Source organism: Pelophylax lessonae (assembly GCF_965119305.1).
Source record: "Pelophylax lessonae genome assembly, chromosome: 11".
Lineage (NCBI taxonomy): Eukaryota > Metazoa > Chordata > Amphibia > Anura > Ranidae > Pelophylax > Pelophylax lessonae.
Window position 1 is genome coordinate 211,218,505 of NC_138778.1, and position 72,089 is coordinate 211,290,593.

Here is a 72,089-nt window from a genome sequence, read left to right on the forward strand (position 1 = left end):
TCAGTGAGAAGAATGTCTCCTTAGATTGGTGGTCAGTGAGAAGAATGTCCCTTACATTGGTGGTCAGTGAGAAGAATGTCTCCTTACATTGGTGGTCGCTGAAAAAAATGTTTCCTTACATAGGTGGTCAGTGAGAAGAATGCCCCCTTACATTGGTGAACTGTAGGAAGAATGGCCCTTACATTGGTGGTCAGTGAAAATTATTATAAAGAAAAAATGTAAAGCACACCCAGGTAGGAAGAGCACATTGTATGTAAACAATAATGGAGCCACATATGTATGGTATCGTCTGGAGCGTCGGAGTGAGAGCAATTCTAGGGACATAATTTTGTAACATGCTGGTCAGAGATTTTTATTTTTTGTATCTTTTTTTATTAAACTGTTCAGCTAGAAAAACATTTGTTGCACCGGTTATATTGTGTTGATTTATGAAAACCTTAAATTTGGAAATGTACCATTGTTGCACTTTATTTAATGTAAGTTTATTTTTCTTTATTTTCTATAATACACATTTATTTTGAACATAGTGTAGAGAAATTCTGTGACGTACACATGTAATGTGGGCAAGGCAAGATGTAGGAGGGACTTTGTGTGGGTGTAGCTTGAGTATAGGCGGGGACACAGGGGGCTCCATGATCTCTCATTGCCCGGGGGCCTCATGAGATGTCAGTCCACCCCTGAGGATGACAGAAGAAGTGGGCAACCAATAACCACTTGCAATGACTGAAGGAAAAGTTCTGAGGCTTTTTTTGATCAGCTTGGATACCATTGCAGGCTAATATCAGGGTTTGTTTCCTGTTTGCTTCATGACTGGAAGATAACAGTGTGAGCATTTACTGTATGTATACCGGTTCTTGTTTCCTGTTCATATTGCAGACCTGTGAAAAATATTGAAGTGCAAAATGTAAAATGCAATCTTAACCACTTTGCCGCTGCTCACTAGAGCTCTACTGCGGCAAAGTGGCTCTTGTAGGTCTGACGACGTAGACCTACGTCGACAGACACTCCCCCTTCTCGGCGGCGCGCGCGCCGCTGGAGGCTCGCTCCCGCTTTATTCAGTAATAGCGGGAGTCGGGCCAGGGGAGGAGCAGCAGCGATCGCCGCTGCTCTTCCCCGATCATCGGGGAATCGAGTCTGGAGATCCTCCCGCTTGTGTAAACAAAGCGGGCGGATCTCCTAAATGACAGGCAGGGTCAGATTGCAGGGTTCAGCATAGCTGAACCTGCGATCTGTCCCTGTGTCACATAGTCACCTCCCCCCACACACGTCAGTAAGCACCAGGCATACATTAACCACTCCCTCTCCAATAAAATTAACCCCCTTCCCTGCCAGTGTAATTTTTACAGTAACAGTGCATATTTATAGCACTGATTACTGTAGTAATGTCACTGGTAACTTCAAAAGTGTCAAAAATGTCAGTCAAGGGTCCGATCTGTCCGCCGCAATGTTGCAGTCCCGCCAAAAAAATCGCAGATCGCCGCCATTACTCGTTAAAAAAAACCCACCAAAAACGACAGAAATATTTCCCTTAGTTAGTAAACGCAATAACTTTTGCGCAAACCAATCAAAATACGCTTATTGCGATTTTTTTTACCAAAAATATGTAGCAGAAAACAAATTGGCCTAAAATGATAAAAAATTTTGATTTTTACATTTTTTTTTGGGTGGCGAATTAAAAATTTGAAAAATATTGTTATTTTTTCAAAATTGTCGCTCTTTTTTTGTTTATAGCGCAAAAAGTAAAAATCACACAGGTGATCAAATACCACCAAAAGAAAGCTCTGTTTGTGGGAAAAAAAGGACGTACATTTAGTTTGGGTACAGCGTTGCATGACCGTGCAATTGTCAGTTAAAGTCGCACAGTGCCGAATCGCAAAAAGTGGCCCAGACGTAAGACAGCAAAATCCTCCGGTGGTAAAGTGGTTATAGGTAAAAAACAAAAGTTTCTTCCCTCTGAGTACAAGGTAAAATGAAGAGTGAAGAGTATTGTGAATGCTACAGCATGCAAAAAAATATTTTCAACAATTGTGCGCTTCCAACCTTGTGACAACAGTTTGAGGAAGGCCCTTTCCTGTTTTCAGCATGACTGTGTCCCTTTGTTCAAAGCCAGCTCCACAAAGACATGGTTCAACCATTTTAGTGTGAAGGAACTCAAGTGGCCTTCACAGAGCTTGGAAGCAACCATATTTAGTACCATTTGGATGAACTGGTATGCTGATTTCAAGGCAGGTCTTCTCATCCTACAGGAGTACCTAACCTCACAAGTGCTCTTTTAGCTGAATGGGTACACATTCCCACAGATACACTCTAAAGCCTCGTACACACACGCAACAAATTTCCGCCGACCGCTCGTCCGTCTTTTGTCCAGAGTTGTGTCTGTTGGTTGGAATGTGCTCTAGATTGCACACAAATTTTCCCGCACGACAGAATTCTACTTCAGAAGTGATGTCATGTGTTGGATTGCTTTGTATGTGTTCTTTCATCTCTGAGCATGCCTAGTCTTGCTCATAAGATTTTTCCCCATCGAAATCTGTACTGACTGCACGGAAATCGGACGTGTTGTGACGGATGACAAAAATTTTATAGCCTGCACACCTGGATTTTTTCGGGCCGAAAAGTCGGAGTCGGTTGTCGAGAGCACCATACTAACAAGCCGAAAATCGGCAGATCGGTCGTCGGACGAAAATTCCCGGCCGAATTTCCACTCGTGTGTATGGGCCTTAAGACCTTGTAAAAGGCCTTTCCAGAAGAATGGGGGTTGCTGTACTGCAAAGAGGAATGGAAGGGAACCTCCATATTAATTTCCATGGTTTAGGAATGGGATGTCCAAAAAGTTTAAGGAGGTGTGATGGTCAGGTGGTCACACAGCTTTGACCCTATAGTGTACGTGTTTTACAATTTTTGTTGTCAACATTGTATTTTAAGCTCCCTCTAAGACCACTGCTGCTCCTTCAAAGGTTACTGTTGTCTCATCCATGAACAAACTGGAACATAGGAAAAAAAGACGCACAGCACATAATCATGTGACAAGAGGCTGTAAACCCAACAAAACTTTAAAAATTACCCTGTGGCTGCATTGCATTTTATACAAAATCAGATAAAGTAATTGGACTTTCTGATCTGAGCACAGTCAGCACTTCTTAGAAAGCAAGAGCAGTCCCTGACTTGTCGCCAGGAGTAGTATTTTATAAGCCTTGGTCCCTTAATCAAAGGATGCTTATAATACATTTATATATAAATGCCAATTAAAAAAGCCTAAATTAAAACCCATACAGTGAGGGGAAAAAAGTATTTGATCCCCTGCTGATTTTGTACGTTTGCCCACTGACAAAGAAATGATCAGTCTATAATTTTAATGGTTGGTTTATTTTAACATTAAGAGACAGAATAATAACAAAAAAAAATCCATAAAAACACATTTAAAAAGTTATAAATTGATTTGCATTTTAATGAGCGAAAAAAGTATTTGACCCCTTTGCAAAGTACTTGGTGGCCAGGCCCTTGTTGGCAATCACAGAGGTCAGACGTTTCTTGTAGTTGGCCACCAGGTTTGCATACATTTCAGGAGGGATTTTGTTCCACTCTTCTCTTTGCAGATCCTCTCCAAGTCATTAGAGTTTTGAGGCTGATGTTTGGTAACTCGAACCTTCAGCTTCCTCCACATATTTTCTATAAGATTAAGGTCTGGAGACTGGCTAGGCCGCTCCAGGACCTTAATGTGCTTCTTCTTGAGCCACTCTTTTGTTGCCATGGCCGTGTGTTTTGGGTCATTGTCATGCTGGAATACCCATCTACGACCCATTTTCAATGCCCTGGCTGAGGGAAGGGGGTTCTCACCCAAGATTTGATGGTACATGGCCCTGTCCATCATCCCTTTGATGCGGTGAAGTTGTCCTGTCCCCTTAGCAGAAAAAGACCCCCAAAGCATAATGTTTCCACCTCCATGTTTAACTGCGGGGATGGTGTTCTTGGGGTCATAGGAAGCATTCCTCCTCCTCCAAACATTGTGAGTTGAGTTGATGCCAAAGAGCTTGATTTTGGTTTCATCTGACCACAACACTTTCACCCAATTCTCCTCTAAATCCTTCAGGTGTTCATTAGCAAACTTCAGATGGGCCTGTACATGTGCTTTCCGGAGCAGGGGGACCTTGCGGGCGCTGCATGATCTCAGTCCTTCACGACGTAGTGTGTTACCAGTTATTTTTTTGGTGAATATGGTCCCAGCTGCCTTGAGATCATTGACAAGATTCTCCCGTGTAGTTCAGGGCTGATTCCTCACTGTTCTCATGATACATGGAGACCCAGACCGAGGGAAATTGATGGGTATTTTATGTTTCTTCCATTTGTGAATAATCGCAGCAACTGTTGCCACCCTCTCACCAAACTGCTCGGCGATGGTCTTGTAGCCCATTCCAGCCCTGTATAAGTCTACAACCTTTCCCTGACATCCTTGGGCAGCTCTTAAAGCGGAGTTCTACCTAAAAAAAAAAAAAAAAATACATAAAAATACCCGCGGAACAGTCAGGGCTAGTGCATTCCACAATGGATAGCCTCTGAACTGTCCCAGATTGCACTTACCTTTTAGAAGAAATACTTACCTTGAAAATGTCTTGTCCAGCGCTGCCATCTCAGGTGTGGGCAGCTTGAAGCCAGCGTGATCCTCTTCTGCGTCCTCTTCCATCCTCTTCGGTCCCACGATGCACTGCACCGGCCCCGCCGTCATTTCCGGTGCCGCAGCGTCATCCCTGCACAGCTTCTGGGCATGCCCAGAAGCTGTTTAGCAAGGTATGACGGCGCCTGCACCGGAACTGACGTCGGGGCCGGTGCAGGCGCATTTATTTCTGGGATCGATGACGTTCAGCTCCCAGGAATCATTGCAAGCCAGGAAGTGACGACTCGCCGTGGCCGCCGAGGGGAGGAAGAGGAAGTAAGGTGAGTATACTTTCTTCAAAAACAAGGTAAGTAAAAAAAAAAAAAATTGCGATTATCCATTTGTGTTTCAGGTGTCCAGGAGCAAGAAGATGGACCGAACTTCAATTTTAGGGTGGAACTCCACTTTAAGTCTTGGCCATGGTGGAGATTGGAATCTGACTGATTGCTTCTGTGGACAGTTGTTTTTTTAATAGGTAACATGCTGAGATTAGGAGCACTCCCTTTAAGACAGTGCTCCTAATCTCAGCTCGTTACCTGTATAGAAGACACCTGGGAGCCAGAAATCTTGCTGATTGATAGGGAATCAAATAATTATTTCACTCATTAAAATGTAAATCAATTTATAACTTTTTTGAAATGCGTTCTTCTGGTTTTTTTTTTTTGTTGTTGTTCTGTTTTTCTCGCTGTTAAAATTAACAAACCATTAAATATATAGACTGATCATTTCTTTGTTAGTGGGCAAACGTACAAAATCAGCAGGGGATCAAATACTTTTTTCCCTCACTGTACATAAAAAAATATGCATAAAAGGAAACGTAAAGAATACATCAAGTGTTGCTTATGAGAGACTTCAGACTGAGCTGCCAGATCTGCGCTATCCCTTTTTGTCTAATATAGAGATGGAAAGGCTCTTTCCTTTTGTTACAGAGATACAAGGGTCACTGTTTATTGCCCACCTTGGTGGATGTGGGATATTAAGATGCTCCCTCCCCCCGCCACCATATGGACTTTCCCTGTACGATTCACAGGCTGTTAAAACACACTGGTTGCTTCAAGACAAAGGAATCGTAGTTCATCTACACAATGGGAATCTTCCTGATTTTATTCAGTAGTGCCCCCCCCCTTCCTTCCCCTCACCTCTCCACGTGTTTTTATCTGTGACTGCTGAACTTTAGCAGAAATGCAGAAAACACACAAAAAAAAAAAAAAAAAAGGATGCTGGTAGTACAATAAAAGCATCACTTCACAGGCTATAATCCACTCGCTGAGAGGCTCTTGGCAGCTACCACAACTCTCACCTTCGAAAGCTTGATGGCAATGCATTGTGAGCTGCGCTTATTGGCGGCGGAGATGCCATAACTAAGTTGCGGTGCGCCTGCATGTAGCAGAGAGGAAATATCTGTACCCCCCCCTTTTTTTTTTTTTTTTACCCTGCCATGCTGCTCTCTGCATTACTTGCTTCCCCCTGCATTGTCTAGAAGAAGTAAGTAGGCAGGAGGCTGTCTCTTTTCTCTGTGTCTGCACAGCCGGTTCATTGGTAATGTGATGATTGTCCTGGGGGACATTTGATGGATTAGAGAGCTAAACAGCTCCATTGCAAAGCACCACCTGATCTCAGGCCTGCATCCCATATAAAGACAGCGTGAGTGCTGAGCTCAGCTCTTGCTGCCAGTTCTCCCCCTCCCCTCCTTCCCAGCTCCCTCAGTCTCCCTTTCTCTCACTCTCTCTCTCTCTCTCCCCACACACTGCAGAAAGTGTGAGCTGTCCAGTGCTGAATGTAAGGCACCGTCCCTGGGTCTGCACCGTAACTGCCACCGCACAAAAAAGGGAGAGACCCCCCCTCCCCTTGTACCCCTCAACATGCCCCGCTCCTTCTTGGTCAAGAAGATAAAATTAGATGACTTTTCAACCAGTGGGATTTCGGCCTCCAGTTACCACCACTTTGACGACCCCTGCGTCTTGGGCCAGTCGCTCACCAGCACCGTGGGCAGCTTGGGAGTCCCTGTTGCTGAAAATGGTAAGTGAGCACACATGGGTGCAAAAAAGAGATCTGGTTCCTTTTTTTTTTTTTATATACAAAATGAACAAGTGACCTGTTTAATAATTTAGAGAATGACATTGTAGGACCTTTTTTAGACTGCTCATTCTTTGGAAAGATTGGCGTCCATATTTATTGCACTGTTGACTTTTATGCTTTGCAGTTACTTATCCAATAGAAGAGTTTAGGCATTTCTATGTTCTGCATAGCTGGGACAGGACCGATAGGACAACCTTTGTCTTCCGTTGACTTGTATCAGCCATTGGGTGCTTTGTGGTGGAGCCACATTGAGTCTGTCAACTGTTAAGAATAGACAAGAACTGGCATGTCTTAGGACCTAAGGAGAAAACACAAGCGCCATACTAAGTGCAGCATATATGGGCTTTATTAGAAAACACAAGAAAGTTACTCACAAAGGTTTAAGCATCAAAGATATGTAGTCTGTGTAGTTGGTATTGCAACAAATTATCCCTATCTGTGGAGCGAGCGTTCAGGATGGCCTCTTGCGGCTGCGGTTCGTGGGGACGCTGCCGGTGGATGCTGGCACTTCCTGGGGTCGTGGAACGCACGGGCGACTCCTCCTGACGTCACTTCCCGGATGTAAAGGGATGCCGTGGGCAACGCGTTTGCGGAGCATGCGCTCCTTCTTCAGGCCTATCTACTGCGTCCAACCCTCTGACTGTTATCAGAACCAGTTGGGCCCACCAGTGCCAATATCCTTGTAATTATTGTGATGTCCTAGGACTTGCAGCTCCTTAACAGCTGGTGAGGTGATAATACAAGTTGCTAACGCTGGTCCGAAACCGAAATTTTTCCTGGCTTTTCTTTCCAAATTTTTTAGCTCAGATGTAGAGGAATGAAGGAAAATCTGACCACCACACATAATAACTGCTACACTTTTCTTCACATGCGGATTTAACAACAAAACTAAGTTAAAGTTGAAGATTGAGCGGTCTGCATACAGCCAGCCAGAGGATATTGGTGACTGCAGCATAATAAGACACGCAGACCCTTACACTGAGGCATGTTCGGCCGCTATCACCTGTAGAATAGCACTAGATTCATTAATGGTGTCTTGCTGTTCTATGAGCTAACTCTCTTGTCTTTTCAAAGAATACTGCTTTAATTCCTGTACTATCGGGCCCTTGATGCCTTTTAGAAGAGCGAATGCCAGTAGTTTACATAGGGGAGAACAGAAAGGGTGGGGGAAGGGGAGTGAAGCCTCCTTGGGGACCTCATTGTTCACGCGGCAGGCAAAAGACTCTCTCTAAAGCCCTTTAAGAGGCACCATCCTGAGAGAAGCTCATTTATTTGATATATGAGAGGCTATGGCTAGGTGGCTTTGAACCAAAATGTATTTTTGATGTGTCTTGTTATTTTTTTTTTTTTTCTCTATTAGCGTATAGTCAACTATGATTAGCCAATAAGGCTGACATGTGCCATTGCAGTGGGTTTCTCAGTGACAGTTACAGGGAAAGCTTGTACTTCTGATCCAGAGATGTAACTTGCTGTCCCAAAGCTGTGAATTTGCAAGCTAAGCACATCTTCCTCTAAGACTGGAATCTAAAATACAATTCTATCTGAACTGCTGTCAGAGCGGATGTCTCCTTAGTATATAGCAAGATGCACTGACAAGCAGCCTGCTCAGAGAACGCGTTGCCTGGTTATCTACCAGGTATCTCTCTAACACGAGAGAGGCTCAAATTTTACTTTATATCAAGCATCGGGGGTCATTCATTTTTCTTTTCTGGCAGACTAGTTGCTATTTTCCTATTGTTTCTAGACCCCCAAATCAACAATGGTCCTAATCCCATACAAAACGAGCAATGTTTTCAATTTTTGAAGGGTCCAAGAAGTGATTGAGAGTCTCCATCTAGTTTCATGCCTCTGTACCATATGTGGCTTGAAACTTAAACAGTTCATTCAATAAAGGTTTGCAAACCGAAACAATAATACATAAAAGTGCAGTAATCCCCAGCTGGGTATTATATCTGAATGCAGGAAACAAAAGTAACCGATTTCAATAGGTTACTGCGTTCTCACTTTATAACTGATTTTTGCATAATCTTTCATTGGCTATATAACTCTTGGACTGCAACTGTCAGCATTCCATGGCAGCATGATCCTGTATGATCTACACAAGGGTCTCCAAACTTTCTAAACAAAGGGCCGGTGTACTGTCCTTCAGACTTTAAGGGGGCAGGAGTGGCCCGTGGGAGTAGAAATGACCCCAGCATCAGTTGAAGTAAAAAAAAAAAAATACATAGTGCCTGTAGTCAGTAGAAGGAGGAATAGTGCCCCATCATTGGTATTGGTGGGAGGAACAGTGCCTAATTGTTTATATCAGTGGGAGGAATAAGGCCCCATTGCTGGTGGCAGTGGTAGGAATAGTGCCCCATTGCTGGTGTCAGTGGGAGGAATAGTACCCCATTGCTGGTGTCAGTGGGAGGAATAGTGCTCCATTGTTGGTGTCAGTGGGAGGAATAGTGCTCCATTGTTGGTGTCAGTGGGAGGAATAGTGCTCCATTGCTAGTGTCAGTGGGAGGAATAGTGCTCCATTGCTAGTGTCAGTGGGAGGAATAGTGCTCCATTGCTAGTATCAGTGGGAGGAATAGTACCTCATTGCTGTTGTCAGTGGGAGGAATAGTGCCCCATTGCTGGTGTTAGTGGGAGGAATAGTACATCATTGCTGTTGTTACTGGGAGGAATAGTGCTCCATTGCTGTTGTTAGTGGGAGGAATAGTGCCCCATTGCTGTTGTTAGTGGGAGGAATAGTGCCCCACTGCTGGTGCCAGTGTGAGGAATAGTGCTCCACTGCTTGTATCAGTGGGAGGAATAGTGTTTTATTGCTGGTTTCAGTGTAAGGAATAGTGAGCATTGCTGGTGTCAGTGGGAGAAATAGTGCTCCACTGCTGGGGTCAGTGGGAGGAAAAATGCTCCATTGTTGCTGTCAGTCAGGGGAACAGTTCCCCACTGTTGGTGTCAGTGAAAGAAATGGTGCCTCCTCAGTGGGAGGAATAGTGCCACAAGGGTCAGATAAAGGCAATTAAAGGGCTGCAATCGGCCCATGGGCAGCAATTTGGAGATCACTGATGTACACAATAGTCCTTTACAGAGTTTATTCCAAATTTCCAATTTAGTTTTTCAACCCCCCCCCCCCCCCCCAAACCCATAATGAAAAATGTAGTATACAAATACCCTAACACACAAATACCCTGACACAGAGTATAATAAAAATCGTGACGTATTGCAGATCCACCTGGCTTCTACCTATTAACTGTAGAAAAGTTTGGGCATATCATTCATTAAGAGATGCAAGACTGAGAAAGTGCATGCTAGGTTTGAAAAAAAAAAAAAAAAACAGTTAAATCTGGTGGCCTCTATGTATAAAACATTATAGGGACTTACTTTATTCTTTGTATATCAATCACTTTAATGGCTATACTACACTCTCAATTAAATACTGCATATAGGAAAAACATGGAGTACACATTATATTTGGCAGGAAACCACAAACTACCCTTATTCTGCTCAAGGCTACGAAGCAGGGCCACCTAAATCTTTGTTATACAAAATACGACATAAATGAGTAGTATTCTTATTGTCGAATAGATGTAGTCTTTACAGACAGAATATCGATTAATCAACCAATCTAAAGCTTTGCAGTTCATGATCTGCTATATCTTGCTTCCTATTAATTCAATGTTCCAGTCACCGCCGTTAAGCGCTAAAGGAAACTGGGAGACACAATGTAAGATCAAACAGGTGTCCCTGAGAATGGTGCACTTATATCAGAGCATTTATAGAGAAAATGGAGCTGGAAGACAAGAGGTGATGTCTTTCAAAGTCATGCTCTTGAAAATAACCTTGCTTCGTTCTTTAGAGAGGTGTGAAATATTGCTGAGGAAAGCTCTTTTGTACCTGAGGCACGTGAGCGCACATACTGCAAACAAGGAGGGAAGAGAAATGACTTAACAAGCAGCAGAAACCTCAGAGTGCCAGACGAGGGGGGTAGACCGAGGAGCCTCATTCTGAGTCTATGGCACACATTTGTTGGTGAATCTGCCAGGCAATTTTGAAACATTGAGTCTCGAGAAGGTGTAGCGTGCAAATTGCTAGGAATAAAGATACACTGGGGAATGCGTTTTAATAATATTATAAGGTTATGCAGTGGCATAAGGATATGTGTGGACATTATTTCCAATATTTTGGTCCTTCTAGCGTCTGCCATGGAATATAGCGCCAGACAATTTTGTTTGTTTTATGGGAATATGTGTGCTAGTCCTACAGTCTTCTACAAAGAGCAATGATTATGTTTAACCACTTGAGCCCCAGAAGGTTTTACCCCTTTAATGGCCAGGCCATTTTTTGCAATACGGCACTGCATTATTTTAACTGACAATTGCGCGTTCGTGCAATGCTGTACCCAAATAAAATCACCATTCATCCATCACGTATCGCCATCAGTCTATTTTTGGTGGCCCAGATCAGATCGGATGCCGGGGGGTGACATAAAGAGCAATGGATGGTCCGATTGGGTCCACCTGAAAAACGGACAGATCGGAACAGTTATGTGAAAGGGGTCTAAGGCAAATTCCACATTCTGTACAATTTGACTTCCCCTTTCTAAAGAACTCAAAAGATGTCACGTTAAACTACTGCTATATACACTAAAATGGGCCCTGTTTTACTAAGGTGGTAAATAATATATGAAACAACCAATCAGCAGTGTACTCACATTGTTCTGACTGCTCTAAACTGCTGGAAACAGTCTGGCTTTTATGGAGTACTGCACTTTGCACATCATTGTTGCTCTGTGAACCACCTTAATAAATAAGCCGGAGTGTAAGAATGAGAACAGAGCTTAAGGTGCCTGTTACAACACACGGCCCCTGCCACAGAAAGGGAGAGCAGAGCTACTGCTTCAGTCACGGTCCATAAACCATCTATAGAGCAATTTGTGTAGAAACAATGGGCCCAGCTCCATTAGCAGGACATTCTAAAATTTACTCTCGCATGCTTTAAAAAGGCAGCAGCCTCTAAACCTTCTGGCCTTCATCTGTTTAGAAACCACAAATCCCAGCATGCAGGAACCTCACATTGGAACCAATAGTTCAGCAACAGATTCAGAGCAATCCCACAATGAGCACAGATCAGTACTTCTAGCTGGCTGCTTTTGGAGGTAATACTAATCAACCGCTGTTGTGAAAAATTAAAAAAGTGTTTGTTTTGTGTTCTGATGTTTTTATGGTATTGCCCCATGCTTCAGTATTTTCATTATTTGAGTATGTTGTTGGGTTTTTGCGGTTTTACATTTGGGTTTTTGTGCTGTGTTCCAGTTTTTTATTGTGCCTTGGGAAATATTCAAAGATAAGACAAAAAACGGGAAAGAACCCCAACAAAGAAGTTCTATATGCGGAGCATATAGAACTTCTTTGTTGGGGTTCTTTCCTGTTTTTTGTCTAGCCTTGATTTATGTTCTGGAGTTTGAAGGGGAGGGCACAACCAGTATGGTGTGTCGGTCATCCATGCCTTACTGAAAGCGAATCAGGGGATACTACCCACTTTTCTGATTTGTATAAATATTCAAAGATGCCTGTGTCTAGTTTTTAAACATTTTTGGATTGTTTTCATGATTACACTGGGCAAAGCATATATTGCTAATTAAGTTAGGCTAAGGAAGCCTTTCTCAACATTGTTTCCCCCAGAGTTACCCCCAAAATACTTTTGAGGTCTCGGGGAACCCTTACTAAACCAATTCATTGCGGGTCAATGAGGAAAATGCCCCCTACATTGGTGGACAGCTAGAAGACGGAAACTTTTAGGCCCCTTTCACACGGGCTGGCCGATCATGTTCACCTGTCAGTTTTTTAGGCGGACCAGATTGCACCATCCATTGTCCTCCACAGAGAGGCGGGTGTCCACGGGCATGTGTCCATTGACACCCGCCAAAATCTGATCTGATCCTATCAGGTGGTCCGTTTACATTTGACCACCCATAGAGGACAGCGAGCTGTGTCTGTGTCCACTCTGCCTAATCGTATCAGACACAGACAAGCAGGTATCAGTGAACAGATTCCTCGCAGAGCAGGTGGACTCCTGGCGAAGTCCGCTTCATGTGAAAGGGGCATTCCCAGTGGTGGTCAGAATGCCATCCTTTCAGAAAGCTAAAAGAGATAATTGGTGTCATGTTGCTGGTTTTGCCACCAATTATCATTGGCCCTGGAACTTTGCAGGCACCTTCAAGGTGCCTGAAAAACCCAAGGTTCCCCTGGTAACTTCTGGAGGAACCCTAGGGTTTCACTAAACCTTTGTTGAGAATGGCTGAGCTAAGATTTATAGAGATTTATAAGATTACTACTCACCATTTACATACAGACATTATATTACATTGGCAAACTACATTTTTGAAATGCTAATGACTTGTTTACCCAATCAAACACCCTCTTCCATTGTTCTGATTATTCTAAACTGAGGAAAGGTAAAAAAAAGTAATTGGCTATTCTGAGTTACTGTATCTGTACACTATCAGTGTCCTGTGCCCTTAAGCAAGCAAGTTTCACAATGTACTAATGAAGATGTGGAATCATTTTTACCCAAAGTTTGATCACTGGTCAATAATGATGCCTCAAACCCAGCCAATTAACCACTTGCTGACACTATATATATATATATATATATATATATATATATATTTCTCTATCTATCTATCTATATTTATTGGACAGTGATACTTACCTAGCCAAGCTCTCATCTATCTATATATATATTTATTTATTTATTTATTGGACAGTGATACTTACCTAGCCAAGCTCTCAGAGCAGTCTCCCCTAAACCCAGTATATTGAGTATTGCTAAAATATACGATGAGTGTAAGAATACAAGCAAGGGTGTGGGTCCTTCTTAGAAAAATTTTAAACAAAAATACAAAAAATACATGATATTGTATAGATCAGGATTTCTAAAACCAGGGTTCCATGGAACCCTAGGGTTCCTCCTGAGGTTTGCTGGGGTTCCTTGAGCAATGGGCAATTTCTGCCTCTCAGATAAGTTTCCAATGACACCATTGTTCCTTTTAGCTATCTGTAAGGGGGGTAATTCTTCCCAATGATGACAAGAGTAAGGAGCATTCTTCCCACTGACTGTCACACTAATGTGTCACGAGTTGTAGATTTTTAATTTTTAGCAGGGGTTCCTCGAGACCAGAAATTTATTTCAAGGGTTCCACTGTGTTGAAAAGGTTGGTAAAGATTATATTAAAGCACAAATCCATTGTTTTACATTTTATTTATATTATAAAATGCTCAGCCACTTTAAAAAAGATAAAATGCAGCTCAACTCTAGTGCTGTACCACAGAAACCCTGCTGTGGTCCTCTTCTGGATTGAATGATGGCTGGCATCATTCAACCCACTCCCCGTGATCCCTGGCTGTTATTGACACACTCCCTGGGAGAGCGTCACCTTGTCAGTCTGGGTTCACAGTACGGTACTGCAAACAGCTGCGCTGACATCATAATGTCCGTGGTGCTTTCTGAAAGATCGCACAGCACTACAGCAGGTACAAGAAGAAGAAGACCCCAGGAAGAAATGTAATCAGCCAGAGGATCCCAGGAAAGTTATGTATTTAGGGAGTTTTTAAAAACAGGAGTTCTGCTTTAATTTCATGTTGAGATCAATAACACGGAACTGGAAAAATCTATGGATCAGGTAGCACATGCATCTAAAAGAAAAATGGTGGCCAATTGTGTACGATTGTCACTGATAAAATATATTATTCCTTGGCTCCTAAGTGCTTGCTGGCTTCTAAAACAAGTCATGTGATCAGCCAGATAATTGCAGGAAAAAAAAAAAAGGTATGTATGAAGGGAATTTTAAAAACAGTTCTGCTTTAATTTCCTGTTGAAATCGATAACAAAGAACTGGACAAATCTATGGGTCAGGTGGCACATAAACCTAAAAAAAACGCCAGCCAATTACTGCACGCCTGCCGTCGATGAAAGATATTATTCCTTGGCTCGTAAGTGCTTGCTGGCCTCTAAACCATTAATGTGCGCAGCCTGTTGCATTAGGGTGTGCACCCCAGAGCACAGACACACACGTGTGTGTATATCAGTAGAGCAGTGGACGGTGTCAATAGAGCAGAGATTGGTGTCCGTAGCGCAGTGGACGGTGTCAGTAGTTTTTATTTTTATTATTTTTTTACAATTTTATTTTTTATTATTTCTTACAATATTATTATTATTACTATTATTATTATTTTTTTTTTTTTTTAATTTTTTAGGAGCCCCCATTGGGGGGCTTTGGTGAAATATCAAGGGTCTAAAGGGAAAGGGATTGAGGACAGAGCTTCCCCAGTCCCTTTCTCTGCTGTCTCAGCTGCACTGGACAGTGAACGAATGGGAAGTCCTCTTTGCTGAGGGGCTTCCTGTTCATTCACATAGTTTACTATGCTTCATTTAAGAATGAACACAGGAGAAATCGGTACAGACCACTCACTGTGTCCATTCATTAATTCATCCATCCTGAAACATTCCCCGCAGCAGCCAGTGGGAGAGGAGATGGGGGAAGCTGGCAGGACTGCAGGAAAGAGACAGGGGATGCTGGGGAGCAGGGGGAATCAGCACTGTACACCCAGCCCAGGCACACCCTGTGCGCACGCCTATGCTCTAAATCAAGTCATGTGATCAGCTAGAGGATTGCAGGATAAAAAGGTACATATGAAGGGTACTTTTCAAAAACAAGAATTCTGCGTAAATTTCCTGGTGGGCTCAATAACACAGAACTGGACAAATCTAGGGTCTAAGTAACACATGCACCTAAATAAATAGCAGCCAATCGAGGAAGCCTGTGGTTGATGAATGACAATATCCCTTGGGTCCTAAGTGCTTAATCGCTTCTAAATTTGACTAACTGGATGCAGAATTTTACACTTATTGTGCCACTCCTGCAATAGCACCAAGCTACCAATACTTTTAAGAGCATAATGCAAACGTCAGTGGAGACTGCTTTACCGGAGAGTGGTCTAGTCATCTGCAATCCTGATCTATTATGGCTAGGGCAGCAAATCTGAATACAGTAACATCCTCTCTTATCCTCACCGCTGCAGGACAGGAAGGAAAAGCTTGCCTGTCCACGTGCCGTCTAGTGTCACCTTGACAGCAAGAATTCGGCATCATCTGCTGACTACACAGCCACATGCACTAAAACTGCAGAGGAGGGCTGGGATCGGGGCCAATGACACATATACACACACCGCACGTCACAGAGCATCAACATGTGGTGTTCGGAGTGGTACAGGCTGATGTGTGCATGCTGAAAGAGAAGTGCTGAGTCCGTTCATCAGGGGCAAAGGGTTTAATTCATTTTCAAATGAAGAGATGAAGTTCACCTATGATTTTTGTACGCTCAAGCGTGAAGCACAGGAACATGCCGTGTGTGTGTCTACATAACAGAGACTGCAGCCTGAGAAGCAAAACTGAGTGGACAGCACATTTAAATTGCCTGACCCCAGCTAATGCTTGCATTAAATGGAGTATTGATTACACGCTAATGGTTTAAGAGATGCAAGAAGCTATGGGGTCACATTGGCCTTTGCTGAAATGATCCACTGCAAAGGGGAGTGAACTGCATTGCTCCGTGAACAGGAAGCAGGCAGAAACAGAGGTTTTTGGGTCTAGAAGGGCATTAGGCAACCAAAGTGGAATTATGTTTTTCCAATATGTCTTGACATTCTAGCCCTATGACCAAAGCCTCCTTTAACCTCTTGCCGACCACCCTATAGCACATTTACTGTTACAGGGCAGCCGCAATGCACAGGATCACATATATATGCCAAAATTTGTTTCCCCTGAATGTTTGGGACTTTTTTGGCACTTTATATTTAATTATGCAAGTCGAGAAATATTTGTAAAAAACAATATATTTTATTTGTACATATTAAAAAATGTAAATTGTTACATATACATAGCTTACAAGATACATAGCAATGTTCACATGACACAATGTTTACATGAAGGCAGGGCCTGGAGCAAGGAATGAAATGGATAAGCACAGGGCATACATGACAGGGTGGAAGGGGAACCTTACAGCGTGGGGTTTATTGTGTATTGTGGCAAAGTTATAGGGCTTACTGGATTGGCTGAAGAGACGGGGTGAAGGGGAGGAGTGCAGGAGCACAGTTTGCAGGCAGGTGTGTGACAGAATCAGTTGGAGAATTGAAGCCATCAGATGAACCCTCCCTCCCCTTTTTTGTTTGGTTACTTTGGGTTGGTAGTAGTTTGTAGCGGAGGTATGGCGGTTTGGGGTCCTTGAAAGAGTGGAATATCTGGTGTCTTGGGAAAAAGGTGGGGAACCATCATTGGTATGTTGCCCTCTAGTTGGTGGTCCAATAAGAGTGACCAGGTCATGGTAGACCTGTAATGTGTAGGGTGGAATATCTGGTGTTTTGGGAAAAAGGTGGGGAACCATCATTGGTATGGTGCCCTCTAGTTGGTGGTCCAATAAGAGTGACCAGGTCATGGTAGACCTGTAATTTATGGGGTGGAATATCTGGTGTTTTGGGAAAAAGGTGGGGTACCATCATTGGTATGGTGCCCTCTAGTTGGTGGTCCAATAAGAGTGACCAGGTCATGGTAGACCTGTAATGTATGGGGTGGAATATCTGTTGTTTTTGGAAAAAGGTGGGGTACCATCATTGGTATGGTGCCCTCTAGTTGGTGGTCCAATAAAGTGACCAGGTCATGGTAGACCTGTAATGTGTAGGGTGGAATATCTGGTGTTTCGGGAAAAAGGTGGGAACCATCATTGGTATGGTGCCCTCCAGTTGGTGGTCCAATAAGAGTGACCAGGTCATGGTAGACCTGCAACGTGTCTGAGGTCAGCTGGGATTGCCCACTGAGGTGGTGCCTTGTGGCTGGGGGCATATCTTAGCTAGTGCGTGCCACAGACGCAATGTTTCAGTAATATTGTGCCTTCAAGGACTTACAGCCCAGGTTGACCTGTAATATTATGTTTTATTATTTATTCATATGTTGTTTATAATAAAAGGCTTTACAGCCATTTATCCCCACTTTGAGTAAAGTGTTTTATTGGATAGTGGGAGTCAAAGCTTTGGAGTCAGGCCAGGGGTCATTGGTAATTGGTGACCTCTAATCTACCCTAGTCATGCAATGAACTACCAATACACAAACTGTGAAGGATGCAATGATGATGTTGTAACTTCCTCTATCTGACGTGTTTCAGAGAGAAAAAACTCTCCTTAATCAGGGGTATGGGAGGTATCACTTCAAATCATCACATGGCATTGCACGTAGACATTACCTGTATCCTCTTAAAAACAAAATCTTTTAATTCTGCCTGTTCACCCAATCATTGACATGCTATACACAATTCGTTCGTAAGAAAACAAAGGCGAAGAATTGTAGTTTTAGAATTTCTTACATTTTTGTGGTCACAAGCCACAGGTATGGAAAACAGGTGTCACTGAGACCCGATAAAACTCTGTCCCTGAAGATCCAGGACTATAGTAAGTGTGCTCAAATTAAATTCCCTGGAAACCGTTGTTGTCAGGATGATGTGTAGTGCAATGTCATCGATTGGGAGCCCACTTCCTGCACTTCCGGGTATTGGGCGTGAGTGCGAACTGCCGGCGGCTCACTCCCGCTGTGAATCTACACAGAGTCCCACGGACCCGATGTCCGCCAGCACGCGCTGATCGTTCTGTACACAGGCAGAACAGCAGGGAAAAGGCCATAGGTGTGCGCAACCCATTGCATTGGGATGTGCATCCCAAAGCTCAAACACATGCACGTGTGTGTGTCTACGTATATATGACCCCGGGACATTGATCTCACTGCCAGGGCAGTGAAAGAGAAGTGCGTTAGCGTTTCTCTTAAGACAGAGCCGATAAGAGGGAGATCTTTCCCATTGCCCCGCCTGCACACAGAGTGATAATGCTAATGGGCACAAGGTGATTAGGGTGTGCCCAGGCACATCCGGCACACCCTGTACACAAGGCAGATTGCTGTTATGTCAGTACAGAAGACATGAATCCTGTGTTCCTGTAAAGCAGGAACACTGATCCATGCCTTCCACTAGTACAAGCACCTCCCCCAGGACACTGAATCACCAGCTAGGAACACATTTAACCCTTTGATCCCCCCTGAGGTTAACCCTTTTCCAGCCAGTGTCATTAGTACAGTGAAACACATTTTTACCACCTGTCGCTGTATAAGTGTGTCACTGGTCCCCAAAAAATTGTCAATATGAGGTTTATTTACTAAAGCTGGAGAGACCAAAACCAGTCACAATTCTGCATAGAAAACAAACAATCGGCTTCCAGGTTTTATTGCCAAAGCTTAATTGAACAAGCTGAGATTAGAAGCTGATTGGTTTCTCTGCAGAAGTGTGACTGATTTTGCACTCTCTAGCTTTAGTAAATCTCCTCCTTTGTGTCCGACTGTTTGCCGCAATATCGCAGCCCTGCCCACTTTTTATTCGCTGATCGCTGCCATTACTAGTTAAAAATAATAAATAAATAAAAACTCCATAAATATAGCCCATAGTTTGTAGATGGTATAACTTTTGCAAAAGAAGACAAAACACTCATTTGCGCAGTTAGCTGGATGGAAAGAGCATGGGCAATCAGAGTCTCTGAAGTGAAAGTTCATGAACAGGGATGGTCTCTGGGAGTAATGTGCTGACTTTGGATGCTTGCAGGCTCTGGTAAGAGCTAGAAGGGACTCTGTGGAAATGCAGAAAGGAAAAAGAGCTGCGCCATCTAAGTGCAGCAATAGTGGTATATTTTATTCCAAGAATAAATAATGAAACTCAGAAAATAACAAAGATGTCAGCGCATTGTAGTGATATTACTGTTTTCATCCACTCCAAGGGAGGACGGGCTGTGGTGAAGGATGATGTTGTTGCTGTTTCTGGCTGTGCTGGTGGCTCCCATCGCTTCCTGGGACTTGGGTTCACTTAGAGCCGCTGACGTCACATCCGGTATGAGGGTGGAGTGGGCGGTGCCCGCACTGCGTGCTCTTTCATCAAGTATACTTTTTGCGCAAACCAATCAATATACGCTTATTGGGATTTTTTTTACTCAAAAATATGTAGCAGAATACTTCTTGGCCTAAATTGATGAAGAAATTAGATTTTTTACATTTTTTTATTGGATGTTTTACAGTAGAATGTTTTTTTCTTTTTTTCAAAAATTTTCGTTTTTTTTTTTTTTGTTTATAGCGCAAAAAATAAAAACCGCAGAGGTGATTTAAAGAAAACTTTATTTGTGGGGGAAAAAAAAAGGACATGTTATTAGTGTACAGCGTCGTGCGGGTTAAAGTAACACAGTGCCGTATCGTAAAAAATGGCCTGGTCAGGAATGGGGGGGGGGGGTAAATCTTCCGGAGGTCGTACTTAGTTGGGTAGATACGAATGACCAGAGATCTCTCCACAGTAGTTTGTTTTTGCCTCATATCACAAAGCCATCATTGTGGTAGTTATGACTAAGGCCTTATAGGCTGAAACACGTCAACTGATCTTATCAGCAGTTGTGTTCTGTGGTTCCTGAATAAAGATGAAGATTTTTTAAGAGCAACTAACGGTGTGCGGATCATCTTTCTACATCATTATGGTGTTGTTCTTTCCCAGCTGGGCATGAGGATTTCTATTTATTTGTATGCTTTTTTAATCTACACAAAATCATTCCAGGGAGTATGAGACCATCACTTTGATTTGTAGCAATACTTAGTCTTAGATGGTTAGGTGAATCCCTAACAATTGGGAGGAAGATCTCAGAAATGGAATTCCACAGAGATATAAGAAACCAGTACAGGATTCAACGTGTTGCCATCCAGACAGAGCTGAAATATAAGATAAAAAGGGGTTGATTTACTACAGGCAAATAGGCTGTGCACCTTGCAAAGTGCAGTTGCTCCAGAACTTAGTAAATGAGCAGAAGCTCAGCTGACTTCCATCACCCAATCATGTACAAGCAAAAATGCTGTTTCTTTTTATTTTTCTTTGCACGTGATTGGGTAATCTTTGCAAAGTGAAGATTTACCTCATTTGCTAAGCTTTGAAGCAACTGAACTTTGCAAAGTGCACAGTCTATTTGCCTTTAGTAAATCAACCCCATAGTGAGCTTCAAAAAAATAAATACATAGGCCTGCAACTGAACCTGTTCGTGTCACGGATGACCTTTAATTCTAAAAGCTTATTTCTATCAATGATGTTGTCACTGGGTCTCTGTGCTTAACATTGCAATGCAAGAAGATTATGGCTGGTGGGAGGAGCTGGAATGGTGCTGAAACCATTAATGCATCCTGTCTCAGTACTTCTCTCAAGCACCCCCCCCCCCCCCACCCCACAGCCCTGATGCAAGTAGTAGGGTGACACTTGAGAGAAGATATGCAAAATATTAAAACACCTTGGTGGGTGGATGTCAGTCTGAAGAAGTGGGAGGATTCTAGGATTTAGCAAAATACATCACATTTTTTTTTTGTTTATATAAGATTACTAGAAGCTCAGATGTGAAGCAAGATGCTGCTTTAGCCCCTGTGCACATCGGCCTGATTTGACATGCGATTCATTGAATGAGTTTACCAAAAATGTAAATATTGCAGAATATACAGCCTCATGCTACATAACTAAGCTCCATTTCATGCTAAATAAACTAAATTATTAATGTATCTTTAGATAGATTTTTACTCCAAAAGCATTTTATTAAAATAAATTTGATAAAAATAAAAAATTATCCGATTTAAATTAAAAAAAAATCCGATTTTTTTTTATATCTAAAAAAAAAAAAAAAAACATTGATTTTTAATCCACCCTGACTAGCAAGCAGCAGTAGGATTGATTTACTAAAACTAGAGAGTGCAAAATCTGGTGTTGATGTGCATGGAAAGCAATCAGCTTCTAGGTTTTTTTTGTCAAAGCTTAAAGGGTAACTCCACTATCGTGGGGAAAAAAAAATCAGCAAATAAAGAAAAACAATATTGCGTATACAATTGTGACAAAAATCATATTTTGATTAAATGTTATTAAAAATTACCTTTACTTTTCAATCTGCAGCTGTTGTAATTTTTGGAAAATGCAATGCAATATGGCCGCCTGGACCTGTTCTGTACACAGAATGTATACTGACCACACCCCCAGAAATATAATTTCCTGCTTGTGTGATTGGTTCACCAATTTTCACAGAAGTCTGCACTAAGATACAAGTCAAATTTCTGGCATCCCCTGCAACAAAAATGTCATTTTTGGTGAGATACTTCCAATGGGAACACGTCTAAAGGGTTGCAGGCCCAGCAGATTTCCTCATTAGAGCCCTGCAGCTGACACAGCTGATTGATAATTATGAAACCACTCCCATTAGGAACAAACAGTGATTTCCCCAGAATAACAAAAGATAGGCATCTGCAACAAAGTTTGTTAAAATCCTTGTTATTTACAGAGATGTAAATAACAGAGGGGAATGTTTTTTTCTCAACAAAAGTGGAGTTACGCTTTAATTGAACAAGCTGAAGCTAGAAGTTGATTGGTTTCTATGCAGAGCTGCACCAGATTTTGCACTCTCCAATTTAAGTAAATCAACCCCAGTTTGCCTGTTCATTGAACAACCTGAATTCCACATTAGTAGTGGTATGAATGTGCAATGCAGTATAACGAGCTCAGCAGTCTGGAGGATGCTACCGTATAGCACAGTGTAGAAATAGCAGCACCGTAGGGTATATATGGCAAAGCACAGCGCACAGATTACAGTTATCCACAATATCCCATCCAACGGTTATCTAAAAACAGAGGTGAGAAGCAAAGGGAAAAGCTGCTATACTCAGTAATTTGACCACATGGCACAGAAATAAGAGGAAAGTGCAACTACGTGTCAGCACCATGGCCTTCTGTGTTTAACTTTGCCAGTCGTCTCAGCAGCCCAAAGGGATGCCCTGGCACTGTGTAAAAACAAAGCCCCCACTGATCTAAAAGGCTAAGAAAAGAGTGAGCTGTGTCCATGCACACATCATCATTTTGTGCTAGTCTTAAGAGGGTTTCATCTTCCCAATCAATAGGTCACTGCTATCGACAGAACAGACCAGTAAATGTTGTCACAGATGGGTCATCAAAGGAGACGGTGTCATAAAATGTTGCTGGCCTGCTCCTTTACAGACATCGATGAAGAAAGGAAAAACGTATGGTAGCTCAATAGTACAGCTTTTTTTGTGTTTCCTTTAAATGCCATTTGCCTTTATATACACATTCATAGCCCCAGGGTGAAATGGACTTATAGTGTATAAATGACTGCTGTAGACCAAAAGGAAGCATGATGCAGAACAACAGCAACATGTATAAAACTACTGTAGAGAGCATGAACAATAACAATCATTATGTGCTAAATGCCACCCACAGTCCAACTCCAGCAATAGTCTGTCTCTCTGCTGGCGAAACGTTAAGATAATTCCTATACAGGTTATAGATACTAGACAAAACAGAAAGCCAGGAGAATTCATATTCAAAGGGATATGGTCAACAATCAACACTGTCAACCAACCAACCAATGAATCAACACTAATCAGAGCTTTGAACCCTTCTCCCAATGTGGCCTACATTCACACCTGAGCACAGGGCCGCTGTTAGAAATCATGGGGGCCCATACAGTCTACCTTTCAGGGTCCCCTTTGACCAGCCCTTGGCCCCTCCCCTTTGAACATGTTATGGCATGAGCAAAGACAAGTCCTCTTTATGGAGAGATCCGGGGTCTTTTAGACCCCAGATCTCTCCTCTAGACTCCAAAGCATCTGATCAAACTGAGATTGCTGCTCCTACAGCGGTTTAGAAAGCCCTGTTTATATTTTGCTGGAATAAACTGTAAAGGTGCTCGGGCCCCCTGTTGAGCTGATAGGGCCAAGCCTAGTATAACAGGACTGGTTGTACCGCCTTATCAGTGGCCCTGACTGAGCAGAGCATAAACCCCTGGCGCCCAACCTACGGAGCCCAAGAGCTGCATGTGGCCCTTTGGTATATGATGTGCATTTCTCAGACTTCAGCAGTCTGTAGTGGGAACATTGATTAGAGTAAAAGCATTGATCTCTACTAGCCTCATGTACCATGTTCCCACTTTCCTATTGTCTTCTGCAGCATATTCCCAGCCATGTCCACCCTCTCTGACCCTCATTTCCTCTATTAGATCTGCAGTCTCTGACACTCCTCTCAAGCATTACATATATTGAAATTTATGAGCGGCCCTTTGGTGATGTCAGGGGCCATTTGTGGCCCCCTTCAGCTCATAAGCTGATAACCACTGGCATACACAGAGTATATTCCTAGCGATTTTAAGCAATTTTGGGGCATTTTACAAGCTTGTACAAGTATTTCTGCACATGAATCGAACTCCCGGCATTTGTTTCCTGGGCTGGGCAAGGGGAGGAGAGCAGTTCTGAAAAAAGCGTTTCTCTTATGTTCATTGACTGCACTGATAGGCGGAAATGATGGGCCCTGATAGGCAGCACTTATGAGCCTTGATAGGCGACACGGATAGGCAGCACTGATGGGAACTGATAGGTGTCATGGATAGGCGGCACTTATAGATGGCACTGATGAGGATGCACTGACAGGCATCACTAATGGGCACTGAATGGCAGCACTGGTGGGCACTAATTGGCAGCATTGGTGGGCACTGATGGGGCTGCACTGATCATCAGGGCACTGATGATCAGTGCCCTAATTGTCAATGCATATGTCCCTGCTGAGGAATGCCACCTACTGGCTCTCCTCTCCTCACTCTGTCAGTGTGAGGGGAGAAATGCCGATAACCGTCATTTCCTATTTACACTGTGATTAGCTGTGATTGGACACAGCCCAATTACATGGTAAAGAGCCTACATCATAGGTTCTTTACCATGATCGGTGATGAACTGTGTCTGGGGGACACAACCCACCACCGACCGCTGCAAGAATGGAAGGACTTTATATGACATACTCCCAAAACAAGTGCTCCTCCCATCCCTTATTTCACTATATGGTAGGCGGGAAGCGGTTAAAGTATATCTAAACCCAAAAATAAAAATGTTAAATATTGCGTTACTTTCCCTTTTTGTAGGATTTTTATCTTTACTTTCACCTGGTGCTTCTTCCAGTAATACACTTCCTGTCCTATGGTGACAACACTTGCTGTATTGTCTCTATGGAAATGCAACATTGTCACCCTAGGCTCTATTCCTTATAGAGACAACAAACACCCCCTTCCATTATATGGGGGAGGGATTATGTAGATTACAGAAGATGGCTTTGAAAACAGATAACATTGTTTGAAATCTCAGTTCAAATAATAAAAGAATACTGGATTTCTTTTAGATTCAAGCAGATATTTCTTCATTTTCTGTAGAAACCTGAAAAAAGAAAACTACTGCAGCCACTTCACCTAGGGGCCGGTAATCTGCAATATGTTGCCTTTTGTCCTTGGGTTTAGATAAACTTTAAGTAGCTACAATCACTTTTAGAAAACTGGGCACCACCACGATTACAACAATTTATTTATCAAATGCTGACATTTACAACCGTAAGCATTTCCGAATCTTTAACCTTTGCTCTATGGCAGGGGTCTCCAACCTGTGACTTTCCAGTTGTTCAGGAACTACTATTCCCATCATGCCTAGTCATGTCTGTGAATGTCAGGGATTTACAATGCCTCATGGGATGTGTAGTTCTGCAATAGCTGGGGGGCCGTAGTTTGGAGATTCCTGCTCTATGGTGATCCCAGGACCTAGTGTGTCAAAGTTTGGAACACAGGTTACCAAAATGTCAGTATTTAATTGTTCAGGGATTCTGGTAAGTTCCTGTACTAATGTTAAGTGGCAATGGACCATGGTTATCAAATGCCAAGTGTCTGGAAGCCTACGCCAATGTTCTGGAAGCCTACGGGTCAGTATAATAACCTTCAGGTGTATCTACTGTCATATATGTTGTTTTTCTGGAATCCAAACTGTAGGTTTTCCTTTTTCCTGGGACATCGAGTTTTAGTTTGCCACTGTTTAAGGATACAAAGTGTCAGTGTGCAAATGATCTGTGATCAAAAGTGTCAGTGCGATTTGTTTCGGCACTACAAGTGTCAGTATGTCATTGTTTCAAGATCCAAAAGTGTCTGTGTATTATAGATCCATTCTCAAGTGACAGTGTTTGATTGTTCCAAGAGCCAACTGTCAGTGTGTCATTGTTACAAGATCCAAGTGTCAGTGTGTCATTGTTCCAAGATCCAAGTGTCAGTGTGTCATTGTTCCAAGATCCAAGTGTCAGTGTGTCATTGTTCCAGGATTCCAAGTGTCAGTGTGTCATTGTTCCAGGGTTCAAGTATCATCGTTTTGGGGCCCAAGTGTCAGTGTGTCATTGTTCCAGGATTCCAAATGTCAGTGTGTCATTGTTCCAGGATTCCAAGTGTCAGTGTGTCATTGTTTCAGGGTCCAAGTGTCAGTGTGTCTTTGTTCCAGGATCCAAGTTTCATTGTTCTGGGGCCCAAGTATCAGTGTGTCATTGTTCGGGGGCCCAAGTGTCAGTGTGTCATTGTTCCAAGATCCAAGTGTCAGTGTGTCATTGTTCTAAGATCCAAGTGTCAGTGTGTCATTGTTCTGGGGCCCAAATGTCAGTGTTTCATTGTTCCAGGACCAAAGTGTCAGTCTGTCATTGTTCCAAGATCCAAGTGTCAATGTGTCATTGTTCCAGGATCCAAGTGTCAGTGTGTCATTGTTCCAGGATCCAAGTGTCAGTGTGTCATTGTTCTGGGGCCCAAATGTCAGTGTTTTTATTGTTCCAGGACCCAAGAGTCAGTGTGTCATTGTTCCAAGACCAAAGTGTCAGTGTGTCATTGTTCTGGGGCCCAAATGTCAATGTGTCATTGTTCCAGGATCCAAATGTCAATGTGTCATTGTTCCAGGATCCAAGTGTCAGTGTGTCATTGTTCCAGGATCCAAGTGTCAGTGTGTCATTGTTTCAGGATCCAAGGGTCAGTAAGTCACAGTTCTGGGACTCCAGGTGTCAACACGTTATTGTTAAGCAACCTCAAGCAGTGTGAGCTTATAAGCGCCGGTTCACACTACCGCGACGCTACTTCGGGTGGCGACATCCGTGGTCGCGGTGCGAGCAGCGCGCGCGACCTCGGAGCGGCCGCCACAGACTTCATAACATTGAAGTCTATGGCGGTCGCCTCCTGGTCGCCCCAAAGAAGCTCCGGACCCTTTTTCTAGGTCGGGGCGACTTGTGTCGCTCCTATTAGAACAGGTCCGTAGCTTCCCTATGGGAGGCGACCTGCGGCGACCTGTGAGGCGACCAGGTCGCCTCACAGGTCGCCCTAGTGTGAACCGGCACTAATGGAGACCAGGGACAGTGTGTGATTTTTTTGGAAAATTCAAATGTTATTGTTTTAGGATCCTAAAAGTCAATGTGACATTTTTGTATGACTCCCAAGCATCGCTGTATAATTTTTCTGGGACCCCCAAGATTTTGTGTGTAATTTTTTGAGATCCCAAATGTTACCAAGAGATCCAAATTGTCACTGTAAAGTTGTTTAGAAATCTCAAGCATCAGTGTGTCATTGTTGTGGCATCCAACGTGTCCATGTTTCAATGCTCTGGGATCTTAAAGTGTTATTAAACCCACAACAGTAAAATCAGTCTGTATATGCAGTAAAGCATGCTTGTTATACTCACTGTTAAAACTAAGGGGTTAATCCTCTTCAATGTGTAAATAGGCTTGATTCTGTCTTCTCTGATCTTCACCTTCTTTTATGGTCCCCAATTCATCTGCTGATAGAACAGAGCCTTGGAGGCACTCTGTACATGCTCAGTTTGGTGTGTATTGCTAGTTTTTTTTTGTTTTTTTTTTGGGAGGGTGCATGTGATCAGCACAGGGCCAATCAGCACTGTCCAGACAGAATGTCAGGGGTCATGTAGCCTCATAGGACAGTCAAAAGAGAATGAAAACTCCTCCTACAAGCTTTAACCAGTCCTCAGCTGGACATTGATAGAAGTCACAAGACTGCTACTTATACTGCGGATGAGAAAAGGTATTTAGCAGCTTATATTTACAAAAATAACTGCATTTCCATGTTCTGCGTGCCAGATATAGTTAACGCAGGGTCCTGCGTTTAGTAAGGCCCCTTTCCCACTGGCTTTCCGATCAGGCCCGTCTGTCAGTATTTCAGGTGGACCTGATCGGACACTCTATGCACCCCTATGGGGCAGCGGATGTCAGTGGTGACATGTCCATTGACACCCATTGCTACCCAATCCGATCCTGTCTGTGAAATCCAGACGAACGGAAACCCTATTTTCCATCCGTCTGGAGGATCGGATCGGATGAAAACGGACAGACAGCCCGTTTTCATCTGATCTTCCATAGAGCAGTGCGGGAATCTGCAAAGTAAGTGGAGATGGGCCTGTCATCCGCCTGCTCAGCGGGGATCGGCGGATCGATCCCCACTGAGCAAAACGGAGTCCGCCAGGGGGAAAGCCCGTGTGAAAAGGACCCTTACACTTTAAGTGATGGTTGGTCATTTTTTTTTTTAGATCCAGTGTTGGTGAGCATTGTTCTAGGACCCAAGTAAATTAGGTATTCCTACAAATAAATAATAGAAGAGATCAAAGTCCATAGGTTTTTACAATTCAGACCCCTGAAACACAGCAGATTACTTACAACCCTCAAGTTTAGTTTTTTTCTAAATGTTTTTTATTGAGTTTTTTGCACTGTGAAAATACAATATAATCCTCAAGCTAAATGAAAAAAATATATATTGATTCTAATACCCAATATCTTTCTTTTCTTGTGCCACAGGCTTTGTACAGCACTGCATTGCATCACCTGACTACGAAGATGGGAAGAAGAGCGGAGACAAGTTTTCATCCTCGGAGGCTGAATACACACCAAACCACGATGACTACAGTGAGCCCGACAGTCCCCAGTCCAGTCTGTCTGCAGGATATTTCAGCGGTGAAACAGCCGTCACGGACAGCTACTCAATAGACGCTTTCTTCATCACAGATGGACGTTCAAGAAGAAGTGTCGAGAATCGCGGAAACCAGCGTCACACATGCAGTGAGTGTGGTAAAACCTACGCCACCTCTTCCAACCTCAGCCGGCACAAGCAAACCCATCGGAGCCTGGACAGTAAGATGGCAAGGAAATGTCCTACATGTGGAAAAACGTACGTTTCTATGCCAGCCCTCGCCATGCATCTTCTCACACACAATCTGAAACATAAGTGCGATGTGTGCGGCAAGGCCTTCAGCCGCCCATGGCTCCTGCAAGGCCACATGCGCTCCCACACTGGCGAGAAACCTTTCGGATGTGCCCACTGTGGGAAAGCCTTTGCCGACCGATCCAACCTTCGTGCGCATATGCAGACGCACTCAGCCTTTAAACACTACAAGTGCAAACGCTGCGAGAAGACCTTCGCTCTCAAGTCATATCTTAACAAACATTATGAGTCAGCTTGTTTCAAGGGTTCGGATCATGAGTGCGATCTACAGAGTTAAACTCCGGGCTTGAGGCGAAAGACAGTACACAAAGAAACGAGGCACAAAATAATGGTGCCAACCTACTCTAATTGATGGCACAACACACCAGAAACTCAAAAATCAGGGTACTTGGCATCAAACGGTATTATCCTTGGTTGCACTTCACCACAGACTGTGCAAACTTCATTTTTTTTATAAACAACCGCTTTTTTCTTTTCTTTAAAGCTTGACAACTTTATTTTAAACCGTGCAATATACTTTTTTCAATGGATCATGGATAGTTGTGATCTCTCTCTTCTTCAAACACACATACACGCAAAGTAAAGAAACTTGTAGCCTCTCTACTGACACTCTTAAAGAACCCTTACATGCAAAGCCAAGCTTTCTGTGGTGCAACACATGAAATGTGAAAGTCTTACATTAATATAAGGGTAACAGTGAGAGACAAAATTAACGGAGGGGCTCTGTAACACAGACTCAGGTGCCATTTTCTATCCTATGTTATTTATTTTTTAAACTGTTGATATATGACTCTGTTGCTGAAGAAGCATTAATTGCATTATTTATTTTATTTTTATTATTTGTGCCATGTGGTTAACAAGACTTAATATAATGCAGACAAGGAGAAAAGACTTTCTTTTTTTTTTTTGGCAGCACAATAAATTTCATGCGAGCCAGGAACAAAAATACACCAATGTGGAGAAAGGATCTGCAATTGGCATGGTGCCAACTCGGCTGTTATAAATGCAGAAGAGTTTGCTGTGTCTTGTTTCTAAGCACATATGTACACTATAAACAGGGCAACAAAAAGTTCTGCCAACACTTGTTTTAAAACAGAAGAAGAGCTTGTGGCACTCCAGTAGAATTAAGTTGTTCAATTTTTGTTCCAAAAAACAGTGTTACCTCTAGAATTTTGAAAGGCAATGAGAATATGCACTATTCTTCCAGTATTTATTATGTATTCTGTCAGAGTTCGGTTCACAATGCAACGTGACCTGCATTATATACTAAGAAGATAATTTTTTAAAATGTGACCACCACCTTCATGGAGTCAAGACATTTGCACCTATTTGATTATTTTTTTTTTTTTTTTGTAACCTGCTTATTTAATAATGTAATGTAATTTATATGATTTATTTATTATATTTATTACACTTTTTATTGATAATTTAACAGTTTTTTTTTTGAGGATGGAAAAGAACGTACAGATCGTGGTTAATTCTATGGCATTAATAGGAATACCTTGCAGCAGATGCCGGGACGAGCCTTGTCTGTTGTGGTAAATTGTCTTCCTCTTGAGTGACACAGACTTTAAAAGCAAAAAAGTGACTCTTTTTTTTTCCAGGCCTATGTTTCCGAATTCAAGAATAATTCGGAAAAGCCTATGCAATTTCTCAATGAGTTCTTACCTCATGGCAAAACAGAGGAAGCGCCATAGCCCTCCATCAGCCTCTCCTGCACTTGTCAAAGTGAGGGACCGCTATTAGTTGGTGAGCGACATTCACTCACAAGCAATGCACGCCCAGTGTTTGGGTCTCTGAACATGCCAAGACTTTTGGCTTGCAGGCAAGAACAGGCTCAGAACCTCACATCATGATCCAAGAGCAATTTATTCAGTGATCACATGAATGATGACACTGAGATTCTCAGTGCAAGAGTATTTCATTTTTTTTTTTTCTTGCAACTTCTTTGTATACTGACAGCACTTGCAGCAGTGTGTTGGGTAATCCCAATGTTATTTACATTGCATTATTATTACATGCTACAAGTCTCGCCATGCTTTTTAGGTGGCTGAAAAGTCATACCGATCTTTAAGGTGCAAGGGCTGCTTTAATGCAATTATTACCTAATATATTTGGATAATGCTCAGTATTACTGCATGCCTGAATGAAGCAAGCCTTGCGTTTATAGATCGTAGGATCCTTCTTTGCATCAGTGTTAGAAAATTGCAGCAGAGAATGTATTAGTAAAATTTAGTAAAGTTCCCAAAAATGGTGAAATTAGAAGTCGAATGAAGACAAGCCGTGATAGTGTTAACAAAGAGACGATGTCTTATGCAACAAAGATACAGTCTATAAATGACAAAACCATCTAAAGAAAAGACCATATGTGGGGGGGGGGTACCATTGCATAGTCATTGTGGTACCTCCTTAACCTCTAACTTCCAACTTAAAAGCCATGCCACTACTAAGGGCTGTGCCATTCCAAAATCAGCCTTTTCATTGATTATATAGCAATCTAACAGAGGTTCCCGGTATGTACATACATTCATGTTCTCTCAACTTATTTTCCAAATGCTATTGCTGCCTAGATAAACTTCTATAATATAAATTACTATATAGTTAAACAGTAAAGCTGGCCATACGCTAGTAGATTTTCAAACAAAAGTTTATTCAATGACTTAATGAATTGTTAGAAAGTACTTCAACGTTTAATTTGCTACCGTGTTTCCCCGAAAGTAAGACATCCCCCGAAAATAAGACCTACTAATAGTTTTGCCTCTCGCTGAAATATAAGGCATCCCCCTGAAAATAAGACATCCCCCGAACATAAGGCCCCCGGAAGCTTACCGGTACCGTAACTCTGGACCGTAGCGGTGGACTGGACAGACAGGACAATCAGAGAGCCCGCGCTGCCGCCTGCTGCTCGCTCCGCCCTGACAGTGAGTCGTGCGGGGCACAGTGTGTGGACACACAGTCGGGCACTGAGGTCTGGTGACTGAGGTAGGAAATGTCTGATTAAGGTGTGGGGGGGGATGACTGGCACAGGGGTGGGGGATCACTTACCATAAAATGACACAGGAGGATCAGAGGGGGCAAAATAAGACATCCCCTGAAAATAAGACCTAGCGCATCTTTGGGAGCAAAAATTAATATAAGACACTGTCTTATTTTCAGGGAAACACAATATTAACATTCGATTTTGGAACAAACTTTCCTGAAACAAAACGACATACATTGTTAGAAATGTGTTGATTCAAGAATAATTTTCCATCCTGTTCCTTTGAATTTTCTGATCACTGCAGATGAAAACAAATGTCAGTTTGACCCCACTTAGGCCCCTTTCACACGGGCTTTCCGAACCGGTCTGTCTGTCAGTTTTTTAGTTGGACCTGATCAGATGCTCCATGCAGCCCTATGGAGCATCGGATGTCAGCGAAGACATCTCCGCTGACACCCGCTGCTATCCGATCCTGTCCGTGAAATCCGGACAGATGGAAACCCTGTTTTCCATCCGTATGGAGGATCAGATCGGATGAAAACAGACAGGTGGTCCGTTTTCATCCGATCTCCCCATAGAGGAGAGTGGGGATCTGACAGGTCTATCTCTGCAAAGTAAGCGGAGACGGAGCTGTCATCTGCCTGCTTAGCGGGGATTGGCAGATCGATCCCCGTTGAGCAAAACGGAACCTGCCGGGTGCACCGCCCATGTGAAAGGGGCCTAACGATTAAAACCGTTTCTCAACCATGGGGACAACTGGGTTCCCCCCGGGGTGCTGTGAACATGGGACCTAGTTTGTCCTAGATCAGAGCAGGCCCGTCTGCATCCTAACAACCAATGATGCTCTAGGGTCAGTGTAATTTGTTGCTATGGTGATGGCGGACAGCTTGCAGGCAGGATGGCAATGCAAGACGTTGATCCATGTCAGACAATAATGAACAAGTGTTATTATATCGAACATTTTCAAATGAAAATCTTCTAGCGTATGGCCAGCCTTATAGGCCCTCTGTCCCTGACTATCTGGCAAAACAATCCAAGCAATACTGGCACTTATGTAACATTCAGGTTCTATATACAGGATTCTTTTTGTACTTAACTTGCCCCACACCTACAGGTGGGGAGTGTAGCAATATTTTATGCAAGTTGTCAATTCATTAAGATCTTACTGAGATTACGGAGATAGGCAGCACAGACAGTTTTGTGCTACGGTGAAGTCTAGAGTTGTTCAAGAGCGAATACACTAGAGATATAAGGAAAGCAAAACATGATACAGGCAGTCCCTGGGTTACAAACAAGATAGATCCTGTAGGTCTGTCCTTAAGGTGGAACTATACTTCATCTGAGCACCACAAACAAAAAATGCTATTTAATTCATTTTCATTATTCAAAACAAACTCCCCCATCCATACATGTCTCCATGCTTTGTTTTGTTGAGAAATCACTTTGAAAAACACCTCCTAACATTCCTGGCTGTGGCCATCTTGAGTAAGGGCAGATGATGCCCTTAGCTCAGGCATGCAAGTAGGAGAGGGTGTGCTTTGCTGAGAAAACCCCTCCCACTCTACTACAGACTCCTGGGATGTATGACATAATTTGCCTAGGCATGGAAATATTTTTATGTTTTTTGGATAACATAGGAGAGGGTTAACAACTCTGTAATATTTGTTTTGCTGTTCAGAAGATTTCACCTCACTTTCTGTCCCTGTGACAAATGGATTTTGAAATTTTTGGGTTATTGCAGAAACAAGGATTGGTGATAAAGCTTCAGGAGACACCTTTTTCCCCATGAGAACCCCTTCAGGAGTAAATTTCCCTTCCTAGGGGTAGATTTCCTCTCACCTCCTGTTGTCTCCCTCCATTTGCAAGTATGAGTCATCTGTAAGTCGGATGTTTGTAACTCGGGGACTGCCTGTAATGCAGAAATCAGAAGCCAGTCAAGTTTCTAGCTGAGACCAGTAAGCAAATTGATTATTCCAGTTGGGGTGGACACACTGGTAGGCTGCATCACCCATTGGTTATAATTCTCAGAGATCTCCAGTCATGAGATATTCCCTCGGTAGTTTGCATCTTTACCCTTACCTGGTATCCATAATGAAGGAATCACTTTTGGAGGGTCTTCCCATTTTTTCTACATTATGGAGAATCGATCTGGTAAACAATATGTGGCATTTGGACAAAACTGAAGGTGTTGGGGGGGAAATATCTTGTGACCGGAGAATCTGATAGAACATAAGAATCTAACAGAGCTCTTTTATTGACAAAAAAAAGGCCACTGACATTTGGAAGTTTTACTTGGGGATTTGACCAGCCTTTATCTAATATTTAGGCCTCATGCACATTGGACGTTTTTACAGCTGTTTTTGGATTCATCAATTTTTTTTCTGCAGCCAGTAAACTCCCCATAGGCTTTTGTCAGCGTTTCTTGGCAGGGGCATTTTCTGGCTGGAAAAAAACCCCAGAACTAGTGGGTTTAAAGAGGAGTTTTTCAGCTGTAAATACGCTCTAACTCTAAAAAGCATTTTTGAGCCATAAGCTTTTGTGGGGGTATAGTTTTGTTAAAAAACGCAAACGCTATTGCAAAAACGCAGCATTCTGCAGCTAAAATTACTGGCGTTTTTAATACGTCCAGTGTGCATGAGGCCAAATACTGCTTTTTCCCTTGAATTATGGATTAGGGATTCTGCTTAGGAAGCCGGGCTTCCTGGAACAGATAGACACGATCATACATTATATAGTGTTTTCAAAAGGTCAATTCATCAGAAACTGATTCATTAGTTTTGGTTAGATACTGTAGGGGTCAGTCTTCTAAGAGCCCATTCACATTAGCGCGACTTGTCAGCCTGACAAGTCGCGCTCGGTCGCGGTCCATTGATTAGCACAGGACCCGTTCTAATAGGAGCGACACTTAGAAAAAGGGTCCTGCACTACTTTGGGGCGACCTTTGGAGCGACTTGCATAGACTTCCATTATGTGAAGTCTCTGCAAGTCGCGGTGCAAAGTCGTGTCGGGCTAGTCTGAATGGGCTCTAAATCTCTAGAAGACTCAAGATCTGGTGTCATATCTCCATTCAGTAGGCCGGAAGTGTTTGCTAACAAGATCGTGGGTGGTTTTAGCCAAAATAGGCTGGGGGGGGGGGGTGACAGTTATGCCTTGTTTATAGCTAGCTTTATTCCTGCAGTAAATCCTCACCAGCAAACTTCCCAAAATGTAGGAATTTCAGCCAACATGAGTCTCTCCATTACCCAAATATCAGCTTCGAAATGTGCAAAAAAATTGTGATTCTCATTTTATCCAGAATCATGCAGCTCTAGTTATTATTATTATACACTAGTTACAGCGAAAACACAATATGCAACTTCCTCTTGAATATGTTGTTTGTTTTCCATAAAATCAATTGGCTAGCCTGTATTCTTTCCATTTAAAGTATACCTGTTATTGGAGAACTATAAAGGCTGTAATTACTGACTCCACTGTCTGTAATGCCTCGTTTCCACTGAGCGGAACGGTTTGGGTCGGTACAGTTTGGGAGGGTTAGAATGGTCCGGTCTATTCAGGTGAGTGTTTCCACTGCACGTCGGGCCACCAGGGACCATGCGGGGTTTACACCAAATGAGGTGTTTGTTTTGCTCTTTCATTTGACGTGAGCATTGAAGTTCTCCTGTCCACCAATCAGTGGAATCTATTGTGTGACGCCAGTAGCTCCGCCCTTACCGTACCGTACCATTTCCTATGGCCCTACATCTGAAGCAGGACCAGGAATGGTGCGGTTTGGTTCGGTTGTATGGGCCACTTTCATAATGGAAACACCCAAAATAGCGTACGTTACCGAACCGATCCGAACCGTTCCGCTCAGTGGAAACGAGGCATTAGTTTCCTAGCTGTCACGAATAGGCATTCAGATTTGTCAGAACAGTCATTAGGAGGGGAGAGGGGATATTTTTAGCACTAGTTAGGTTAGGGCTGAAGTTCTACTTCAACTCTCTCTAAATGCCTTGATTACCATTGTCACCGGGAATAAAAGTGAGGGTAAAGTCACATTTTTTTAGTTGCCACCAGCACAGCAATAGAAGGGAAATCTTCTAACAGGGACACTTGTTCCCTGTGACAGCTGTCTAAAAAGAGATTTCTCCCACATTGGAAAGGTATCAATTTTTTGTTGAATCTACAAGAAAGGAAGTGAAGGGAAATCTCTGTAATGAGCAAAAGAGGGAGAAAAAAACAAAACACAGACAGCAGTATTAAACCTCTTCTACTTTATCCAAAAAAAAAAAAGAGTTTTGGCTTTGGATATACTTTAGAGCTAATCTTTTGATCAATAGTTGCAAACATAACCAGAATATTCCATGATTATGAAGGAGGTACTCCTTGGAGTCGAACATCCCTGCTGTTCCTATGCTGTGTATGAATCGCAACCTCAGCCTGGACTCCAACCAGGCAATGCCCCCAATTTGTTTATTCTGCCTCTCTGAGCTCAGTTATGGGGATCCCCATGACTAAGCTCTGAAGGGGTGGAGCGAAACACATTGGGGGCATGGCCTGGTTGGAGTCCCCGCCTGAGGTTGTGATTCAAACACCGAGCATAGGAACAGCACGCAAGTGCAGCTCCAGGGAGTACTTCGTAATCCCTGATCATAGGAACTGGGACGAGCTCCCTCCCGTATTGGCACTTCCAGCGTTTGGCATTTACGGCCCACAAAGCAGTCCAGGGTCACAAAATATTCCTTTCCTTTAATCTCTGTGAGCGCAGTCCAATAATGGCCAAACATCTCTGCACACCCAGGATAAAAAAAAAATTTAAATCTTGCAACTAGCCTAACTAACCTCTCAATCAATGCTTTGATCTGATTTTGATATGCAACCCGAGTGTCTAAAATGCCTGAAATCACCCATATTGAACAAGTATTAGACTTGAAGGAAGTATTTCTCTTACAGTCTCCTCCCCGACTGACATGACTCAGTTTCACTGCAGCGAATTGCTATAGAGTTTGATTTGTAGCATCTTTTCCTGTTAGCACAAACCTACAGTTTCAGCATGAAGCGGCAATTCATCGGACCCCGAGTGCTGGCACGTAAACGGGTTGACTCCTTATATGACAACATAAGATAATAAAATAAAAAATAAAGGACAAATAACTTTTGCTTGCATAATTCCGTTACATGCTTTTGCAAACTGACAGGGGTGGCCAGTGTGTGGCCCCTTTTGACTGCCTTGATATCTTCATACAATCCTGTATGCGGCTTTTTTATATATAGCTGTAGTAGTTCCTCCCGAGTTTGATATTTATAATGTAAATAGAAAGGAGCAGCAATAATTTGAAGTGCATGTCGGGTGTTTCTTTATTCTGAAGGTTTTGTAACTGAAGCTGAAAAAGCCAGTTGTACAGGCCACCTTTACTGTATGAATCCTCATGCAATTCAGGGAAATAAAGAGTTTATTATTCAATAGAACTATGTTGCGATGAAGTCTTAATTCTTTATATCCTTGTGGTATGATTTGTATTATGCATTACAATGAGCTTGGACCACCAGACTAAAGGTGGTCAATCATCTGACAGTCACTCAACATCTCACAAGGATGGCAGCTTAGCAGGTTTTGTCCTTTTAAATTAGACTAAAGCTGGCCATACATGGGTCAAATTCCCAAAGAATTTTTGTATTTTCCCACCATTAGTGAGCTGCAGCAATGGTCGATTTTCGTGCTGCCATCGAATTTGAGTGATCAGACATGTTGGAAATTTTTGGAAAAACAAACAAATTTCTAATCAATGGGAGAATCGTATGAGAAGTATATTCAAAAAAGAAATGCGCATGAGCTGTGACCTGGAAAGAAAAGAAGATTTCCAGCTAGTAAAATTATTTTTTGTATTAATATCAGGGGTGTAACTACAGGGGTTGCAAATGCAACTGGGCCCCATGCTCCAGGGGGCCTGTGCGGCTCCCCTGTACACCTGGATAGGAGGGGCGGCGGGGGCAGCATGTAGAGAAATCACTGTCCTCCTTTTTCCTCCTGGAGGAAAATGGTGGAGATTGGTTCCTCTGTGTGCTCCCCCCCCCCTCCTCCTATGCAGTTCACTTGTTTTCTGCTGTCTCTGGGCCCCTGTGTGCTCCCCCCCCCCCCCCACTGTGCTCCGTTTCCTCTCCCGGCTGTTGCAGGGGATGTGTCACAATAGAGAACCAGGAAGGGGTCGGTAAATATGTAATTTACCAGCTCCTTCCTTTTATGAATGGACAGAGTCATAGTCAGTGACATTGTAAAAAAATAAAATAAAATGATAAAAAATAATACAATTAAAATACCAAAAAATAATAACTACTGACACCAGTGAGTGAACTTCTAGGATCGCAAAGGTCACACTTGGGACCAGGGCCCTGGCATTTCACCACCGTGGGGAGGCCCCAAGATGGCAGGAAGGGGGCCCACTGCAGAACCTGTGAAAGGGTCCCGCTGCGGGACCATAATAAAGGGCCCCGCAATGAGAGTAAAGGGCCCCAGGATCAGTGGGAAGAGCCCCAGGCTTGAAGGGGAGGGCCCCGGCCAGGGGTCCGGGGGGCACTTCATGGTTTCTTGCACCGGGGCCAGGGGGCCCTGAAGGTTCTAGTTAGGCCTCTGAGCAATATAAGGTGAAATTGAAGGTTTGGTTGGTGGCACTGTCGGGATCATAAAAACGCACAAAATTTCTGATTTTCACAAGAAAATTTATTCGGAATTTGACCCATGTATGGCCTGCATTAGACTCAGGCAAACCTCTCCTTCAAACAGTGTGGGACAAGTCAGATGTGTGCGTTACAGGATCTATTTCCGCAACTGGTCTTTTGCCTAGACCTAGAAATATTTTTTTCACATTCTGCTATATAACATTGCAAAAAAAAAAAAAAAAATGTAAAAATCAAAAATGTTTCATTTTTCATTCTTTTAGGCCAATTTGTATTCTGCTACATATTTTTGGTAAAAAATAAATTGCGAAAAGCGTATTTTGATTGGTTTGTGCAAAAGTTATCGCGTCTACAAACTAGGGAAAGATTTATGTAATTTTAATTAGGCGATCTGTGATTTTTAAGGGGACGGTGACATTGCGGCGGGCAGATCGGACCCCTAACTGACATTTTTGGGGGGACCAGTGACATTACTACAGTAATCAGTGCTAAAAATATGCACTGTTACTGTAATAATGACACTGGCAGGGAAGGGGTTAACCAAGGGGCGATCAAATGGTTAAGTGTAAGCCTAGGGGAGTGTTTTCTAACTGTGGGGGGAGGGGCTTGTGAAATGACCACATAGACCTGTGATCCTGTATAGAAGGATTATAGGCGCTCTGTGATCATTTCACAGAGAACAACTGTCAGCTGTGTTTACAACAGCTGACCGTCCTTAACTCTCAGCGGGGTGCGATCGCAGATGCCTGGCGGCAATTGCGGCCGCCGATCCTATGGATCGGCATCCCGGCGCCTAGTGGGGGCGGCGCAGACTAGCACCGCTCCCGTGAACCGACATACCCATACATTGATTCGCACAGCCAAGCTAGCCTGCCGCAGTATATGTGCAGCAGGCGGTTGACATGCGTTTAAAGAACACTGCCCTCTTCTATTCTTCACTCCCAAATCACATAACTACAGCTTAAAAACGTTTGATGTGGCATAACGCTGCATACAGCATTAACATGCCTATAGTCGTGTTAGACTGTTTTACAGCTGTAATGCTGGTCTTCCTAACCCACTGCGCATTGGCCCTGGATTTTTCTTTTCAGCTTGAAAACACCTATGCAACTAAAAGCTCCTAAAAGCCTATGTGTGCATGGACACAGAAAAATACGGAGAGGCGTTTTTAAGATGTAAAAAAAAACGCCTGATACTCCTAAAAGCGGCAGTAAAAACATCATGTGTGCATGAGGCCTTAAAGAAAAAATCCAGGTATGGCATTTTTTACACAGTTGTATTGCTCCAGCTAGGACCACTATGCCTATACCATTCCTGAGGGATCCCTCTAGAAGCTGAAAATCACTGTAGCAGACATGGCTACTCCAGTCATCTTAACTAGATTTTGGGTCCTGTGCCAAGCGGCTGCCCTGCATCATGCTGAACACATGAGGCTGGACACTCGACATGGGTGCCATTCAGAGAATACTTTGCATTTTATGAATGAATGCAAAGTGTTCTTTTATTGGATGAGGTGGAGAGGCAGGGCGGTAATGTCACATTCGCCATCTCGTCCAATCACAGAAAGCTTTGCATTCACTGAGGAAATGTAGAGCATTTTCTGAATGGCACTCCTGCCAAACGCTAGTGGAAATGACTGGAGTAGTAAAGTCTATTATAGTAATTTCCATGCATAGTTACAGTACATTGGCCCAAGCTAAACCAATGTAACTGTAAAAATGCCATACTTGAAGCTATTCTGTCCAATCCAAGAGACAGCATGGTCAGCTAACAGTTGCTGTTAGCTCCACTGACAAGAACCAGAGTAAACCTCAAATGTTAGGTGCCAGCTGTAATTTTTAAAGAGCATTGGCTACCTGGCTCCTGGCATTTGTCCAGCCCTGTGCTATAGGTACACTTATTGTTGCATTTCTCTTTATACACACTTTCTATATGGATACTTTTTACAGACTGATTTTGTCATCTGCACTAACAAATTCCTGTGCAACAGCCGAACTTTTAATTTAAAGTATAAACCCACTTTAAAAACAAGTCATCAGTAGCAGCTAAAAACTTTTTATCCTTACAGGCCCCCTGTGAACCTATTAAGGCTCTGGTGGCAGGATAAAAAAATCTAAGGTCTGCCGCAGTTGCTAAATAGTCATAACATCCTCTGCTGCAGTAAGCACAGCCTTGATATCCCCAGTGTATTCTCCACGATATATAACTCAAGTGTGATCAAATTAAAATTTTATATCAAAAAGGCAAATGTTCACATTTAGGCCTTGTTCACACGGGGCTTCTAAATTCATACCCTGAGTGAGGGCTGTGTTTACCAGCATGGAGATGCACAGGTGATCCTTGCATTGCCATGTAGGCAGTCCCATTGGTGTCCATTGAGATACAGCAGCTGCATGGACACAGCCGCTACTACTCCCAAAGTGACATATGTACGGGTGCGGGGCCCCAAACACACCCAGGGTACAGATTCATAAGCCCTGTTGATCCTGCTAGAAATCTTGTGAGTGGATAACTTCTTGTGCTGCCTGGTATTGGTTCCAGGTTTTCTCTGTTGACTGCAGAATCCGCCCATCCCTGTGTTATAGAGAGGGAGGTGTTCTATGTTCCTAGCACACGTTCTTGTCCTACAGCGACAGCAGTGCTCCGTCATAAACACAGCACAGTGAGTGCACATTGTCACCCTAGGACAGGAAGCCTGTTATTGGCAGGATCAATAAAGGGCATTTAGAAAGCTATTGCAACCACTGCATCTAAGGATGGGTAAGCTGCAATAAATTACATTTGTTGGGTTGAGATACTCTTTAAAGGATAAGTTCACCTTCGGGAACAAGTTACATATTCCCACTCTGGCAGCAGATCGGCGATCCAAGCCCTTTGTGTGACAGCAGTCGGGGGAGAAGTTCCCATACCAGCTGTCACTTTTTGAAAAGGGCACAGGCATTCAGGGCTCCGCCCACACGGCCGCATCATCTATTCATAAAGTTCTGTGAATGAATCAACTACACGTACCAACATGCTTTGCCAATGTCAGCTTGCAGTTCTCAATGAACCACCACGGCGCAGTTGAGATCTCTGGTAGTTCATTGATTCTTCCTGTCAGTGCCGGTTCACACTATAGCGATGTCAGACATTGCATGTGATTCGCACCGCACAGCTCTGCTAATCACATGCAATGTCTGTGCAATGCAAATTCAGCCATACAGATTGTATAGCTGAATTTGCATCCCATTCAGACCAAAGTCGTGCAGGACCTTTTTTTTGGTCCGCACACCAGAAAAGAATCGCATTGGGTGTTCACACCTATGTGATCTGATTTCTGTCCGAATTGACAGTTCACACTGCAATATGGAAACTGATCTGGGGGTGTCATTAACTTTGTATTGACACTTCCAGTAGTTCGCATATGGCAGTGTGAACTGCCTGCAAGTCGGGTGCGATGCAGGAACCCACAGTGGATTTGCAGGGTTCCCGCATCGCACCAGTGTGAACCGGCACTCAGTGTGAAGACTACAATGTATGGGCAGACAGCTCACACTGACAGTCAGCAAGAGTCCTGCATGGCACCAGGGATCTGCTGATCTCTGGTGCAATGCTTTCCAGGCTCCTAAAAAAAGATTGCAAATGCACATTTTGTTACCTGAAAAAAAAGTGCATTTATTAACTTCTTTTAAAAGATAAACTTATCCTTTAAGACAATGGGGGTTATTTACTAAAACTGGAGAGTGCAAAATCTGATGCAGCTCTGCAAAGAAACCAATCAGCTTCCAGGTTTTATTACCTTAATTGAACAAGCAGAAGTTAGAAGCTGATTACAATGCACAGCTACACCAGATTCCGAGTGCACCAGTTTTAGTAAAATTCCCCTGGAACAAATGTTTTGTCTGCTATCTCTTCACTGAAAGAAAACTTACTAGTACAGAAAGTTTAGGTGCATGGGTGAGGATATACATTAGCTGAAAATTTAAAGGGTAATTCCACTTTCGTGGGGGGAAAAAATAGCAAATAAACAATATAGTGTATACAATTGCGACACAAATCATATTGTCATTGAATGCTATTAAAATGACCTTTCCTTTTCAATACCTGGAGGTTTTCTGTACACAGAATGTATGCTGACCACACCCCCAGAAACATAATTTCCTGCTTGTGTGATTGGTTCACCAATTTTCCCAGAAGTCTGCACTAAGATACAAGTCAGATTTCCGGCAACCCCTACAACAAAAATGTCATTTTGGTGAGATACTCCCAATAGGAACACGTCTAAAGGGATGCAGGCTCAGCAGCTTTTCTGATTAGAGCCCTGCAGCTGCCACAGCTGATTGATATTTATGAAACCACTCCCATTAGACACACTTAGCATAGAGGAACAAACAGGGATTTTGTAAGAATAACAAAAGGTAGGAATCTGCAACAAAGTTTGTTAAAATCCTTGCAATGTACAGAGATTACCCCCAGAGGGGAATGTTTTTTTCTCAACAAAAGTGGAGTTACGCTTTAAAAAATGATTAAATACAAGTAGAAATTACATCAATACAACATTGCTGAAATGACAAACATATACTATGAAAAAAAAATGCAAATATCACTTGCACCAATGCAGAAAACATCCAATATTTCCCTTGTGCCTCTTTAATAAGTGTCCTTTTTTCTGTCTGCACCTGTTCTTTAATCTAGGGGGCTGATGATATGAAGTCAGCGACCAGTTTATCACACAGACTCCTTTAAGACCTGGATTTACATAACAAAGCTCTCCACATATGGTAGCCTGTCTACATTAGGGGCAGCTTGTCCTCCGTGCGAGCCCCTCTGTAGTAATAAGCAACCACTTTGCCTAATTGGCCTCTGCACGACTCAGCTGCGGCGACTTCCCCCCAGCTTGCTGTATCACGCTCCAGGGGGTCATGAAGGTGGGGGGCTAGGGAGGGGGTAAAATATCTAAGGCCTATCTATAAAAATCCGATTGGGAATAAAGTCCTTTGTGTGAACTGGGAGCAGCAGCTATTTCTAGCAGGAGAAAAAGGGATGCAGACGGAGGCAGCTGGGGAGACTGACAAGCTCTGATTGGCTGCTCTGAGGACAGAATGTGCCACCTGCAGTCCTTTGTGTGATGTGACTGAATTACATTACAAGCAGCCCCGGCTTTGATGGGCTCCTATAAAATTGTACGTTCCCCTCTGCAGAGAAATGCAGAGCGGGCAGCACAAAAGCAGGCAGATTATTAAACGGGCCCACAGGACAAAGAGTGCTGCAAGGGATCCATTTCTAAATATGCGCAGTCACCGGGCAAGGACAAAAAAAAAAAAAAAAAGCTGATAAAAAATGCAGCACCCCAGAGGAGATGAAAAGGCCCCCCTTTTATTCTAGGCTGAGATAAGAGATCTGACAGATTCCACCCGTCAAGAGAGATGATTATGATTTCTCAGCTGCATCTATTCAGAGGTGGATGCAACGTTGCAGTCTGTTTTCCCTTTCCCCAAAAAGCCTCTCCACACATGAGAGGAATTACTGACATAAAAATGATGACTTTGCATCGCCTGCAGATGCTGCTGCTGTTCTGTACATCACATCGCAGCCAGGGGGTTAATAAGGCCCAGGGCAGATCACTGCAGGTCAGCCAACAGTCTGCTGACCTGAAACACTCATACCATGCCCTTAGTCAACAATATGACCAATGGGGGGAACGTACATAAATCAAGTGAACACAATGTCATACGAAGAAAGATAAACCGTGGAATAAAAGTAGAACATCCTACACTGTTAATGGTTGTCTTGAATAGCCTCACCGGCGAAAGACATAAAACTCTGTTGCGTTTCTACAATGAGCACTGCGATAGATGTTCTAAAAGACATACAACATGTATTGACAGCTATAAAATGTTCTGTACACTTGTCTACCATTTTGAAAATTAAAAAAAAAAACATTGAAACATAAAAGTATAACATCCTTTAGCCACTTCTGGACCCGAAGGTTTCCCCCTTAACGACCAGTCCATTTTTTGGCGATACGGCACTGCGTTAATTTAACTGAAAATTGCGCAGACGTGCGACGCTGTGCCCAAATAAAATTGACGTAATTTTTTTCCCACAAATAGAGCTTTCTTTTGGTGGTATTTGATCACCTGTGCGATTTAAATTTTTTGTGCTATAAGAAAAAAAAGAGCGACAATTTTGAAAAAAAAAAAAAAAACAATATTTTTCACGTTCTGCTATATAACATTCCCAATTTAAAAAATGTAAAAATCAATCATCATTTTAGGCCAATTTGTATTCTACTACATATTTTTGGTAAAAAATGCAATCCCAATAAGATTGGTTTGCGTAAAAGTTAAAGCGTCTACAAACGATGGGATACATTTATGGAATTTTTATTTATTTATTTTTTTAACTAGAAATTGCGGCAATCCGCGACTTATAGTGGGACTGCGATATTGCAGCAGACAAATCGGACACTAAGTGACACTTTTTTGGGGACCAGTGACACGAATACAGTGATCAGTGCTAAAAATATGCACAGTCACTGTGTTGACACTGGCAGGGAACGGGTTATCATTAGCGGCAATCAAAGAGTTAAATATGTGCCTAGGGAATGTTTACTAACTGTGGGGGAGGTGCTTATACTGTGGGAAGGCAGAGATCTTAGCAGAAACACAAGATCACAACCTTCCCTACTGACAGAATGGCGATCTATCTACCTTGTTTACTTAGGCAGACCGCCGTTCTGCTTCTCTCCCAAAAGATCATCGGGTGCCAGCGGACGTGCGCACACCAGACCCTGAAGTGCAGAATCAGATACAGGTAGGTGATTCTGCACAGAGAAGCCACTGCCTGGGACAGTCGGCAACAGGTTAAAGGAGAACTAGAATCGTTTCACATTTTCGAAAATATTTATATAAATATGATCAGCTTAAAGTGATTCCAAAGAAAATAATTTAAAATAATAACAAACATTTTATACTTACCTGCTCTGTGCAATAGTTTCCACAGAGCAGCCCTGATTCTTTTCTTTCTGGGTCTCCTGCCGGTGGCCCTGGCTCCTCCCCCCTGCCAAGTGCCCCAATAGCAAACCTATTGCTATGGGGGCACCCGAGCCAAGCTCTGTATGTCCATTCACACACAGAACACAGCTTGGCCCCACACTCCACTTTTGGCATTGGCTCACTGGCTGTGATTGACAGCAGTAAGAGCTAATGGCTGCCACAGCTGTGTGAGCCAATGAGAAGAGAGAGACCTGGGAGAGCTGCTGCTCTCATGCACATCACTGGATTGGGATGGGGCTCAGCCCTCTGTCTTCTCTGGCTTGCTTGTCAGCTGCATCTAATCACTCTCACATTTCCATCACTCTGAATGTTTGTATACTTCTAGAGTCTTCAAACTTTGGCCTTTCAGCTGTTCAGGAACTACAATTCCCATCATGCCTACTCATGTCTGTGAATGTTAGAGTTTTACAATGCCTCATGGGATGTGTAGTTCCGCAACAGCTGGAGGGCCACAGTTTGAGGATCCCTGGTATACTTGCAAGTACTAAGATCCTTATGGGTCTGGAGGCTGTTGATTCCAGGGAGTTCAATCCATGTGAGATTGGCTGTTTCTAGCATACTTGCATCTTATATCTTAAGTAGTTTTTACACTTTCCTTATCTTCAATAAATGTATGTGGGATAATACAGTAGGCTGGTGCACCCTCTTTTCTTGCCATTCTCTTAGTATAAGGCAGAGCTGGAGGGGGGGGGGGGGGGGGGATGCATTAAGGTAAAAAACATTGAACCCTTACAACCCCTTTAGTGCAACTTATATTCACTGTGAATGTTACCCGTTTGCTGAACACTTAACACCGATATGATGGGCTTTAATGCCCAGCTGCCGCAATGCATTCACGGTGGCATGAAGTTGTGTGTTAATAGCACACTCCCAGCACACTAACCAAGCTGTCACTGACAGCTCTCAGTCAAGGATTCTGACCCCCCCCCAATGATTGAGTTCAGCAATGATTTTTGGCACATTTACAAAGCTAAAGGAAAATTACTTTGCAGAGTGAACAGCCTACAGTATTTGCTATGTCTAAAATTGGAAGTAAATTGGTGCACTACTCATAACGGTAAAACATCATATTGATCACAAATAGGTGAAGAAGACATCAAATATAATGACAAGTATTATGTGGCATACAAGAATGTGTATACATACAGTATATCACAAAAGTGAATACACCCCTCACACTTTTGTAAATATTTTATATCTTTTCACTTGACAACAATGAAGAAATGACACTTTGCTTCAATGTAAAGTAGTGAGTGTACAGCTTGTATAACAGTGTAAATTTGCTGTCCCCTCAAAATAACTCAACACACAGCCATTAATGTCTAAACTGCTGATAACATAAGTGAGTACACCCCTAAGTGAACATGTTCAAATTGGGCCCAAAGTGTCAATATTTTGTGTGGCCACCATTATTTTCCAGCACTGCCTTAACCCTCTTGGGCATGGAGTTCACCAGAGCTTCACAGGTTGCCACTGGAGTCCTCTTCCACTCTTCCATGACGACATCACAGAGCTGGTGGATGTTAGAGACCTTGCGCTCCTCCACCTTCCGTTTGAGGATGCCCCACAGATGCTCAATAGGGTTTAGGTCTGCAGAAATGCTTGGCCAGTCCATCACCTTTACTCTCAGCTTCTTTAGCAAGGCAGTGGTCATCTTGGAGGTGTGTTTGGGGTTGTTATCATGTTGGAATACTGCTCTGCGGCCCAGTCTCCGAAGGGAGGGAATCATACTCTGCTTCAGTATGTCACAGTACATGTTGGCATTCATGGATCCCTCAATGGATTGTAGCTCCCCAGTGCCGGCAGCACTCATGCAGCCCTAGACCATGACCACCATGCTTGACTGTAGGCAAGACACACTTGTCTTTGTACTCCTCACCTGGTTGCCACCACACACGCTTGACACCATCTGAACCAAATAAGTTTATCTTGGTCTCATCAGACCACAGGACATGGTTCCAGTAATCCATGTCCTTAGTCCGCTTGTCTTCAGCAAACTGTTTGCAGGCTTTCTTGTGCATCATCTTTAGAAGAGGCTTTCTTCTGGGACGACAGCCATGCAGACCAATTTGATGCAGTGTGCGGTGTATGGTCTGAGCACTGATAGACTGACCCCCCCTACCCCTTCAACCTCTGCAGCAATGCTGGTAGCACTCATACGTCTATTTCCCAAAGACAACCTCTGGACATGACGCTGAGCACGTGCACTCAACTTCTCTGGTCGACCATGGCGAGAATTGTTCTGAGTGGAACCTGTCCTGTTAAACACCTGTATGGTCTTGGCCACCATGCTGCAGCTCAGTTTCAGGGTCTTGGCAATCTTCTTATAGCCTAGGCCATCTTTATGTAGAGCAACAATTCCTTTTTTTAGATCCTCAGAGAGTTCTTTGCCATGGGGTGCCATGTTGAACTTCCAGTTACCAGTATGAGAGAGTGAAAGCGATAACACCAAACTTAACACACCTGCTCCCCATTCACACCTGAGACCTTGTAACACTAACGAGTCACATGACACCGGGGAGGGAAAATGGCTAATGTGTACTCACTTTTGTTGCCAGCGGTTTAGACATTAATGGCTGTGTGTTGAGTTATTTTTGAGGGGACAGCAAATTTACACTGTTATACAAGATGTACACTCACTACTTTACATTGTAGCAAAGTGTCATTTCTTCACTGTTGTCACATGAAAAGTTAGAATAAAATATTTACAAAAATGCGAGGGGTGTACTCACTTTTGTGAGATACTGTATAATGAATGGGCACAAACACAATAAAAAAAACAAAGATTCAGTGAAACAAGTCCTTAACTCTGTAGATTAAGAAAGTGCTTCTTCATAGTATCTTCATGTAATAACTATTTTCTATGTCATCACCAGTGCCTCTGCCCAATGAGAACACACTGTCATTTGGCAACAGCAGGGACACAGTAAGCTGTTTCAGCAATGTTTGGGTGCCTGCAGTGTATACCCGTCAGCAGCAATTTGTTTGGTTGTTAAAATGACTTTTGAGTTTTTAGGCTCAATTCACAAAGCTAAAACACCAGGATAAGTATCCTAATTTTCAAAAAGTGACAATTATGTTCATTTGAGTCCAAGAGAATTAAAAAAATGACAGTCCCGTGGCTGAATATATGGTGCCCTGGGCTGGAGTTAAAGCATTTTGAATTGATAAATTGAGCCTTTTGTCTTAGTATACGTTAGCATTAACAGTACCCTTCAGTGGAAATGCCTGAACTCCATCATTTGATGGATGTCCACACCCTTTTTATCTTATAATCGATGTATTGGTCAGCTGTCCACAAACATTTAGCCATATAGTGTAATTATGTGCGTCTATTCGTTAGCCAGGTCGCATGACACATTTCTTCAGCTCAAGATACAATAAGTTCAGGTCACTAAGCTAACACATCAAGATAAGGTTTCTTATTTTCACCAATGAGATTAGAAAATTACAGTCACACCACTAAAAAAAGATTTTTATCCTTATACTAAAGCTTTGTGAATTGAGCCTAAAGCCTCATAAACACTACTAGTTTTTGTTTTGTTCGACCCAGCGGGCTGAATGAAAAAAAAAAACTGACAGCTCAGGTTGGAGCCACTGTACTAACAATCCAATGTTAGTACAGCGATCTCCCCTGCTGTGCTATTGTGTTCTAAAAGGAGGACTGCCCCTATGCCAGAACACTCTGGTTAGTGCTATCTGGAGAGCGCTGAACGGGAGGCAGTTGTTGGCTGGTTTCTACTGAACTGGCTGATGCCGGCCAACATTCAGCCCGTGTGTACTAGCCTTAATAAAGAAATTCTCTGTCTTCTGACTAATCCTCACCAACTGCTACCTTTTGTTCAGCAAGCTTGTCCTTTACTATCCAATAGGAAGTCTACATAGGAGGATAATGGCAGTATTGGGGTCTTAGCCCAGGAGTCAGGAAAGTCATACGGGCAATCTAGCAGCAGTGATCCCTTGCTGCTACACAATGCTAATGTCGGTGATTATTAGCAATTTGAATAAATGGCTATCCTCGCTAGCGATTTGTCGCTGAGAAGTTTTATCAATACTACAGTTTAAAGTCGACTTCCTGGGGAGATTAAAAAGCTACCCCTGCAGTGGGGTTTCTCCTGGCTGCAAGGTGTAAATGCTCATTTTTGTCTAAGGTACCATTAATGCACTTTCACTTACCTTACTCTTCGCTCCCCTTGAAGTCGGCACTCTTCTCTTCCCTCCAGGTTGTGGATGAGCCCTCAACATCCTAATTTACAATGCAGGACTGCTGGTGCTGCACTGTACGAGATTCTAGTGGTAGTCAGGTAAAGGAGCACCCAAAATCAGCAATAAGAATCCCACTCAGATCAAAAGATCTAAGTAAATGTTGCAATTCGGATCTGCAACCGAAAGCATAACCTAAGCATAAGGTTTATGCTGTCGGCTGCAGATCCAAATGGCAACATTTACTCCCTGAAGAAGGAGGAGTCTCTGTTCTCCCGAAACGCATTGGCTTTAACGTGTTCTGCTACCAATAAAACAACAATCTTTTTATCTAAGTGGGATTCTTATTGCTGATTTTGGGCGCTCCTTCAACCAACTACCACTAGAAACTTTGGAAACGACCACTAGGCCGTATCTTAAGGTAGCAGACCAGACCCCCTTAACAAGGGTCCACTGCCTTTTTTCTTCCAGTTTGGGCAAATTGATTGGGAGTTAACTTCCCCAAGTGGCCCTCTCTCACCTACCACCCACCCACAGACCCTCAATCGAGCAGGTCAGTACAGCGCAGCCATCAACTTTTAAAAAAAAAACTGCACTGTACGAGATGACATCGGAGTGTGACCGACCGACAGAGCATGAAAGAGAAGTGGCTTCAGGGGGACCAGTCACTTGGAAAGGAAAAAAACTGCAAGAGAGAGGAACAGGGTAAGTAAAAGTGATTCTTAATGGTACCCTAGGCAATAAACAAGCATTTGACCCATGGAATTGAGAGGGGGGGGGGGGGGCAATCTGACTGCATGGATAGTCTTTTCTTTTTCCTTAGCATTGGCTTTCACCTAGTGCTACATAATTAGATTGCCCTTTTCTGCTACAAATCACTATCCCTACGGACTACCTCCACTTTTGTTGAGAAACAAGCAATCATTTCTGGGTGACCAATGTACATTGCAAGGCTTTAACTGTTTCTGCTTAAAGAAATAGTTGTTTGTTTGACCATTTCAAGTGCAGCCTGATTCTGAATGGAAGCATCTGGTTCATTACATGAACCTGGTGTACTCGCAGTGTTCTGATGAGAAAAGTTGCAGTGTCTGCATTCCTTTTAGAACCCCTAAGGAACATCTCACTAAAAATGAAATTTCTGTTGCAGAGGATGTCTAACATCTGACTTATATTTTATGCAGACTTCTGGGGAAATCAGTGAGCCAATTACACAAGCATAACATTTCATTTTATTTTTAAAAATCTTTTTATTGCTATTTCCTAAAATATAAGAAAAAAACCCACATATGACAAAACAACAGTAACATACACAGGTACTTAGCCCACGCAGAGACAGCATGTAGGAAAACAATTGACTCAGGGTAGCTGTGGGCTGCCGTAAGTGAGCATCAAAACACTACTATAGCTTTGGTGTGGCTTGTGTGTAAGTAAAAGAAAGCATGGACATGGCATCATAACATGAAATCAGAAAGCACCCAGGTACCCAGCATTCCGATGGACAGCCCGAGTAAGTTGACTGGTCATCAAACCCAATCACTCATGAGTCAGAGTCCGTGGAATGTTCCACTAACCATTTCGACCAGACTTTGTAATTTTTAGGGCAGTCCTTATGAAAGTAAGTATCTGTATAGAGATAAGGTACCATTAACTTGCTGTTTCCAGAAGAAAAGAGAGGGCGGTGTGTGTTGCTTCCAAGATAAAGTAATAGCCTTTCTGGCATAAAATAGAAGGAGGCCAATAAACGTTCTATCTGCCAGTGAAGGGACCGAATCTTTCACCAGACCCAATAAGCAAATTCTTGGGAGGGAGAATTAGAGATGCCTACTACTAAATTAATAATGGAAACCACCTGTGTCCAAAATGAGCTGATTCTAGGGCAGGACCAAAATACATTAATAAAGTCACCAGGATTGTGGCCAATGTGTCAACATTCTAGAGAAAGCGAGGGTTTCCTTTTATGCAACCTGTAAGGCGTGAGATAGGTCCTGTGGCCAATTTAAAATATATAAGATGATCTTGCAAAGAGACCAATATTTTAAACGAGAAGTCCCGCAGGTTCTCTCAATCTTCAGAGGCTAACTCAGGGACATCATGTACCCATCATTGGTGAAGTGAGGAGAGATCAGGGGAGGACACCATGAGGAGGTGAGCATAGACAGTAGTGGTTGGTTTTCCTGAGCATTTGTGACACAGCACCCGTACTAAATCAGATTGTACCAGCTAAATCGTGTTGGGGGGAATTGGCTTCTGAAAGCATGGGACAACTGCAGGTATCTAAAAGAATAAGGGGGGGGGGGACATTTTGGAAGTAAAATAATCAAAAGAACGCAGTAAATGATTGAGAAATTACATATTATTGGAGACATTATGTACACCAACAGTTGCCATGCTGCATTGAATTATACAGAAAATTACAGTGCTGCAGATTGAAATCACTAGGTCAAACATGAAAATTCTCGCTGTTCAAAATGTGAAATGGCTGAGCTATAAATTGCTGAAAAACTTTCAAGTTTTCACTTGCTCAAAAATAACTTTGTTTAGCAGAAATAAAAAAATTAAGAGAATTGCTGCAAATAAATCAGCTGCCTAAGGGTGCAAAGGCACACTTATAGCTCTTTATATAAACCAAATTAGGGGCACTGAGCCAAGTGTACACAGTTAGAGGTGCACACACACCATCATGTGGTTCGAAGAAGCCCAATAGGATAGTATATGGCCTGCAGCTGAGTGAAACTAGGAGGGCCAGCATGACTGGGGCCTGCAGAAATATTCTGTGGGGTATTAGTGGGGTGATTTAGAATAATGCATTCTGCTTACCAGATTGAAGAGTTCAAGTCAGAGGGTGTGTTCTGTAGTTTGTACAGAGGAGGGGGGGATCGTGTCAGAGCTCAGTCGGAGCACATCATAACATCAGACAATATCAGACAGATTTCTTCTGCTTTCCTGGACTTCACCTGTAGGAAGAACAAACAATGGTTGACTTGGACAACATGCTCTCCCAGCTTAGAGCTGGGGCTGTGGCCAAAGGCCCTGGGTGGCTACAACACAAACTATCACACTTATTGCAGGACCCCCCAGACAGGTCTTACCTGGGCCCTCTTCTAGTTGCCCACATGCTAGGAGTTCTAGGCCTTCTGAGTGCTTTAGTCCTGTGGTGACATCATGGGTTCAGTGCCATTCTGGGAGCCCCTCAAGGGACCCTTCGATCCCACCAGCCAAGGGCACACCTGCTTCTTCGGGTGTGCGAATCGGGAGGAATCCTCGTCTATGGCGAACCCAGGGCAGGAGTTTTTTTTTATATGCCACCTACTCCCCTGCCCTCACACCTCACAGTGTGGATGGTGCGCCTAGATATACAGGCTCCCTACCTGTGTTTGGTGAAGCCCAGCGTGGAAGTGGCTGAGCAGCAGGTGCCGGCCAGGTTCCGGGAGCGGCCAGGGATCCCCAGTGACAGAAGACACAGACAGCAGCTTTCCCCTGTGTCCTGGCATCGCAGAGCGGGTGCCGTGGATAGAAGGGGCCGGGCGTCAGCTTGTGAGGCTTCCACCATCCCTCACAGAGCCCAGCGTGGGAGCAGAGGGAGCGCCCATGGTTCTGATGTGGGGACAGCTGCTGACGTCATCAGCGGGCGCCTGCCGGGCTCTGGACCAGCAACTGCACCATGGAGCCTGCTGAGGAGAGAGCGACAGCACGGCTTGGTGAAAAGAGCCAGTCTGAAGGGGTGCTCAGTGGCTCTGAAGCTGGTGAACTCCCCCACACTGCACAAGGATCTGGATCTGCGGCTGGATGTCCTGAGAGACAGAGGCAGCCAGGTGAGCCTTCTGTTTCATGTCCTCTTTCTTGTTCTTATTCTCTCTCTGTTCAAGGGGGCTCCGGGGGATTAGTTGACAGCTCAGCAGGGATTGGGGCAATGGGGGGTGGTTGGGGTTTTGGGGGGGCAGTGCTAGGTCCTCAGTCCCTTCTTTGGTGGGGGGCCCCTGGCGCGGATGGTGTTGTATACACCGTTAGCAGGTCTTAGGGAGGTCCTCTCCGGTAGCTGCGTGGTCCACAACACAAGCTGCAACCTCCAGTGTCAGTGTTCAGGCAGTCAGGGTTCCATCTGAGGCTTCAGCTCATCCTTATCAGATTCCTCTGGTCAACGGCTGGTGGCATTTGTGGTAACTACGGCCGGTAGAGTTTCGGACGACAAAGGGGCTGACAAAGAAGTCGCCGGGGTTGATGAGGTATGTCTGGAAAATGCTGCAAAAATGGGAAGGGTATTTGTGTTTTAAAAGGGCTCCCTACCTGTGTTTGGTGCGGCCCAGCGCGGAAGTGGCTGAGCAGTAGGTGCCGGCCAGGTTCCGGGAGCGGCCAGGGATCCCCAGTGACAGAAGACACAGTGACAGAAGACGCAGACAGCAGCTTTCCTCTGCGTCCTGGCATCACAGAGCGGGCGCTGTGGATAGAAGGGGCCGGGCGTCAGCTTGCGAGGCTTCCACCATCCCTCACAGAGCCCAGCGTGGGAGGAGAGGGAGCGCCCAGGGTTCTGATGTGGGGACAGCTGCTGACGTCATCAGCGGGCGCCTGCCAGGCTCTGGAGTCGGCAACTGCACCATGGAGCCTGCTGAGGGGAGAGCGACAGCGCGGCTTGGTGAACAGAGCCAGTCTGAAGGGGTGCTCAGTGGCTCTGAAGCTGGTGAACTCCCGCACACTGCACAAGGATCTGGATCTGCGGCTGGATGTCCTGAGAGACAGAGGCAGCCAGGTGAGCCTTCTGTTTCATTTCCTCTTTCTTGTTCTTATTCTCTCTCTGTTTAAGAGGGCTCCGGGGGCTTAGTTGACAGCTCAGCAGGGATTGGGGCAATGGGGGGTGGCTGGGGTTTAGGGGGGCAGTGCTAGGTCCTCAGTCCCTTCTTTGGTGGGGGGCCCCTGGCGCGGATGGTGTTGTATACACCGTTAGCAGGTCTTAGGGAGGTCCTCTCCGGTAGCTGCATGGTCCACAACACAAGCTGCAACCTCCAGTGTCAGTGATCAGGCAGTCAGGGTTCCATCTGAGGCCTCAGCTCACCCTTATCAGATTCCTTTGGTCAACGGCTGTTGGCATTTGTGGTAACTATGGCCAGTAGAGTTTCGGACGACAAAGGCGCTGACAAAGAAGTCGCCGGGGTTGATGAGGTATGTCTGGAAAATGCTGCAAAAATGGGAAGGGTATGTGTGTTTTAAAAGGGCCCTTGGGTGCGCATCTAAAAAACAGAAGTGAAGGAGCATACATGGAAGGATAAGTATGTGGAAAGTTTTCTTTGTTACCATTGGAGAAATTAAATTTTAAAGTTAAATCAGATGTGAGTAAGTAAGAAGGAGGAAGAAGAAAAACGGCAGTATTGGTTGCTTCCCCGTATGTTCTTAAACTAGTTGTAGGCGTATGCAGTTTTAGCTAGTGTCATTGGGGAAAAGACCCCTGAGAATTGCGCCCCCTATTTTTTTCATTATCTGGACCCTATTGTCAAAGCCCAGCGAGTCTATGGTGGGGTTGCTTGGTTTCACTATGACGAGCAATTTCGCCAGCGCAAGGCAGTCTGGCCTTCCTTACAGTGGGACCACAAAAACATCAGTCTCTGGATGAAACTGATGTAGTCTCCACAAAATTTGGTTCCTCCCTTTCAGGGTGGGGCCTGGGGTGCAGCAGCCGCTTCACAACTGGCCACAAATCGCAGGGGGTTATGTTGGCAATTTAGTGCCGGATCTTGCAAGTTTGGCACCGCATGCTGTTTCCGTCATGACTGTTCAGGGTGTACAGGGTCTCATGTACTGTCCTTATGCTCCAAGCAAGGAAAAGGAAAAGGAGGCAACGCTGGTAAGAGGGAACATGTCGGTGAGGGTAGAAAAGATGGCACCTTTCCTAAAGAGTTATTATCACGTACCTGGTGAAGACTGGAATGTTGTGGAGGCCTCTCTTGCTCCTCCTGTCTGACACTCCTGAAGGTGGGAACAGAGAGTGTAAGGCAAGGAGTGGCACGAGTGCCGTAGCGGCTAGCTGGTGGTGTTCACTCCGTAGGTGGGTACAGCTGGTAGTTGCAGTCCTTGGAACAGGGCGCAGTGGCAGCTTGGCACCAAAGCGTGGGAGCAGTAGCCAGCAGAAACCGGGCAGTGAGGTACAGAATCAGCAAGCAAGCAAGTCCAGAAGATAAGCCAAGGTCGATAACAGCCGGGCAGCGCGGTACAAGGTAAGCAGGCAGATCAGATCCGTTTAAGCAAGCCAAGGTCAGGATAGTAAGCAACAGAGCAGGAGCACGGGCAGAGGCAAAGTCCAAAGGCAGGCCGGGTCATACACAGGTGAGAAGTAACAACAGATCAGGTCTCAGAACCACGGGAACAAGCTGAAGACCATTCAGCAACTGCTCACAGTATTAGAGCAGTTTAAATAGGCCACTGGGAGCCAAATGCTAATTGGTGAGTGCAGGTGTGCAATGTGCACGGGTGTGAGCGAAAGTCCGTACTGGCCTTCTGGTGGAGGAAATCCGGTTTACCTTACAGTTATCCTAACAGGGATACAGCTGGTGTGTTGAAGCAGGGTTTCTCGCAGAGTTTTTCTGACACCCTTCCAGTTGCTGGTTGTTCCTCCTATGACACATAACTTGCAGTCATCTCATTTACATCCTGCGGTCGTTTTCAGGAAAACTTTTCAAAGAAGTTGCTTGGGTTTGCATGGCTGTCCTTTTTGATTTCCAGGCAGTATTTCCCCTTAAGGTATTATCCCCATAAGTTACGCCTCATTAGTCACTTCTCTCATCCTAAAGGGGGTTCAGTGACTTATGCCATTAATCTGGAGCTTTGCACGGTGTCCTGAACTTCTTTTGATATGGCAGTGTCGTGGGTTTGTAGGTATGGTAAAGGTTTGTTTTTTAGCCAAGACTGATCCTAGTTGTTGCCATCTGCTGGGGTGCAAATGGCAAGGGCAGAATTTTTGTTGATAGATGTTTACCAATAGGCTGTGCCATTTCTTGTTCGTTGTTTGAAATATTTAGTTCCTTTTTGGAATCAGTAGTTCGGGATGTTTCCGGGCTTAATTTGTCATCCATTATTTAGATGATTTCTTGTGCATAGGGCCTGCTGGAAATACTATCTGTGCCTCACTTTTGGCCATGGTCCAACGTGTTTTAGAGTTTTTTGGTGTGCCATTGGCCCTTTACAAGACGTAGAGCCCTGTGTAGGGTCATAGACACAGTGGTGATGGAATGCCATTTGCCTTTGACAAATTTGAAGATCAGAGGGGGCAGTTTCTGCCACCAGGCAATGCAAAAAAAACGGAATTTTTGTAAAATCTTACCTGTAAAATTCCTTTCTCTGAGTCCTCCGACAGTCGCCGCCTCTTCATATTCGTCACATATGGGGTATTAGACTTTGCTCCGAAGGAGTAGCTAGGCAACAGAATATGTTAACAATAAAGCTTTAACATATCCCACCCTCAAGGGGTGGTCCCCTCAGTCAATACCCTCCTACTTCCTGCAACCATATCTCAGTTTTAGTGGAATAGCAGTAGAGTATACATTCAAACCCCAAAAGAGGGGCGGGGGCGGCGACTGTCGGAGGACTCAGAGAAAGGAATTTTACAGGTAAGATTTTACAAAAATTCCGTTTTCTCTTACGTCCTCCGACAGTCGCCGCCTCTTCATATTCGTCACATATGGGGACGTCCCAAAGCAGTGCAAACATGAGGGGTGGGAAACGCATCCGCGCCGAAAGGCAACGCAGTCTCCACATCAAAGAAAGGAACCTTACCAAAGGAAGGAAACCAGCTGGGCAACAGCAAAAATAAGTGCTCAACAGGAGCAACAACCCAGGAAAAGACAAAAAATCAGGGGATACAAAAAACTATCCCAACAGCCAGGAGTCCCCAACAAGGGACCCTATGGAACAGCCGCACTAAGAACCTTGCGGCCAAAGGAAGCATCTGCCGATGCCTGAACATCTACTTTGTAGAATTTTGTGAAAGTGTGCACGGTCGACCAGGTCGCCGCCTTACACACCTGGGCTACAGAAGCCCCATGACGGCAGGCCCAAGACGTACTCAGAGATCTAGTAGAGTGCGCCTTCACAGGCATAGGGGGAACCTTCCCCTGCAAGGCGTAGGCCTGTTCAATGGTCTGCCTGATCCATTTGGCGATGGTAGAGGCCGAAGCCGCCATGCCCTTCCGAGGACCCTCTGGAAGAACAAACAAGGAGTCCGTCTTACGAAAAGACTCAGTCGATTTAAGGTAAACCCTTATCGCCCGAACAACATCCAGAGAGTGCAATCTCACCTCCTTTGGATGTTTAGGCTTCGTGCACAACGAAGGCAAAACAATATCCTCGTTAAGATGGAATTCCGAAACTCGTTTCGGCAGAAAAGAAGGATTAGGTCGCAAGACCACCTTATCCAAATGAACAACCAGGTACGGAGACTTGCAGGACAAAGCCGCCAGTTCCGACACTCTGCGAGCCGAAGTGATCGCCACCAAAAAGGCGACCTTTTTGGACAACATAGACAACGAGATCTCCCTGATCTGTTCAAAAGGAGCACGTTGTAACACAGATAGGACTAGATTCAAGTCCCAAGGGGGCAAAGGATCCCTCCTAGGAGGAACCAGATGCCGCACACCCTGAATAAAAGTGCCAACCAAGGAGTTGGAAGCCACGGGACGTTGAAACAGAACGGCCAGCGCAGACACCTGACCCTTTATCGTAGCCAGCGCCAAACGCTGATCGACACCCGTCTGAAGGAAAGACAGCACACGGGAAACCGAGTACGTGCGGGGTGAAAACCCCCTGGACTCACACCAGGCAAAATAGGCCTTCCAAGTACGGTAATAAACCTTTCCCGAGGAAGACTTCCTCGCGTTGATCAAGGTATGAACGACCTCTGGAGAGAGACCCTTCTCCTTCAGGACCTCGGTCTCAACAGCCAGGCCGTCAAAGCCAGCGACTGTAAAGCAGGATGGTAAATCGGTCCTTGAGACAGTAGATCGTCTCGAAGAGGTAGACGCCAAGGGGCGTCGACCGCCAGATTCACGAGGTCTGCGTACCAGGACCGGCGAGGCCAGTCCGGTGCCACAAGAATCACCGTGCTGCGTTCCGAGTGTAACCTGCGAAGGAACCTGGACAGCAACTGAATCGGTGGAAACGCGTACATCAGCCCGTACTGATGCCACGGGGCCACTAACGCGTCCGACGCGTCTGCCCGAGGGTCGCGCGTCCTTGCCACGAACCTCTTCACCTTGTAGTTGAGGCGAGACGCGAACAGGTCCACATCTGGAAGACCCCACTTCGCGCACAACATCTGGAAGACAGCCGGGTGGAGAGACCATTCCCCCTGATCCAGGGTCTGGCGACTCAGATAGTCCGCCTGCCAGTTCTCCACTCCCGGAATGTGAACCGCCGTTAACGCCGGGACATGAGTCTCGGCCCAAGACAGAATGTCGGCTACTTCTCGAGCCGCTCGGGCACTCCTGGTGCCCCCTTGGTGGTTGATGTAGGCCACCGCCGTGGCATTGTCCGTCTGTACCCGAACCGGGCAGCCCTGCAGCCGGTCCGTCCAGCGATGAAGACAGAGCCTTATCGCACGCAATTCCAGAATGTTGATCGGGAGGGAAGATTCCCCCTCCGACCAGGTCCCCTGGGCGGACAGAACGCCCAGAACACCACCCCAGCCCGACAGGCTGGCATCCGTGGTGATTATCGTCCACGAGATCGGACGAAACGACTTGCCCCCGGACACTAACGGGGACTGGAGCCACCACAGAAGGTTTTCCCTGGTGCGATGACTCAACGAGATCTGAAGATCCAGAGATTGAGGTCGCCCGTCCCACTTGGACAGGATCTCCACCTGGAGACCCCGCGTGTGAAACTGCGCGAAAGGAATCGCCTCGAAGGCCGAGACCATCAACCCCAGACATCTCATACACGTCCGCAGAGACGAGTGTGGAACGTCCCTGAGGGACCTGACTTCCTCCTGAAGAGTCCTGAGTTTGTCTTCCGGCAGGAAGACCTTCGCCTGCACCGAGTCCAGTATCATTCCCAGATAGGGAAGACGAACCGACGGACTCAGTGTCGACTTCGGAACATTTATCGTCCAACCGAACTCCTGCAGAGTTTGCATTGTGACAGACAGGTCCTTCTCCAGACCCTGACTGGTCGCAGACCGAATCAGAATGTCGTCCAGATACCCCAGGACAGAAATGCCCTGGGCCCTCAATAATGCCAGAACCGGTGCAAGCACCTTGGTGAAGACCCGCGGAGCCGAGGCGAGCCCAAAGGGCAACGCCACGAACTGGTAGTGATCCTCCGCAATGGCAAATCGAAGGTATCTCTGATGTCCCTCGAATATGGGGATGTGAAGGTACGCATCCTTCAAATCGATGGAGGCCATGAATTCCCCCGGAACCAGGGCAGCCACCACCGAGCGCAGGGATTCCATGCGGAACTTGCGAACCCGCACAGAGCGGTTCAGAGCTTTCAAGTCCAGAATCGGACGAACCTTGCCCTCCTTCCTGGGCACGGTGAACAGATTGGAATAAAACCCCCGAAATCTGTCCCGATGAGGCACCGGAACCACCACTCCCTGAGCCCTCAGGTCCCGCACCGCCAGGTGCAGATCCCGCAGGCGCTCTGGAGACAGTTGTAGATTTGAGGGAAAAAATCTGCTCTCCGGCCGAGAGAGAAACTCGATCTTGTAACCAGATCGAACGATTTCCAGAACCCATCTGTCCCGCACACGGGCCAACCAGGGTTGAAGAAAACCGAGCAAGCGTCCCCCCACCCCAAGACTGGGTGAGGGCGCCCCTTCAGGCCGAACTGTTATGGGCCGCAGGTCCGGATTGGCCGGACTTCTGTTTCCCAGACCAGGGCTTCTTCTGAGAGCCTTGGCCCTTGAACGGTTTGCCCTTGTAGTGCGGCCGAAAGGCACGAAAGGACCCCTGAGGGGGCCGAAAATTAGCATGCTTCTTCCCAGAAGCCCCCTTAGCCTTGGGGAAATGGGGCAAGAGAGTGCTCTTACCCCCGGTAATCCCCTTAATCAACACATCCAGGGACTCCCCAAAAAGGCGAGACCCATCATAAGGCAGATTGGCTAAGGTTTTACGTGAAGATTGGTCCACCGACCAACATTTCAACCAAACCAGGCGGCGAGACAACACCGCCACGCTGTGCACACGTGCAGCCAACGGAATCAGGTCCAGGTCCGCATCACACAGATACATGACACCCTGGTGGATCTGATCCACCATATCCAGGGTCGCCGCCGAGGCCGAATCGGCCACTAGGACGCGCCTAAGCATCTGCGTCCAACTTGCGATCGCCTGGGCCGCCATGAGAGAAGCAAACAGAGCCTTAAGCATAGAACCCGTAACAGAATAAGTATGACGGGCAAGAGACTCCAGTCTCCTATCCGTGGCATCACGGAAAACAGGGGATCCCTCTGCAGGGATCGCAGTGGCTTTGTTCAAAACCGCAATAGCATGATCCACTGGCGGAGGCACACACCACCGTTCATCAGTGGCAGGCGAGAAAGGATAACGCAGCTTAAATTTACTTGGTACCGCAAAAGGCTTGCGCAAATCGCGCCATTGGTCCTTAACAGCGCGCTGAAAATCAGCATTGCAGGGGAAAACCTGCGGCGTCCTGCGTTTTCTCTGCGTCCCATAAGCCGCCAAGGCAGCTGGGGGACACACCTCGTCCTGCAAACGTAGCGTCTGCTTAATGGAAGCAATCAACTCATCCATGATTGCAAGCTCTTCAGGCGAGCCAGGGGGAGAATTATCAACCCCCTCAACTTCAGCCTCTACCTCAGACCCCACTAGATCAAGAGAGGAGCGGGACCCCGATAGGGGGGTCCCTGCCAGAACAGCCCCATCACCTTCACCCTCAGAATCAGAGGACAGAGTAACTCTGGGCCGTTTAGTAGATTGAGCAGCCACCAGCATTTGCACCTGTGCAGCAAGGCCAGCCACAATAGTGGCTAAATCCCCCCCTGGGGGGGAAACAGCGGTCCCCTGGCTTTCCACCAATACTGTGGGAAACTTGCCCTCCTGAGAATCCATTGCCCCTGTATGCCAGACAACCAAGGGTTAACTGCCCCCTTTCAGCAAGCGCGGCAAGCGCAGCCCACCGCAACACACTCAGGCACAATGAGACCCCCACAGGGAATATACAGACTGAATACAGGCAATGGAACACAGGAATAGAAGGATAAAACCTGAGGAGACTCCGCTGCTGCTGCTGCCTCGATCGGTGCTTCCAGGAGAGAGGAAGTGATGCTGCCAGGGCGCTCTATGTAAGCCTATGGAGGCTACAAGAAAATGGCCGCCGTGCATGTAAACCATGCGGCCGGAGCGGGCGCCGGTAAAATGGCGTCGTTTGGCGCCGAAATCGCCGCTCCACAGTGCATAAAAACACACACAATTTTATCCCATTATATGGATACATGTTAGATCGCCTCAGCGATCGCTGTATATGCCCCAACATGCCATTAAAACATGCCCCACAGCACACAGCTCCTCACACTGCCCAGCCTGACATACTCAGTGTCATACAGCTCCCCCCCCCCCCTTGCAGCCCACAGCATGCAGCCGAGAGATAGGGAGACAAGCAGTGTGATTAAAGGCAGGTTACACAGTCCCAGACTGAGACCCCCCCCAGACAGACAGGTCCCCACATAGATACACTTACCTCACATGGCGTGGGGAACCCGCACAGGCGAACAAGCCGCTGCACATGAGGCAGGGAGAGTCGCAATTCAAGACGCACACAATGGCGGTTAAGAAACCGCACAGCGTCCGGTGAGGTAGCCACCTCACCAATCATCCCTGCACCGAACAGGGATGGGTCGTTCACTGTGCCAGGAGCGTTACCTGGCTGAACGCTCGATGGCAGACTGGGAAGCCACTGACCCACGACCTGCGATCAGGGGGATCAGCCCGAGACCCAGTCCGCATGATCCTCTTCATCCGAAGAACTAACTAATGCTGACAAAAATAACAGCTAAGTAAAGGTAGAGAGAAAACTCAAACAAAATATTAAAAAGAAGAAAGAGTCTGGGACAAAAAGTCCCAGCACAGAGAGAGCCAGCCACTCCTGACAAGCTAGACATTAAAACTGAGATATGGTTGCAGGAAGTAGGAGGGTATTGACTGAGGGGACCACCCCTTGAGGGTGGGATATGTTAAAGCTTTATTGTTAACATATTCTGTTGCCTAGCTACTCCTTCGGAGCAAAGTCTAATACCCCATATGTGACGAATATGAAGAGGCGGCGACTGTCGGAGGACGTAAGAGAAAATTCAAATTCGTGCTTTGCAATCGCTCTTGGGCAGGTTGAATTTTGCTTGTTGCAGTATGCCCATGGGCCATGTTTTTTGTAGACGACTGGTGACTGCTACAGCTGCTACAGTTGGCATTAAGATGCCACATACTTATATTCGGCTGGGGCTGGATCAGCGTGAGGACTTGTGAGTGTGGCATTCATTTATGTTTTTTTACAATGGTTGCCCCCTTTGGCAGGAGCAGGTGGATTCCAAATTTTAATCTAGAACTGTTCACTGACATGGCAGACTCTGCTGGTTATGGAACCTACTGTCAGGGTCAAGTGCTGAGAGTTGGCCAGTGGAATTGAGGTTGGTTTAATGCGGAATTTGGCTGTTCTGGAACTGTTTCCTAATGTACTGTCCATGGAATTGTGCACGTTCCAGGAGTTGATAACTCAGTGGCTGATGCTTTGTCTCATTTCCAGTTGGACAGATTCTGTCGGTTGGCACTGGAAGTGTAGTAGCGCAGAATTTTTATGCCCCAAGCATCTGTGGAGTATTACACTGCCACTTCCAAGTTCTCAATTCGTCATTCTGTATGTGCGTCAGCTTCATCCTCATACTGCAGAGTGTGGCAAGAATGGAGCAATCTGGTTTGTTCCAAGCCGTCTTTGTGCTCGCCTTTTTTGGGGTTTTTCGGGTAAAGGAATTGGTAAGCCAGAACAAACGTGGTGAGGGTGGTTTAAGCGTACAGGATGTAGGCTTTTGGGACACTACATTGGGTATTCTGTTAAGAAAATCTAACACAGATCAGTAGGAGGGGTTCTTGGACTGAGTTGTGTGTGGTTCCCTCTTCTCCAGTTTTCCCTGTCTGGGTTGTGGGGCTTCGGCCAAATCCTCCGGGAGTTTCCTTTATGCATGCGGATGGGACAGCAATGTCTCGATTCCAGTTTAGTGAGGTGTTCAGGAAATGCCTGTTGTCAGCTGGTTTGAGTGCAGTCAACTATTCTACTCATTAGTTTTGGATTGGGGTGGCAATGGAAGCGGTCCGATGTGGACTTAATGACCAGGTCGTTCAGCACATTGGGCAGTGGGAATCAGTCAGATTTTGGTCCTATGTGCGCCTCATTTATTGTAACTTCTAAGGTTTGCTATCTGTTGGGTCGGGCTAGGTTGTACCGTCTTATAGGGTACAGCCTGTCTTCATTATTTAATGTGTTTCCTATCCTCTTGTTGTTGTTTGTTGATAGGATTAGGATTCTTGGGGATGTTGTATTTCTCCCTCCCATTTTCTTTTCTCTTGCTGATTCCGAGGCATGCTTGGTGTGGATCCTGGGTCACTCGTATGTTTTTTTGGGGTTCCAGGCAGACGGAGGTTTGGACAGAGGGTAGGCAGTTAGGCTTGTCCAGGAGTGAAGTCAGAGTTCACTGGCTGGGCCTTCCAGGAATCCTGTGGTCTAGGATCTTGCCTGACATGCATCTTTATTCTAGATTGGACAGACCCCCTAATTTAGCCCTCTTGCATGTTGAGGGCAATGACCTTGGCTTGCGCTCCATGCGTGAGCTAATAAGGGATATTAAGTTTGATTTTTTTTTTTTACAACTTCAGTAATTTTTTTTCGGATACTATATTTGTGTGGTCCGATATAGTTGCCAGGTCTGAATGGTATATGGCTCACTCTTTTGAAAAGATCAACAAAGCCAGGATAAAGGTGAACAAGGAGGTAACAAGGTTTACCTGAAATGGGGACATGGCAATACCTCATTGAGAGCTAGATGATGAGACCTGGCAATATCTGAGAAGAGATGGTGTGCATCTGAATGCCATCAGCATTGATTTGTGGCATCTGGGATTGCAAGAGGGTATTAAGCAGGCATTCAGGGTTTGGGGGGGGCAACACGTGCGTAAGGTGTCACGCTCGTGTGCTGTGGCAGGTGGTTTATTGGGTCTTTAAAGGTGGTGCTGGTTAAATATTTGTGGAGAATTGTGGGTTGGGCCCATCTGAGGTATGGGTGTCTCTTTATAAAAATACGGTGGTAACATCGAGGTATTAATTAGGTTGTATCTGGTAGTACGTAAGTAGTTCATTTTCCCTGAGCCGGTGTAGTTGCGGCAAGGGGCCTTTGATTGGGTGGCAGATACAACCAGTTAATAGTGAGTATATAGACCTTAGACCGGGTATAAGCTGAGATTGGTTTATTTGGTATGCATTGATTGTATTATATGCATTACACTTGTTTTCTTGTGAATGTTGTATTTAATGGTTTGTAATAAAAAGGCTGCTATGGCCATTCGACTCCAAATAAAATGTGTCGTCTGCTCATTTTGGAAGGGGGGGTGGCTCAAGTGTCCAATGTTTTATAGATAAGCAGAGCCTCAGCATTCTGCAGGTCCCTCAGTCATGTGTAAGCTGCAGCATGTCGCTGTGTCAGCTCACACTCTGAGCTCAGGAATCCGGACATTGCTTTGCTGAATCACTATGACTGAGCTGTCGGGCTAAACCAATAACAAGTGAACCAGGGGTGTGTGGAACGCATAGACGCTGAAATAATCTCCGTTTACTATCTAGCAGTCATGGTTGATAATAAAAATATAGTCTCCTGATCAATATTTCCTTCTGTTGTTTTATTTCTGCTGTCTTGCTGGTCCCCCTATTTAGGAGATAGTGGTAGGCCTCTGATAAAAAGTGGGGCAGCCCGGAAGCTTGTATACATGTATCACAGACAGCTTCGACATATTGTGATCTGGACAAGCAGGTCTGGGGTACTGAGAATGGGCATGGCTCGCAGGATGACAACAGGCGATACGACGCAGGACAGCAGAAGTATACACTCCGGTAATATCTCGGATGTACACAACATACCGATGAGAGTGCTGATCCGGCCCATCCCATCTGAACTGGATGACAGCAAGGTGCAGAGTCTTGTGGACACCCTGCAGGTATGAAAATTTACTTTTCTTCTCTTCAAACCTATAATACTGACTCATATTACAGATTACCGAAATCATTATTAATAGCTTGCTGCTAAAGCAAGTCTGTACTTGTGGTACAGCTACTAAACCAGGTGTTTTTAAAGAGACCCTGTTGCCAGAGCATTCAGTTCGACAACAACCTTTCCAAAAATTATACACGCATTCACTATATTTTAGGCAGGCTAGCTACCCGTAAAAACCTCCCATCTGTATACATTCAAAAGCTCTGAGATTGCTGCTGGGGGCCATTACATGGATGTGATATGAGCAGTACTGGCAGACTTGGAGCTGTTACTCAAGTGGCACTCTTTCGGACCCCAAACTTTTAAGTACCAGGGACCAGTTTTGTGGTAGCCAATTTTTCAAGGGACCGGTTAGGGAAGGGAGTTTGTCCTTAGCCACACTTCACACCACAACCCCCCCTCTTTAAAGCAGTCCAAAGTGTCCTTCATTCCCTTTCACATCACAGCCGCCCTTTACATTACCATGCCCCTTTACATTAATGTATCGGGGGCTGCGCTGTAAAAGGGCATGGTGATGTAATGGGGGCTGCACTGTAAAGGGGCATGGTGATGTAATGGGGGCTGCACTGTAAAAGTGCATGGTGATGTAATGGGGGCTGCACTGTAAAGGGGCATGGTGATGTAACTGGGGCACTGTAAAAGGGTATGAGGATATACAGGTCCCTGTATAGTACAGTTCACAGTGTCCTTTGCAATCACAGCCCCACTGTCACAGTGCCCCTTGCAATCACAGTTCCTGTCACAGTGCCCCTTGCAATCACAGCTCCCCTATCACAGTGCTTCTTGCAATCACAGCTCCTGTCACAGTGCCCCTTGCAATCACAGCCCCCTGTCACAGTGCCCCTTACAATTACAGCCCCCCGTCACAGTGCCCCTTGAAATCACAGCCCCCCTGTCACAGTGTCCCTTGCAATCACAGCTCCCCTGTCACAGTGCCCCTTGCAATAACAGCCCCCTGTCACAGCGCCCCTTGCAATCACAGCCCCTGTCACAGTGTCCCTTGCAATCACAGTCCCCTGTCACAGTGCCCCTCAAAATCATAGCCCTCCTTGTTACAGTGCCCCTTGCAATCACAGCCCCCCGTCACAGTGCCCCTTGCAATCACAGCCCCTGTCACAGTGTTCCTTGCAATCACAGCCCCCCGTCACAGTGCCCCTTGCAATCACAGCTCCCCTGTCACAGTGTCTCTTGCAATCACAGCTCCCCTGTCACAGTGTCCCTTGCAATCACAGCCCCCTGTCACAGTGCCCCTTGCAATAACAGCCCACCGTCACAGCGCCCCTTGCAATCACAGTCCCCCTGTCACAGTGCCCCTTGAAATCACCACTCCTGTCACATTGTCCCTTGCAATCACAGATCCCCTATCACAGTGCTTCCTGCAATCACAGCCCCCTGTCACAGTGCCCCTTGCAATAACAGCCCCCCGTCACAGCGCCCCTTGCAATCACAGTCCCTGTCACAGTGTCCCTTGCAATCAGAGTCCCCTGTCACAGTGCCCCTTGCAATCACAGCTCCTGTCACAGTGTCCCTTGCAATCACAGCTTCTGTCACAGTGCCCCTTGCAATCACAGCCCCTGTCACAGTCTCCCTTGCAAACACAGCTCCTGTCACAGTGTCCCTTGCAATCACAGCTCCCCTGTCACAGTGTCCCTTGCAATCACAGCTCCCCTATCACAGTGCTTCTTGCAATCACAGCCCCCTGTCACAGTGCTCCTTGCAATAACAGCCCCCGTCACAGCGCCCCTTGCAATCACAGCCCCTGTCACAGTGTCCCTTGCAATCACAGTCCCCTCTCACAGTGCCCCTCAAAATCATAGCCCTCCTTGCAATCATAGCCCCCCTTCTCAGTGCCCCTTGCAATCACAGCCCGTCACAGTGTCCCTTGCAATAACAGCCCCCCGTCACAGTGCCCCTTGCAATCGCAGCTCCCCTGTCACAGTGTCTCTAGCAATCACAGCCCCTGTCACAGTGCCCCTTGCAATCACAGCCCCTGTCACAGTGTCCCTTGCAATCACAGCTCCCCTGTCACAGTGTCCCTAGCAATCACAGCTCCCTTGTCACAGTGTCCCTTGCAATCACAGCCCCCTGTCACAGCGCCCCTTGCAATAACAGCCGCCCGTCACAGCGCCCCCTTGCAATCACAGCCTTTGTCACAGTGTCCCTTGCAATCACAGCTCCCCTGTCACAGTATCCCTTGCAATCACAGCTCCCCTGTCACAGTGTCCCTTGCAATGATAACTCCCACGTCACAGTGCTCCTTGCAATCACAACTCCTTTTCACAGTGTCCTCTGCAAATTACAGTCCCCCTGTCACAGTGCCCCTTGCAATCACAGCTCCCCTGTCACAGTGTCCCTTGAAATCACAGCTCCCCTATCACAGTGCTTCTTGCAATCACAGCCCCCTTTCACAGTGTCCCTTGCAATAACAGCCCCCCCGTCACAGTGCCCCTTGAAATCACAGCCCCTGTCACAGTGCCCCTTGCACTCACAGCCCCCCCGTCACAGTGCCCCTTGAAATCACAGCCCCTGTCACAGTGCCCCTTGCAATCACAGCCCCTCTCACAGTGTCCCTTGCAATCACAGCCCCTGTCACAGTGTCCCTTGGAATCACAGCCCCTGTCACAGTGTCCCTTGCAACCACAGCTTCCCTGTCACAGTGCCCCTTGCAATCACAGTCCCCCTGTCACAGTGTCCCTTGCAATCACAGCTCCCCTGTCACAGTGCCCCTTGCAATCACAGCATCCCTGTCACAGTGTCCCTTGCAATCACAGCATCTCTGTCATAGTGCCCCTTGCAATCACAGCCCCCTGTCACAGTGCCCCTTGCAATCACAGCCCTCCTGTAACAGTGCCCCTTGCAACCACAGTCCCCCTGTCACAGTGCCCCTTGCAATCACAGCATCCCTGTCACAGAGCCCCTTGCAATCACATCCCCCCTGTCACAGTGTCCCTTGCAATCACAGCATCCCTGTCACAGTGCCCCTTGCAATCACAGCATCCCTGTCACAGTGGCCCTTGCAATCACAGCCCCCACGTCACAGTGCCCATTGGAATGATAGCCCCCACATCACAGCGCCCCTTGCAATCATAACTCCTTGTCACAGTGTCCCTTGCAATCACAGCTCCCCTGTCACAGTGCCCTTTGCAATTACAGTCCCCCTGTCACAGTGCCCCTTGCAATGACAGCTCCTCTGTCACAGTGCCCTTTGCAGTCATGGCCCCCCTCCCCACTTTCCTTTCACACTGCCCCATTTCAGTCTCTACCTCCCCAGCACAGTCCTACCTGTGGCAGGGTAGAGGCAGATTTCAGCCTTGTGTCTTCTCCCGAGTCCCGCCCCACGCCAATATCATTGTCAGCATGGCAGAGGGTGGGAGGAGCTGCATATCTGGATGGGAGGTGGGAGCTGCTAAAACCATCAAAAATCATGTTAACAACCGGGTGAGTATACGCTTGGTAATATGAATGACTCCTGCTTCCAAAGAAGATCTCCAGCTGCTTCCACCCCCTGCCCCGCTGACATCAGCGATGGGGTCAGAGACCTGGGAGAAGGCACACGGGCTCAATGACACATCCGCACAGCAGGAGGTGAGTGGCAACCGCGGTCTCTGATAGTCCTGTCGGGCCCGTGGTCGCCGCTCACCTCCCACTGTGCAGCCCGGGCATCAACAGGCCATGGAACGGTAGCGGTCCACGGCCCAGGGGTTGGGGACCCCTGTTCTATAGTATTCTCCTTTGCACAGTCCTCTAAAGTGACACAAAATTTTATGTGGGGAGAAACAATCCGGTGGGAAAGAAAAATCCAGGTGACTGCACTTCAAACGCTGAAGTCCACCTTTCTTTACAATACAAGAATAAAGCAGCATAGATACACCAAAATGATCACAGCGGGGGAGGGAGAAGTTAACACGCTTCATGCTCCTCTTACCGCGTAATCATGTGATAAAGGCGTCAAATCGATTTCCTTACTTTGATTTCAGGTTTAATAACACAGAGAATCCTATTTCGTTGTATTTTTTAAAATTATTCAGAGATCCAGCCCATGCCCCCTACATTTGGTTTTCATACCTCCAAAGGGTATGGATACCCCCAATTAATAACCCCTGCTCTAAACAAACTCAGGTGGCTGCATGCAGCTCAGCTATGTAAAAATATTCTGCAGGAATACAGTACCTAGTGCAACCAATTTAGAACATGAACAGTTGGCTCTTTCTCCTTCATGGTCAGCGAGGTTGTATATCACAATTAGTTTATAGGAAGGTGCAAGAGGTAACAGGGCTTGAGGGCTTAGTGTAAAGCCTGGTACACACGATTACAATATCCGACGAACGATTGTCCGTTTTTGTTTTTGCATGCTAGTCTCATATGAAAAATGAAGAGGTTACTAAAGTTACGAAAATTCTCTTAAGTGGAAATTCCGAATTAACCTGAGTACTGGTATACTTTAGGATCATTACACTTATAACAAATGAGCAAAAGTTTACCTTTTTATTAAAGTAGAATTATAGGCAAAACTTTATTTTTCATTTTGGATAGAGCAAGGTACCCCCAGGTAACCAGAACTAGTGTCCCCATTGGAAGATTTCCCCTCTATTACTTTTCCAGGGACAACCCAAAATTTGGGATTTTCTTTTACTTTCACTTTTAGTGATAATAATAAAGAGGAGGAGGGTGAATCTCCTTAACGGGGGCACAGAGAGCAATAAAAACAGACAAACTTTCTAATCTCTCTTCACTCTATCCAAAAGTAAAAAAAAAAAGTTTTGCCTTTAGTGTTACTAAACCCATAACAGTAAAATCAGTCTGTATATGCAGTAAAGCATGCTTGTTATACTCACTGTGAAACCTAAGGGGTTAATCCTCCGCATTGTGTAAAAAGGCTGCTTGATCTTGTTTTCACAGATCCTCCTCTTCTTCCACTGACTCCAAAACATGTCTGGATGAGACAGAGCCTTTGGAGTCAGACTGCACATGCTCAGTTTGGTGTGTATTGCTAGAGTTTTTTTTTTCTTGAGAGAGCACAGGGCCAATCAGCACTGTCCAGACAGAGGATCTGGAGCCCTGCAGCCTTAGAGGACAGCTCAGTGCAGTATGAAATCTCCTACTACAAGCTTTAACCAGACACTGATAGAAGTCATAAGACTGCTATATACAGTACTGCTGATGAGAAAAGGTATTTAGCAGTTTATATTTACTAAAATAATTGGAAGCTGGAAGGACGAAGGTCGGAATACACTGCTAAAAAAATAAAATAAAAGAACACTTTTAAAACACATCAGATCTCAAAGGGGAAAATTTTCATGCTGGATATCTATACCAGTATGGACTGGGTAATGTGTTAGGATCTATACTGGTATGATCTGGGTAATGTGTTAGGAAGGAAAGGATGCCACATCGTTTGATGGAAATGAAAATTATCACCCTACAGAGGCCTGAATTCAAAGACACCCCGAAAATCAAACTGAAAAAATGATGCAGCAGGCTAGACCACAATGCTGAAATTTCATTGCAGCAACTCAGACCTTGCTTTGTGCACTGGTCCAAATCATTTGGTGGAGGGGGGATTATGGTGTGGGGTTATTTTTCAGGGGTTGGGCTTGGCCCCTTTGTTCAAGTAAAGGTAACTCTTAAGGTGTCCGCATACCAATCGGACAATGTTATGCTCCCAACTTTGTGGGAACAGTTTGCGGATGGCCCCTTCCTGTTCCAACATGACTGCACACCAGTGCACAAAGCAAGGTCCATAAAGACATACAACTAGTTACAAATAAAAGCAATAAAAATGCATAAGATCTCTCCTATTGTATTCACACAGTCCACCACACAGCAGAAAACATTCTGAAAGAAGTCAATGGAAAATGCTGCTAGTATAACAAAGGGTAAATGAAAGTGTTACCTCTAGGTTCACATGTGTGCGTTTCTGCAGGCCACGTTTGCACAGGGATGTCAGCCCATTCATTTTAATGGGCTGCCGTGTCTGCATTTCCTGTACAAAAAGGTGCATGCGCCGTTTTCAAAATGCGGCCCGCAGGGA

At 45.1% G+C, this 72,089-nt stretch overlaps 2 protein-coding genes across 2 annotated transcripts in view; both read left to right on the forward strand.

The window, feature by feature from the left end:
- Positions 1–6,413: 6,413 nt before the first annotated feature.
- SCRT2 (scratch family transcriptional repressor 2) lies at positions 6,414–29,994 on the forward strand. Its single transcript, XM_082271719.1, has 2 exons — positions 6,414–6,670; positions 28,509–29,994. Exons 1-2 carry the CDS (start codon positions 6,514–6,516, stop codon positions 29,207–29,209), a joined length of 858 nt encoding a protein of 285 aa, XP_082127845.1. The 5' UTR covers positions 6,414–6,513; the 3' UTR covers positions 29,210–29,994.
- A 35,760-nt stretch (positions 29,995–65,754) lies between these two features.
- SRXN1 (sulfiredoxin 1) overlaps positions 65,755–72,089 on the forward strand; it is a 7,140-nt gene continuing 805 nt past the window's right edge. The window contains exon 1 of the mRNA XM_082271212.1: positions 65,755–66,002. Within this exon, the coding sequence (XP_082127338.1) occupies positions 65,775–66,002 (228 nt within the window). The 5' untranslated portion in view covers positions 65,755–65,774. The remainder of the gene's footprint in view (positions 66,003–72,089) is intronic.

Coding starts and splice junctions, on each gene's coding strand:
- SCRT2 (XM_082271719.1), top strand. CDS start 6,514: ATGCCCCGCTCCTTCTTGGTCAAGAAGATAAAATTAGATGACTTTTCA. Junction 6,671..28,508: donor AGTCCCTGTTGCTGAAAATG/GTAAGTGAGCAC, acceptor CTTGTGCCACAG/GCTTTGTACAGCACTGCATT.